General features: G+C 38.6%; 1 long non-coding RNA gene across 1 annotated transcript; it reads right to left on the bottom strand.

Annotated features, from left to right (window-relative positions):
* Positions 1-17,043: 17,043 nt before the first annotated feature.
* Positions 17,044-64,442, bottom strand: LOC127500127 (uncharacterized). Its single transcript, XR_007926268.1, has 5 exons — positions 64,355-64,442; positions 63,942-64,076; positions 21,984-22,090; positions 21,842-21,887; positions 17,044-21,619 (listed from the first exon to the last, which is right to left on the bottom strand). It is a non-coding gene; the product is annotated as an uncharacterized LOC127500127 (long non-coding RNA).
* Positions 64,443-72,089: the final 7,647 nt, after the last annotated feature.

The raw sequence follows: 72,089 nt of genomic DNA, 5'->3' as shown, positions 1-72,089 counted from the left end.
ATGGCTAAAAAAAAAGTTTAATGGACCATGCAATCGTGTTGCATGTGTTCAAATATTTTATTGTTCGATTTGAGTATGCGAGTTAATTTATTGTGGCAGCCCATCCAGGTCCAGCAGCACCACCAGGGTCTTCTTGCTCAGCAGAATGAAAGCTTAAATGTTTTCTTTTTTCCAATTTGTTTTATGTACCGTTAAGTGAAATTATGTTGTTTTCATGATGTTAAATAGTTGTAAAAAGTACTTGAAATTATTTATTTACTAATTGTAGTTTATATTCCAAAAAAGAAAATGTACTGTATAGAAGAATGTTATTTACATATTCCATTGCAAAAGTAAACAATTTCCAGAACGATTACTTGTGTTTTATTTACAAATGGGAATTTATTACAAAAATAAACAAACAGAATTTGCTTTTCATCATTTACAAATAACTTAAATTCCAAATATAAATCAACTTTGTTACATTACAAAAATAAACAGTGTACAGAAATTATTTCATTTACAAATAAGTAACAAAAAAAGCAAATTGCTTTAATCAACTGTAAATTATATTATTTTTGTTTGTCAACCATTCTCTCAAGGAGAGAAAAAAGTCTGTCCATTCTCTCCTTGCTCTCTTCTCCTCTGTTTGTCTTTGCAATGCCATATCCTCCCTTATAAGCTCGATTAGCTCATCGTCACAGCCTCTTTTCCTGTTTGCTGGGGCTGGACCTGGGGCTGGGTCCTCCTCATCTTGGTCACCCACTGCTGAACTTGGCCCTATTGCAGCCTTTGGCCTAACCCTAACCACACCGGAATGTTTTTCAGGTAATTTTATTTACCACATTTCAGATGTTTTTTTGGCTTAATTTCTTCTGCATTTGTGCTGCTGTTTTATTTACTGAATATACCTTCCTACTTGACATTCACAGCAAAAAATGGTTTTCTTATTTAGAATGTTTGTGTTGTTACTAGTCCAAATATCCAAAAATTCTTACATTAAAAAGCATTTACTAGACAAGCAAAAGCTATTGTCTTGTTGTAGGAAAAAAAAAAAGCAAAATCATCTGCCAATGGGGTAAGCAATAGCAGATTATTTTACTTATTTTAAGTATGCTCACATTTGACTTATTTTTTCCCAAAACAAGACAATAACTTTTACTTAAATTAAATTAAATTCTTCTTGTAACTGGGTGGTAATTAACCTTGAAATCTATATCTCTCCTTGCATGTTAAAAAATTATTATTTTATTATTCTCATTATGTTCAGTGTATTAAGTTATGATAAACAGTGGTTACCTGTATTTTCCTGGAGTGGTCAGCAGGTGGCACTGTGTGTGTTGCGTATGAGACAGTGCGCATGCGCTTTCACTCTGGGATATCTGTTGAGTTTGCAAGCAGTGCGAGCGACGCGTTCTCTGGAAGTTTTTGTGATCATCCACGGTGTACAACATATGTTGGGGATTTCGGCCTTTGTAAAGTGTACTTGGTGTTATGTAGGAGCGCATCGTGATTATTCCCACTGCCGTATTGTGTTGTAACATTTTGATATTGTGTTGCATTACTTGTAAGGGTTTTATTTTCTATTATTTGCACTGAGATTTTTGTAATTTTCCTATTCTCTTGCATTTTGGAAATGACACTGTAGAGCTATGAAGGTTTAATTTGTGTCATCAGTTGTGTGAAAGTGCTCATTTTGTTTATCTAAATATTGTTTCGCTTTTACTGATCTTTTTGTGAACTTTCTTCACAATTAAGTTGAGAGGTCATTTTTGATAGTGAATCATTTTCTTGAAAACAGTAAATGAATAAACAACAAAGTAGAACCCCTCAATGTGTTCCTGGTGGTGAATTTAAATCCCCGGTCACACATTTTGGTACCAGGAGTGGGGTTGTTTATTCAATCTGATTCATTTTGGTTTAGTTAGACAATACAGCAGTGGTGAATATTTTACAGAGGCGGAGGACGTCCAGAGCATGGAGGATCGCGGATGAGGTGATCAGCGTGCGACTGATTGGTTTTCCAGTGTGCCAGGCGTGGCGGCTGCTAAGAAGATTGGATCAGACTGACGCGTTTCCATCTGCTAACGTGTTGGCTTCCTGGATTTCATGGCTGCATCCCAGGAACTGTGCATTAGTGTGAGGGTGTGTCTAAGGTACTGAAAAAAAAAAAGACTGAGAAAGCGGGACAAGTTTTGCACCAAGGACATTAATCTCTAACTGAGTTGAGTTAATTCCGAGTTAATGCTTTTTGACCTACTTATGTACAAAATGTCTGACTCTGATGAACTGCCTGAAGAGAGCGTACAAGTCCCTGTTGTTGGGGCTGTGGGAAATGATGTCATAGAGCAAATGAAGGGTCAAATTCAAGAGTTAAGCAATTGGAGGAACGATACTCTAGCCAATAGGGCTGTTGTTGGGGGTAACACAACCCGCTCTTACATTTATGTTCCTCGTGAACGCCAGGTTCAACCTTTTAGTGGGGAGTATAACAAAGATGGAAGGTCTGTAGAGGAGTTTATTGAGGAGGTAGAAAGGGTTCTACGGGCCAGAGACCAGACACAAGAAGAACAGCTGGACTTTATTATCTCACTTTTGCGGGGGCCTGCACTGGAAGAGGTGCGTTTATGTGTGGGAAACCAGTCCAGACAGGCCAGTGATTTGTTTACTTTCCTGCGGGACGCGTTTGGGGAACGGCGTAGTGGGACTCAATTGTTGCAAATGTTTTACAATCGCAAACAATTGGAGGGGGAAGATCTCCGAAACTACTCTCATGCTCTCTCTCGCCTGTTAAGTTCCATTGTAAAACAGTCCCCAGATGGTTTGGCTAACGAGCAGGGGATTTTGCGTGATCAGTTCGTGGAGGGTGTGCGAGATGCCACGTTGAGGCGAGAGCTGCGTAAAATAATCAGGGAAAAGCCCTACTTGACCCTGCTTGAGATTCGTAATGAGGCCATTCTTTGGTCCATGGAAGAGAGCCGGCCAACCAGAGTAGCGAATAGTCGACCAGTCCATTCAGAAGTGTTAAGGGAAACTGAAGGTACTTCGGTCGGGTCTGAGAATCAAAACTCTTCTGTGTTGAATGATATTTTACAGGTAATTTCCCGGCAGGACAAGCGAATAAGTGAGCAAGAGCAGACTATTTCAGAGCTCACTAAGGTGGTCAAAGAGTTGACTGCGCAGCGGTCAGTGTCGGTTCTGCAGAATTTCGCGCCTTCGTCAAAATCTCCTCCCAGGTTTACAGAAAAGGGAGAACCTATCTGTTTCAGGTGCAACGGGGTTGGGCATATCGCTAGACGCTGCACTGTAAGACGGGGTGGGAGACCTAAGAGTGCTACCCAGACCACTGAAGGTCAAGAAAAACAAGGTCCTTCTGAGTCAGGCTGCACAAGGGGTAGTTTCTGGTTTACCGCCTGAGGGAACTAGTCGAGACCGTTTCCTAGAACGGGCAGTAGGAACATACCCAATGGTAGACCTGAAAATCAAGTGTGTTCCAGTGTCATGCTTGCTTGACACTGGTAGTCAGGTCAGTACTATTACTGAGGAGTTTTTCCGAGAGCATCTGTTTGGGGATGAGAGTGATGTGTTGTCTACTTCTGGCTGGCTGAAGATCACAGCAGCCAACGGTTTAGACATTCCCTATTTGGGTTATATGGAGCTGGATGTGGAGGTTATGGGGATGACCTTGCCCGAGTGTGGGTTCTTGATCGTGAAAGAATCTCCTAGCCCATCGTCTGTGGCTGTGCTCATCGGAATGAACATTATCAGTAAGTGCCGACAGATCGTTCACGCTTAATTTGACACCACGCTGGGTGGTAGGCTGGATTCTGACTGGAGGGCAGTCTTCCAGCAGGCACAATCAGTGGAGTTAGTTGATCGAGTTTCATCTGCTCGGGTCGTGGGTAAGACTCCTGCTCATGTGCCAGCTTGGTCGGCAGCAACTGTCCTGATTAAGGGGATTGAATGCAGTAAAAAGGATGGTTCTGCATGGTTGGTAGAACCAGCAAATTTGCCCTTACCAGAAGGTTTGGTTGTAGTACCTACCTTGGTCACATCAGAGTTACCTGTGTGTCCAGTGAGAGTACTTAACCTGTCTCAGGAAGACCTTTGGCTTCAACCTAGGGCCCGTTTGGGTTTGTTGTCCCCGGTAGATGGTCACAGTGAGGGTTCGTCCTGCGAAGTAAGGTTTCAGCGAATCTCTGCGGACACAGAACAGGTCACTATGGGTGGAGGTCCTGGTTCTCTGCCTCAGGCCCAGTCAGTCTTGGATTACGTCAACATGGGGGGCACGGCTGAGCAGCGGGTTCAGTTAAAAGCTCTGCTGGGCAAGTATTCAAGTGTGTTTGCCCTGGAGGACGATGATTTGGGTTATACAGATAAGGTTCGGCACGAGATACATCTGACTGATGACATACCAGTGAATCAGCCGTACCGACGAATTCCCCCAAATCAGTATCAAGAGGTTAGAAAGCACATAACTAAGTTACTGAAGAAGGGTGTCATTCAGGAGAGTGTAAGTGCTTATGCCTCGCCTGTGGTACTGGTGCGCAAAGCTGATGGGTCGCTACGGTTGTGCGTAGATTATCGCAAACTCAATGCCAAGACGAGGCGTGACGCATTTCCGCTACCCAGAATTGACGAGAGCTTTGATGCCCTCAGGGGAGCGAAGTTCTTCTCAATTGTGGACTTGGACTCTGGGTATCATCAGATCGTGGTGAGTGACCGTGATAGGGCCAAGACGGCGTTCACCACACCTTTTGGTTTATTTGAGTACCGGAGGATGCCGTTTGGGGTCTGTAATGGACCGTCGACCTTTCAGCGGCTGATGCAGGCTGTTATGAGCGACTTGATCTTCCAGGTGTTGATAGTGTACCTAGATGACATTTTGCTGTTTTCACAGACATTTGGGGAACACCTGGAAAGATTAGAGATGGTGCTGAAACGGTTGGCTGAGACCGGTTTAACTCCCTCGGGTTGGCGGTCACGCCGGCGATACCACCTCGGTTTTTTTCTTACCAGTGTGAAAGAGACTCAAAATACTCTGTCAATGTTGCGCATATAATTAAGAGTTATACACCAATAAAATTTGTGGAATATCTTCTTTTATTTGTGTACACTCAGAGTAAAAACAAAATGATGTGCTTTTTGCAAAATAAAGAAAACTAACATGATGCGTGATCTGTCCTCTCCCTCTGAACAAAGTTTAATCTGATAGTTCTCAGAAGATGAACTGTAACTTAGTGAATACAAATGAGACTTATGTCTAAAAAAACGTTGAAATGTCAGGTTTTAAATCCTGTAAGTCAAATCGAAAACAAATATTCTGTGTTTATGTAATCTGTATGAAAAGAGACACATGTCAGACGCCCGTGATTCAGCTCATTATCCGCTAATGCGGCCACGCCCACGGAGCTAGCGCTATTCTGACGCAAATTCTGAGGCAATACATGTATACATCATCTCAATCGTGCATTTATTGTCTTGAAAAGTGCTTATCTGGATGTTAAAGCCATGGTTAGCGATCTCTGGAAGACATGCCGTTAGTTCCTGAATTTCCTGTTCTTCTTTAGAGTAATTTGTGGACTAAAGGTGTACAGAGCGCCCTCCGGCTGCCAGTATGAATTGAAAACACAGTATCCAGCGCTCACAGTGATGACAATAAATACTGAATAAATATTACTCCTCTGTATAGAAAATTGACATAAACATATGAGAATCCATCAATATTTCTCCAAATGTGCATGCTTTTAAGCTAAAAGACTATATGAAATGCCATAGAGGTAACATGAATGTTCAGACGCTTTGCATCACAGAAATACATTATATTTTAAAGTATATAATAGAATACCATTATTTTAAATTGTAATAATATTTCACAGTATTGCTGTTTTTTCTGTATGTTTGATATACACCATGATGAGCTTGAGACATGATCACAGAGGGTTTTTTCACAGCCTACCTGACTGAAAGGCCTCATTAATATGCAGCTCATTAGAGGTCTTTATGCGATTCTTTGTCTTCTCAGGTGTAAATCACCCATTATTCATGATGATTCACGCCTCCACGCATACTGTGTTTCTTGACAAAAAGTGTCTTACAAAAACTAAATCAATATGTTGTTATAAATGAACGAGTATGCAGGATAATTTTTACATCATTTTGAAGCAAAAATTCTAGTCTACAACCTCCAATTCCCAGCAGTCTTGTGAGCACAGATTTAATATATATTTTTTGGCTTTATTTCAGTGACTTAAGTTTTTTGTTTTTTCAATAACCATGCATAAACGTTATTCCTTCAAAAACACAAACATGTACATACATGTTCCTCACATATTATGGTAGCCTAGTTTGTGCTGAATACAGTGTAATGACACTTTTTCCATTAATATGTTTATGAACAACTGAAAAAAGCACAAATGTCAGGGCATGTCAAAACTTCTCCAGGGCCCCGAAAATCCTCAGACCCCAGAGGGTTAAAGGTCAAGTTGGGAAAGTGCTGTTTTCTCCAAGACTCTGTACGTTTCCTTGGTCACCAGGTGTCAGCGCAAGGGATTTCTCCTGACCCAGACAAGGTTGCTGCAGTCAGTAATTGGAAGACCCCAGAAACCGTCAAGGAGTTGAGGTCATTTCTAGGGTTTTGCAGCTATTATAGGAAGTTCGTCGAGGGCTTCTCGAAGATAGCTGGACCCTTACATGACCTAGTAAATGCTTGCTTGAGTGAAGGCAGGTGTGTAAGGAGTGGTCGTCACTTTAGCACTCTGTGGTCTGCTGAATGTGACCATGCATTCAATCAGTTAAAGAGGAAGCTGACGACAGCACCTGTGCTTGGTTTTGCAGACTTCACTTGTCCTTTCATTCTCGAAACTGATGCAAGCCAGAATGGCTGAGGAGCCGTGCTGTACCAGAAACAGGGAGATAAGAAGAGGGTCATTGCGTATGCCAGCCATAGGTTGTGTAACGCAGAGCGAAATGATCGCAATTACAGTAGCATAAAGCTCGAGCTACTGGCCCTTAAGTGGGCTGTAGTCGAGAAATTTCGTGGCTACTTACTTGGGTCTTGGTTCGAGGTGATTACAGATAATAATCCGCTCTGTCACTTGCAAACTGCCAAGTTAGGAGCGATCAAACAGAGATGGGTACCACAGCTGTCGGTCTTTAACTTCGAGGTGAAGTACAGACCGGGCAAGAGTAACGCTGCAGCTGATGCTCTGTCTAGGCAGGAGTTTGCAGGGGAGCCTGAACCTGATCCAGACGCTGACTGGGATGAGTGTATAGCGATTTGCGGTGAGATAAGGCGAGGTACCACCTTGGAACCTGAGCTGGCATTGAAGGGTGTTGAATGCAGCAGATTGAGGCAAATTCGTGCATTGGAGGCTGGAGAAGAAGCTATCTCTACTCTCCAAGGTAACACTCATACATTTCCCGGATACACCAGCGAACAGTTGGTTGAGTTCCAGAAAAGTGACCCTGTTCTGCGGGTGTTTCGAGGGTTCTGGGATAAGAAAAAGAAACCAGTTCACCTGGAAAGACAGTCTCTGTCCAGGTCTGTGAAATGCCTTCTGAAACAGTGGAGCCTAATAAAAGAACGAAATGGGTTGCTGTATCGAGTAGTAGATGATCCTTCTGAGGAGAGCTGCTGGCAACTGTTGTTGCCGGGGTGTTTAAAGGAACAAGTTCTGCGAAGTGTGCACGACGATCTGGGGCACCAGGGCATTGAACGGACGTTGGGGTTGTTGAAGCAGAGGTGTTTTCGGTCCGGTATGTATGAGGATGTGGAGGAATGGGTAAAGAAGTGTCAACGGTGCATCCTCACAAAGATGCCTCAGCCCAAAGTTCGTGCCCCTGTGAGAGCATTTTTGGCTTCCAGACCCCTGGAAGTGATTGCGGTGGACTTCACAGTCTTAGAGCCTGCTTCTGATGGGCGTGAAAATGTTTTGGTTGTTACCGACGTTTTCACAAAGTTTACACAGGCGTTTCCCACAAAAGATCAAAAGGCCGATACCACAGCAAAGGTCTTGTTAAAGGAGTGGTTTATGAAGTACGGTGTCCCGGAGAGGTTGCACTCAGATCAAGGTCGAAACTTTGAAAGTGAGGTAATCGCTGAGCTGTGCAGACTCTATGGAGTGAAAAAGACCCGTACGACCCCTTATAGGCCACAGGGAAATGTTCAATGTGAACGGTACAACCGAACACTTCACAACCTGTTACGTACATTACCACCAGAACGTAAGCGGCGTTGGCCCGAGTACTTGCCGGAGTTAGTCCATGCGTATAATGTGACTCCGCATGCAACTACAGGGTTTTCCCCTTATTATCTTCTTTTTGGGGTACAACCACATCTGCCCATTGATGCGTTGTTAGGTGGTGAGGAAGTCTCCGAGCGGAAACAAGACTGGTTGTCTGTGCATCAAGAGAGGCTGAGATATGCCCATGAGAAGGCTAGGGAGTATTCAGAAGAGAAAGCTTTAGAGAGAGTGACTCGTCTGAATGAAAAGACATTTTGTCCCCAGGTCAGTGTGGGCGAGTTGGTATATCTGCGCCAGCGGCCTCCAGGCAGGAACAAGATTCAAGATGCCTGGAGCCCGACTGTGTACCGAGTTGTGGAAATAGTAGGCACAACTTACACTGTGGAACCTTTAGAGGGAGGGCCGTCGAAGAGGGTTCACAGGTCGGAGTTGCATCCAGGTGCCGTGCCAACTCCACGACCTAGGAGTAAGGAAAAATCTCAGCCAGATATAAAGCCTGTCATTATGGATGAGAATGAGATGTCTGAGCCAGATTTTGTGGTAGTAGAGGAGGTTGTGCAACCATCTGTGAGGGTGGCCGCAAACACTCCAGTGGACTCAGAGGCACCAGTTACTTCGGAGTTGGGAGGTGACAGCTCTGAAGGTATCCAAGTACAAGCATCAGCAGATACTGGTAGGGACTCTGCACAATATGATGGTGTTGTTCTGAGGGCTACAGGTGAACGTGGCCAGTCGCAGGAGCTAGAGACTGGTGACATGCGTAATACTGATTTTAGAGAAGTACCAGTTCCAGCTGTGCGCAGAAGCAAACGGTCTACTGCGGGTGTTCACACAAATCCTTTTCATGCACCCAGGTCTGCTTGTCATGCAGTGAGTGTCAGCACAGATATGGTGTCTCAAGTGTTGACCAGTATTGGCACCGCATTGTTCGAGAAGGCATTACAAGGTGCCATGAATGCCGAAATTGGTGATTGAGTGAGTCATCGAGGACGCTGACTTATTGCAGGGGAGAATGTAACCGGGTGGTAATTAACCTTGAAATCTATATCTCTCCTTGCATGTTAAAAATGTATTATTTTATTATTCTCATTATGTTCAGTGTATTAAGTTATGATAAACAGTGGTTACCTGTATTTTCCTGGAGTGGTCAGCAGGTGGCACTGTGTGTGTTGCGTATGAGACAGTGCGCATGCGCTTTCACTCTGGGATATCTGTTGAGTTTGCAAGCAGTGCGAGCGACGCGTTCTCTGGAAGTTTTTGTGATCATCCACGGTGTACAACATATGTTGGGGATTTCGGCCTTTGTAAAGTGTACTTGGTGTTATGTAGGAGCGCATCGTGATTATTCCCACTGCCGTATTGTGTTGTAACATTTTGATATTGTGTTGCATTACTTGTAAGGGTTTTATTTTCTATTATTTGCACTGAGATTTTTGTAATTTTCCTATTCTCTTGCATTTTGGAAATGACACTGTAGAGCTATGAAGGTTTAATTTGTGTCATCAGTTGTGTGAAAGTGCTCATTTTGTTTATCTAAATATTGTTTCGCTTTTACTGATCTTTTTGTGAACTTTCTTCTCAATTAAGTTGAGAGGTCATTTTTGATAGTGAATCATTTTCTCGAAAACAGTAAATGAATAAACAACAAAGTAGAACCCCTCAATGTGTTCCTGGTGGTGAATTTAAATCCCCGGTCACATTCTTAATGTAAGATTTAAAAAAAAATAAAAAATACTTGGACTACAAACAAAACGGTAACACTTTACAATAAGGTTCATTAGTTAAACATCAGTTAATGTATTAATTAACATGAATTAACCATGAGCAATACATTTGTTACTGTATTTACTAATCTTCGTTAACGTTAGTTAATGAAAATACAGTTGTTCATTGTTTCATGTTAGTTCACAGTGCATTAACTAATGTTAACAAGATTTTTAAAAAAATGTATGTTAAAATTAACATTAACAAAGATTAATAAATGCTGTATAAGTGCAGTTCATTATTAGTTCATGTTAACTAATGTAGTTAACTAATGTTAACTAATGAACCTTATTGTAAGTAAATTGCTCGGACACCACAGAACTACCACCCGCCATTTTCTTTGAATAAAAAGCCCTTCTTCTTCTTTTGATGCATTTGAATTGGGACAGCCTTAGTAGTGCCGCTGTGACGCAATCGGCCATGAAATGCGGTCTTCGGAGGGTGCAGCCTTTAAATTGGGACACAACTTGAGAAACATACAGCTCTAGTCTTCAAGCAGCTACACTAGTCTTCTGCTCCTGTCTCCAAGAACATCCCAGAGACAAGTCAGAAGGCTTAGAGGAGGCAGAGGGTCTGGGCTTGGCCTTACGGGGGATGATTCTCCTGAAAGCAGTGGACTGCACCCTTGCTTCCTTGAATCACTCCACCACCGTCTTGACGGAGGTGCCAAAGAGACCAGAAGCCAAGACTGGGGCATCCAGAAGGAAAGACTTGTCGTTCTCCTTGAATGTTTCACCAATCATTATTACATATTCGGGTCTTTAGCAACCCAGATATATATCTAACACGGAGGGATCTCTTCCTGTCATGATAGTATAAAACTGATTAGAGTAACAATTGCAGAAGAATAAAATAAAGCATATTTTGTTACCTTTTGGAGCTTGGAAGGGTTCTGTTTGAGCAGATGTTTTATACCATTATCACTGTCCTCATCAGAGCTCATTTCCTAGTACATTCATCTGGCTCATATTCGCGATCTCAAATATATTCTCAAAACTATCATTTTCAACATCTTTAAAATCACTATTTTAATTGCTGACAGCTTCTTCACCAAATCCACCATTAAGTGACAGTGGCACTAATATTTGATTGTGTTCAGTTCTTGTTCTGCAGTAAATTTCTGAGCTATTTTAAGTTTTGCTGATGACACTACATCATTGTGTATCAGACATTGCCACCTTGTGGAATAAAGGTGAATTGCACTTATTCAGTCATCAAAGATTCAATTATTGTTGTGCAGAACAAATCAAATACTTACACTGTTTCACACCTCAGGTCGTTAGTGCCCCTATACAATTTTTACAAAAAATGAATGGGACATTATTTTATATATATATTTTTTTCTTGCTATATTGTTTATAATGAATTGATTGAGGAATACTAAGATGGTTGATGTCTAACTTTAAAAAAATGAACGAGAAGGGGGGTAGTGAATGACGTCTCAGGTCACTAAAGACCTGAGGTTTGCCTTTAAGGGTTAATCCCTGAGAGATTTAGCCACCGTTGTCTCTCCGTCACCACCATGGCCGAGGCATTGTGCTCGGTGGCCATAGAGCTAGGTCTGTGGTACGGAGCAGTTCCGCTACCACCTCAGGGGACAAACATTGTCCCTGGTCCAAGTCCTTAAGCAGGGCAGCCTGGTATGATTGCAGCACCCCCAGCCTGGCCCACTGCCACTGGTTTAGCACGGCGTCAGAGGCAGAGCTGGAGCCTAGAGTGAGCCTCACCCTGTGAGAGATAACCAGCTAGTGGTTCCTCCACAGGGGGCATCTTCACATACCTGTGCTCACCGAATCCCTGCACATTTGAATAACTCTGGTCTCTTCCATGACTTCACCTTACTGTGAAGATCAGTGAGAAAAGGTAGACTCATAGGTAAAGGACGCTCATAGCCCACTAGGAAGCGCTCATCCAAACGACCACTTGCAACTTCCCATTTCTCATGCGACCAGGCCAAACTCAGCCTATGTGTGGTGCAGGCCATTACATCCAGCAATTCCATGTATGTGGGGCTGGTTGTGGGGCCAATTGTCCCTCCCCCTCAAAAAGAGAGACAAATGTGATCGGAGATTCCTTACTGTGAACACTTCCGGCTCCTTTGAGAGCTGTACGTGTCTGCTCTGGGTCAAGACAGATTACACAGAGTCCTCAAATGTAAGGAAACATCTACATGGAAAACAAATGGCTCCTGAAGAAAAAAAAGCTGATGATGTATTTTGCTGGTGCCCTCTTATACTATCGGGTGCTCCCCTTGTAACATCATGGACTGCTATTTGTCAGTAAGATTGTCTTATTTGGTACACGTGTTCAGACACTGGTGACCAAAGAGCATCAACTTCATGATGCCGTGTTGAAGTTCCATACAGTTATTGCTGTAAAGGGTTTAAATATGCAAAATATGCTGGAAAACCAAAGAGTTTATGGGTATCACACACAGTTTCTGCCAATCTCATGTTAATCTTAAATACCTATAGAGTTTTAGTTTTATCATATTTATAAAAGATACATACGCTGTACCGAGTCTTTCCGAAAAAAGCCGAGCTCCTGGAGGCGTGCCTGCCGTGGGCAGAGCTAAAGGGTCACGAGTGCGTGCAGCTTTTGCGTAGAGATTGTCTGCAAGCTGCGACATCATTATAAATAAAAAGGAAACAAAAACGTTTGCGTTGTTTACATTATGCGCACCGATTGCCAACAAAACACAGACATCTGATGCAGTTTTATTCACCACCCGCAATCTGCAAATCCAGCACCGAACTGGGACTTGTTTACAAAACATTCATCACCGAAATTCCGGGAACAAGCAAACATACGTGTGCAACTCCGTTGCTGACCCGGAAAAACAAACTTCATCCACTGTTCCCTTAACGCTGGGTTCTTTGGGAAGCTGAAAAAGGTTATCTTTCCCTCACAACCAAAAATACACTCCTTTGGTGACATTCCCTGCGTCTCAATCAGCTCCCTAGATTGTGAATCAGCATATCGTGAAAATGAATGTGGCCGACTCCCTGATCAGTGCCCTGACTACTGAACTAGGGAGCTGATTGAGATGCACCCATTGTTGAAAAATCTCTCAGCTTCCATAGTGTGCCTATATAAGGAATTACACCCTTTATTTCGTGATAAAGGGCCATACTCAAAAAAAAAAATAAAAAAAAAATCGTCGAGACATGTCCACGGAAGTTGTATATTTGGGGCAGAAATACTCCGTCATACGTCCAACACGTGTTTTGAAACTTTGGCCATGTTTAGCATGAGAATGCAACTCTTTAACAGTGTAAATAAGTCAGAATGCATGAAATAGCATTAGACACCCCCTTTAAGCTTTGACATGGCATTCAGCTATAGGTCAACTCATGAAAATGGTTGTTGCCTGACCAATTAATTAACGTCTATTTTTGCAATGCTTTGACAAATCAAAAATCAATGTTAATGAGAAAATTTAAAATGGCAGAAAAAATTTATACATGTAGACAGAAGTGAAATCTGAAAATATTTAGTTCTAGCCCTTGGGCTCTGTGGAACAGTTGAATTTGTTTGCACAGCAGGAAGCGAATCAGTTGTATTATTAATTTCTCCAGTTTGTCTTTGTATTACATTTGCTCAGTCACGTTTACATCAGTTAACATCATTTCGCTCAATTTCTCATTTATGATTAGGAGTTCCGCCATGCCTCCATCCTCAAGTTCCTCCAGCTCCTTTTGTAGCAGATAACTACTGAGAAGACTGACTAGGGAAAGGTGTGTGACATTTGCTTCTATATGAATTTCAAGGAACTGGCTCAGTTCAATTAATTTTCCTCTTGGCAATGTACACAGCTGTGCAAAGCATCCATCTTTACTGTAGTGTTTCACAGTTTTGCATGTGAACTTTGACTTATCTGAGTTGACTCAGCTGCTTCTGGTGGTTGCTGGTTCAATCAGCTCTGCCTTGTCACTTTATTCAACTGTTCCACATCTGGGTAGTTAAAGGGAACCCCTGGTATTAAGACTTGTATGGCTTAATATAACGTAAATTATATATCTTACTGAAATATGTAGTAGAAAACCCATGAAAGATTTACGTTATTTAAAAAAATCCATGACATATTTGGACAATAGGGGGCACAGTTTTGTTTAGGTGCACAGTGCGTTCTATGACGACGTCAAATGGTTGCGCTCTGTCAGCTACTGACGCTACCTTGTGGCTATTTTTAACCGAACACAACTCGAAATATAACATACGATGCCAATTTTCAGTCGATAAGCCACAAGAGAAGCGATGTAAGTCTTCACTGCTTTACTAGCGATAAGAGGAAAAAAGAATGGGAAGTTGTGAAGAATGTGGACGAATAAAACTATGAATAAAAAGACCCACGCCTTTGTTCTCTCCAATTTAGCCCTGATGCTTTTGAGGCTATTTCATCTGTATGTTTTGGTGCAACGGTAACTCAGCAACGCATACAAGTCTTAATACCCGCGGGGTTCCTTTTAAAACATGATCAGCCTTTTCGATTTTAACCAGAGCGCAAAATTAGTGAGAATGAAAACATCGAAGCAGTGCAATGTCTCTGTGGCTATTCGAACTACTGCTGTATGATTGACGTGTAAAAATCGTCTGCTATGTCACCTGAATGCATTACAAAGTTAAACGTGCTGGGAAGAAGCTACTGTTTTTACGCTATCACAGATATCCCGCACATCACAACACACAAGAGCTTTGAGGCAGTCTGTCTCAATCGAGATGTGTTATGGGCTGCCCTCGTCAGTCTCCATGACTGGTGCGGCATTTGGTTAAAGCCTACGCTTATATCCATTGGCAAATGTAAGCTCTTTCAGTAGCTGTGGTCTACTAAAAGCCTCAAAAGCATCAGGGCTAAAGTGGAGAGAACAAAGATGCGGGTCTTTAGAAAGTTGTATTCGTCCACATTCTTCACATCTTCCCGTTCTTTTCTCCTCTTCTTATCGCTAGTAAAGCAGTGAAGACTTACATCACTTCTCTTGTTGCCCATCGACTGAAAATTACAACCAAAAGCTGCACAATGTGGCATCGTATATTATATTCCGAGTTGTGATGCGGTAAAAATAGCAACAAGGTGGTGCCTCCAAAATTGTAGTACTCCTGAAAAGAAGTATAATAAAATTAAAAGAACACTACTAATGGGATGGCTTCCTGTCTCTGTATTTACTACGAATCAAATTAATAAAAGCATGCATATTACAACAGTTCAGCACATTACATTGTCAACAGATGTATGACTTCTTTGCATATTATGACTGGCTATAAACATGAACAACTTCAAACATTTCCATATTCAGTATTTACAACTGCCAGTGACACTCAAATCTCATATTCTTTACAAGCAGATTAAGATTTCTATAATGTACACATAAGCATGGAAATATATAACATTTTCATTAATTTTTAACCTTTATCCAAATAACAACATGAAATTGATGATGTAAAAATGCAGTTAGTATACAAACCACATTCTCAGTTGAGAATATACTGCTCAGGTTATTGTCTGATGTGTTACACTGAATGACGACACAAACAAAATTCACTCATCAAATATATTCAGTCAAATGTAACGCATAACTCACAGTTAACAGACATCACCATGGACTAAATGACCACATATGTAAGTTGAAGATAATTCTTAACGCTGCAACAATATCATCAACTCTTATAGATTCGAATTGCATTGCTATTTTAACCATTCATTACATATAGCAGACTTTTGCAATGATGTCATGATGCAGATATGCCAAATGAAAATAATTAATTCACTAAATGCGCATAACACTCTTTTTTCTCATAAAGCACAAATAAGAAATTAAACAATATTTAGCAGTATTAGAAAAATAACATTTAACAATTTTATAATGAATTCGAAGAAACTGTACAACATAAACATAACTTGTATTCAATATATCACACTGACTCTCATATTTGAAGTAAATCAAACTGATGCTCTCAGTGTTTCATGTGACTGACTGATCTCTGCAAATGCCACAAATTTTAGCTGCATACACTCCAAAGTTAAAGGGATAGTTCACCCAAAAATGAAAATTATCCCATGATTTACTCACCCTCAAGCCATCCTAGGTGTATATGACTATCTTCTTTCAGATGAACACAATCAGAAATATATTTAAAAATATCCTTAGTCTTCCAAGGTTTATAATGGTTGTGAATGGGGGGCAATGTTTAAAAAAAAAAAAAAAAAAAAAAATGCATCTATCCATAATCAAAGTAATCCATACGGCTCCAGAAGGTTAATAAAGGCCTTTTGAAGGGAAGGGATGCGTTTTTGTATGAAAAATATCCATATTTAAAACTTTATAAATTCAAATAACTAGCTTCCTGTGGATGACCGTACGCATACTGCGCAAGTTGATTTGTGCGGAAGAGCAGCCTTTGACCCAACACAATGATGCAATGACAAACGCGGAGGCACAGAGGAGAGAGCAAAACAAAACACCAGTCACGAATTAGAAGTCTAAAATTAGATATTTTAAAGAGAAATTTCGGAGGATTTCGATATAAGAGAAGAGGAGCTTATGTTGCATAACCCTACTTGTTTGAACTGTGAGAGCTGTCTAAGCTTATGCTACTACTACATCCTGTGTCATACATCGTGTCAGTGGGTTACTCATTTGGCTCAAGACGACTTGCGCAGTATGCTTACGGTCTTCCGCCGGAAGCTAGTTATTTGAATTTATGAAGTTTTAAATATGATATTTTTCTTACAAAAACGCATCCTTTCACTTCAAAAGGCCTTTATTAACCCTCTGGAGCTGTATGGATTACTTTGATTATGGATGGATGCACTTTTTTTGTTTGTTTGTTTTAAAACATGGCCCCCCATTCACAACCATTATAAACCTTGGAGGATATTTTTAAATATATCTCAGATTGTGTTCATCTGAAAGAAGATAGTCATATACACCTAGGATGGCTTGAGGGTGAGTAAATCATGGAGTAATTTTCATTTTTGGGTAAACTATCCCTTTAATCATAAACAATGGCTCAAACCCTTAGTTGATAGAAAATGTTTATAGCGTCATTGAGAACCTGTTGAACCTGATCTAAACCAGGTTGGATTTGTTTGGTTTTGTCAACTATTAATTACTCTGAAACTCAAATTTTGTTCAACTAGTTTTGTGTAACAGGCCACTGGTTAGGTGATGCTGTGATTACTAGCATACTGTTACAGATTTTGAAAGCAAAAGATGAGGTTTACAGCTTACTGTTAATTTACCCAGTTAAGCTGCTAAACCTGCTTGCTGGAATAAAGAATGGTTAAGATTTTAGAGTTTAATCAAATTGTTCTCTCTTGGGTAGGCAGAATGATTTGGGGGTTGAAGTGTTACAAGCCCACTGTCCTGGGCCAAGTAGTGTAGGACTGATAAGACTAATAGTCTTCTTTTGAGGACCCTGCTCTTTTCTCTCCTTATTAGTCATTTATCACACCTGCCAGCCTTTCTGAACCATAATTACTCTGGCCTTATCCTCTTTGTGCTGTCATGTCTGAGAGAAAGAGGGAGTGGGGGGGAGAGAGAGAGAGAGAGAGAGAGAGAGAGAGAGAGAGAGAGAGAGGGGAAAAGAGACAGACCAACATTAGAGAACAGATGAGAGGTGCTACATTACTGAGTCACATTGATGAGCTTGCAGCATAAAGCAGCATGAAAACCATACAGATATTCATAATCCAACAGATGTGGCTCTCATTTTGCATATTTTTTCAGATGATAGAAGCGGGTAGGACATAATTTTGTGCACAGAAGTACACAGAAGTACAATCTGCAGATAGGAACTGGGTCTGTGATGTGGAGAGGTGACAAATATTTGACAGTAAAAATGAATTTCTAAATTGACATGTTTTGGACATTAAATGTAAAGTTTAAACACAAATCATACCAATGTCCTACAGTATGATATGCTATGCTTCATCTAAAGCTGTTAAAACACATTTTCTGAAGTACACTAAATCTGAAACCTGCCCGAAGTAGGTAAGGTTTACAGAGGAACTGTAGTTACTGAAATATGCAAAAAGTTAGTGTTATGGTTTATAGAAGTGCAAAAGTATTGATTGTTCAAACAGGTTCAAACAGGTTTCAAGAACACTTGGCAGATTGGTTGAACAAATTATTTAAGCTTTTGTTTGAACTTCCTGATCAACCTTACATAGCAACTTATCAGCCTGTACCAATGGCTTCTTACATATCTCTCATATGCATATACATATTTTAGGCCAGGAACGATCATCATCATCATCATCATTCTTCTTCTCTGAAATGAAACGCATTTTTGAGGGCCTAAACATGCTCGAAAACTCATGAAAACTCATGTGGCAAAATGGTTCGATAGCGCAACCAACAAAATTTCAATTAAGTGCCTTTCGCGCTAACTTGTGGACTTTTATGTTGAAATGTATTCTCTGTTCTCATTGTTTCTGTGTTCCCTTCCTGTGTTTGGTTTCTGTTTCTCCTTGTTGTCATATTAGACTCACCTGTAATTAATTATCTTTGATTTCCTTGAGTATTTAAGCTCTTATGTTTCAGTAATGTTTTGGTTAGTCGTTGATGGTGTTCATGTGTTCGGTCAAGGGTGCTTGAATGTTCTTGTTTTCTTTGTGTGTTCTTTGGAATCTTCTTTGTGTTCTTTCACCCTGGCCTCATCCTTGCACACCCATTACAGAAACGACATGAGGGTGAGTACTTTATGACAGAAATTTCATTTTTGGGTGAACTAACCCTTTAATATAAAATGATAACATTTCGCTCTTTTCTGTGTGACTTTTGCTACAAACTTGTTTTGAAAGATTACATAATGTTAAACAAACCTTAACGGGTTAGTTCACCCAAAAATGAAAATTATTTCATTTATTACTCACCCACATATTGTTCCACACTCGTAAGACCTTCGTTCATCTTCGGAACACAAATTAAGATATTTTTGATAAAATCCGATGACTCAGTAAGGCCTGCATCACCAGCAATAACGCTCCCTTTTTCAATGCCCAGAAAGCTACTAAAAACATATTTAAAACAGTTCATGTGACTACAGTGGTTCAACCTTAATAATATAAAGTGACTAGAATACTTTTTGTGCATCAAAAATAACAAAATAGCGACTTTATTCAACAATATATTTCTATCTTTCATTTTTGGGTGAACTAACCCTTTAAAATGAATAGCATTTCTGTAATCATTTAACCATTATGTCATATTTTGTTTGCTGTGAACCCCAAAGACATTTTCTCAATATATTCCTATGCAGTGAAATGAGAAGATTTTCAGCGATTAATAACTTAAATTCTGCTCGGAACCTCATACTAAACTATTATATACTACCAGAGAGACTGTGACTGCAACACATTGTCATTTGGACTACTTTTGGTACTGGTTTTTGACTTTTTTTTTTTTTTTTTGTAATAAATAAATTATTGTGACTACACTTGTGTAGTTATCTGTTATGTTTTTCTTTATAATTGTACATATTTTTTTTAAAGAAATGGTTATGAGTAGGGTCTATGTTTAGAGGTAGGAGTGGGATAGCAGCTCAAAATATATATTTTAATGCGGTCCCACTTTATAATAGGTGGCCTTAACTACTACTTACATCAAAAAATAAGCTAATATAAAGTGGGATGTTTGATATAACAGTCACATCAGGATTGTGTAGTAGTTACATAGATCATTAATCATCTCACCTTTTTCACTTTCACTTGATCTGTCCAGAGAACAGCTAGCAGCAGGTGCAGTGTCTGGGTATGAGGCATCCAGAGGTGAAAGTAACGAATTACAACTACTCACGTTACTGTAATTAAGTAGCTTTGTCGGGTTTTTGTAATTTTGAGTACATTTTTAAATCTGTAATTTTACTTGTACTTAAGTACAAATTAAGCTAAGTAATCTACTTCGCTACATCACATTCCGTTACTGAGCACGGCAACAATTTGATTATTCAAACCTTTGACCGGCATATCGGTAGCCAATAAAGAAATCCGATCATAAATGGACCAATGAAAACCCTGATATTTTACCAGCGGCGCGTTCTCATTCTCTCATCTCCCAGACAGCGAGTTTGACACACACCCGCCTCCTCCTGTCACTCACACGTTTCAGTTACAGAGCCTGATTGTTAGCGCGAGATTGCAGGTATGCGCATAATTTTAATCATACTCGCAAGTTTCTATGGCGTATTTGAATTACAAACGCACTCTCAAATATGCAAGTGAACTGCCACTCCTCTCACTCAGATATTGAGTGCGCGCCGTCAGACTGTGTAGTGTGCAATCGTGAATCCCCGTGTTCTTAAATTAAACGTTGTCAAAAGTTATCAGAATAGACCTTCATGCCTGACCAATGAAAATGCTACAGGAAATCTTATTGGCTATAATTGAAATGCACCAGAAAGTCTCTCAACAATCAAAGGTGGATCTTTAATTTTTTTTACAATATGTTTCAGAATGGGGCATTTGTATGATTTGTACATAAAAATAACCTGTCTAACTGCATCACTATATTGTACAGACATTACAGGTCAAACCCCTCTGATGTTCTTTTTATCTAAATAAACAACATATTATATGGCTCTTAAAGGGTAAGTTCACCCAAAAATGAAATTTACTCACCCTCATGTTGTTCCAGATTTTTGATGAAAATTGAGAGCTTTCTGACCCCAGACTGCAACGTAATTGCAATTCTCAAGGCCCAGAAAGATAGTAAAGACATCGTTAAAATAGCCCATGTAACTACCAGTGGTTCAACCTTAATGTTATGAAGTGACGAGAATACTTTTTCTGTGCAAAACAAAATAAATAAAAAATAAAAACAAAAATAACAACTTTATTCAACAATTTCCTCTCTCCGCGTCACTCTCTGATGCTGTTCGTGTGAGCACCACGACACATGCATGTGATGCTGACGCAGAATCCGGCCAATAATGAGCCGACGTTCTGACATAGAACCTGGAAGTGCTGCACTGTGTTTACTACGTCAACAGTGTCAGAGACTGACATGGAAGAGAAGAAATTTTTGAATTAAGTCGTTATTTATTTTATTTTTTTGTGCACAAAAAGTATTCTTGTCGCTTCATAACATTAAGGTTGAACCACTGTAGTCACATGGACTATTTTAACAATGTCTTTACTACCTTTCTGGACCTTGAATGTGGTAAAAATGTTGCTGTCTATGGAGGGTCAGAAAGCTCTCGGATTTCATCAAAAATATAATTTGTGTTCTGAAGATGAATGAAGGGTGTGGAACAACATGAGGGTGAGAAATTAATGACAGAATTTTCATTTTTCGGTGAACTAACCCTTTAAGATAGACGCATATAAAAATTCAGTGTTGTCATATTTCGAATACCTCAACTGAATTTAGGTCATTTTTTTTTTTTTTGTTCTTATTTTATGTACAGACTTTTGGTGGTTATCCCCATGGTATTTAAAATGATACTGAATATTGATCATTGTCAAGGTATTGTATTGAAGTTAGAAATTCCAGTATTGTGACCACTAATTCATGTACTTCGTCAATAAGGTGAAAGTGCTTTGTTTAAAGTAGCTATTTTTTTACTTAGACCTATGATTTGATTAAAAATCTTTTGATAATTTATTAAATATCGCCGGCTACTGGAGGCATCTGTAAAACAAAATTAACATAGTTCTGATAACCATATACAAAAGCAAATATTATGATATTGTTAAATTGTTAAAATACTGAACTATTATGAAGGTTACGCCATGTAATTAATATAGGTTACATCAAGTTGAACATTACATTACATTAAGGTAAGGTCTGCATGTAACTTCATGATAGCGTGTACAAAATATATTTCAGAGGATTAATTTCTAAGTTACCAACCTGGGTTACTTTCACGATCCATAGATCTCGGCGACCTCATTCTCATCTGCGAAAATAATAGTTATGTAGCTAAATGTGTAGTGAAGCAATGATAATGGAGAGTGACTGAAATGATTAACAAGCTATTATCAGCAATACTAACCACAGGATGATGCACATCTTTCTTTTGTACCTAAAACAGGTAGAGCACGGGGTCTTTTTGTCTTCCTCCTCTGCAACATTGGAATGTGGAGAATCAAAATCCCGTCTCTGGAATCAGTTAACGTAGAGGTTAAAGATAGGCTTTCTAAATTTTCTTGCTTGTGTCTGTCATGGTACAATTGATTCAACACAATATGCTTTAGGTAAGGAAGCCCTAAACGGCCATGGATTATTATTATTTTTTCTATCTTGTTTTCTCGTGATCAACACTTAATTTTCTCGTCATCTCGACATAAAAGTTATTTTTACAACGATTGATTCTGAAACACGGCACCCGGATTCTATTCTTGCTATAGTAACGAACACAACTTTCACGCGCGTTAGATCGACGGATAAATCATGCGCTCCTATATCTTGTGGATATTTCAGCAAAATGTTTACTTCGTATAATAAAGTTTACAAAAAATAACTACATATAGGCTAATCAATCACTGTTCAACAAATGTACGCTAAACATTTTATTTGTGTAATTAACATGTTTAATAATCAACAGAGCATTCAACATCTCAAGTGCAGACGGAGTGCCTTCAGAAAGATGCCAGATTATTCTATAATTCTAAACTTTTAAAGCTGCTTGGATTAAACCCACTTTATTTTCCTCATTCGCTTGAAACAGCACTTTGCTACAGTCCATTTCAAATGAGCCTTGGCCCAGAGAAAACGCCTGCGCTTCTGGATCATGTTTAGATATGGCTTCTTTTTTGACCTATAGAATTTTAGCCGGCAACGGCGAATGGCATGGTGGATTGTGTTCACCGACAATGTTTTCTGGAAGTATTCCTGAGCCCATGTTGTGATTTCCATTATGCCGTCTAAGGGCCCGAAGATCACGGGCATCCAGTATGGTTTTCTGGCCTTGACCCTTACGCACAGAGATTGTTCCATATTCTCTGAATCTTTGGATGATATTATGCACTGTAGATGATGATAACTTCAAACTCTTTGCAATTTTTCTCTGAGAAACTCCTTTCTGATATTGCTCCACTATTTTTCGCTGCAGCATTGGGGGAATTGGTGATCCTCTGCCCATCTTGACTTCTGAGAGACACTGCTACTCTGAGAGGGTCTTTTTATACCCAATCATGTTGCCAATTGACCTAATAAGTTGCAAATTGGTCCTCCAGCTGTTCCTTATATGTACATTTAACTTTTCCGGCCTCTTATTGCTACCTGTCCCAACTTTTTTGGAATGTGTAGCTCTCATGAAATCCAAAATAAGCCAATATTTGGCATGACATTTCAAAATGTCTCACTTTCAACATTTAATATGTTATCTATATTCTATTGTGAATAAAATATAAGTTTATGAGATTTGTAAATTATTGCATTCCTTTTTTATTCACAATTTGTACAGTGTCCCAACTTTTTTGGAATCGGGTTTGTACAGTGTTTCCCACAGGGAACACTGTGTTCCCTTTCAAGGGAACTCGCGCTGCGTCGAATGCTTTGGGAACGCCTCTGCGTGATTGCGTCGTGAAGCACGTATGAAATCAGTCCAATAGAGTGACGGAACATCATAGGTGGGTGACGTCACTGACCAGGAAACTATAAAGCCTACCCGAAAACCCATTCATTCAGCTTCTGTGTCTTCGGGGTTCTACCCACAGTGGTGGGCCCCGAGCAGGCTCTGGTTTTGGCACAGGAAGTAGAGACTCTGCTGCTAAAGGAGGCTATAGAAAGTGTCCCTCCTCCCAGCAGGGAGTCAGGATTTTACAGCCGGTACTTCATTGTTCCAAAAAAAGATGGGAGGGTTGTGTCCGATTTTAGATCTACGTCAGCTAAATCGCACTGTAGCAAAGCTCAAGTTCAAGATGCTCACAATCAAAGACATTGTGTCACAAATCAGGTCCGAGGACTGGTTTGTCACGATAGATCTAAAAGATGCATATTTCCATTTATCAATCATCCCACAACACAGGAAATTCCTGAGGTTTGCTTTCAGGGCAAAGCATACCAATATCGGGTTCTTCCTTTTGGCCTAGCACTGTCACCCCACACCTTCACCAAATGTGCAGGGCATCCGCATCCTAAACTACATCGACAATTGGTTGATTCTGGCTCAATCGGAGCAGATGGCGGTTCAACATCGAGATGTTGTTCTCGCCTATATGAAGAAGTTGGGGTTGAGGCTAAACGCAAAGAAAAGTGTGCTTTCTCCTGCTCAGAGAACCACTTATCTAGGCATGGTATGGGATTCAATTGTCAAAGTTTTGTACATTTTAAAGATAAATTACTTAATCTGGTGCACTTTAAGAGTTCAAAATTAAGAGCTCCAACCCATGTTCAGTGTGCAAACTGAACAAAGAAAAAGTCTTGTACCTGAATTTTAAAAGGGACTCTATAGGACTTGTGCGCTAGAGATGTGCGGATCAGCTCTAACATCACCCAAATCCGCTGTTAAAAAGCAGGTTCAGATAATTAAATTAATTAGCACAGGTGGAGAGCATTCAGTTAATCAACTCAACAAATGACTAGAGCAGCAGACATACCTCTGTTCATCTGAGAGTTTATCAGCATTAGGCCTCACCCTACATTCCCAATATGTCTGAAGTCGAGCTCTCGCCATCCGAAAAAATAAAAAAAAATAAAAAATTCATCATCCTTCATCCTTGAGGAATCTTCACTGCAATTCTCTGGCCTAAAGAGCGATTATCCTCCACCCAGCACCACCGGCGATCCCTTGGCATAATCTTGCAGGCATCAACCCAAACAAACCGGTCCCAGCACACTGAGGCCTACCACGGGCAAAACATCCGCGATCTCTTTCACCGTCTTTCTCATCTCCGGCCCATTCAATCCTTCTGGCCATAAAGAATCGGACGATACAGCCCCTCGAACGCCAAGCTGGCGTGTCGGGCAATGCCGCCCTCTTCCCGCAAAGGAATGGGCCTTCCTCCAACGTCAGGCCGCTGCTGCAGACCTTCAACAAGTCGGGCCGCATATTAATTTTCGGCCAGATTCCACTCTCCACCCCCGCTGACTCAAAACCATAAAAACACAGGTCAAAATTTTCGTTTTTCTGCCCCAGGATGAATTCCGCTTCGCTTCAGTCACTAGCACACGAGTACAGTTCATGCTATCTGCATATTCAAATTCAATCGGAAGAAATACATGTTTTAAACCGTTTCATAGAAGTGAATTTGCTACTTCTAATCTAACGCGCAGCTTCCGTGTATTTTAAACGCATGCGTTCAAACTGCAGCTATTAACAAATTATCTAATACCATTATATATGAAGTGTCAGTACTATGTGTTATTTTATTAAATTGATGTTAAATTTATCATGTTTTGTTTGTTTTATGGAGGTCGCCAGCAACATCAGCACAGATTTTATCTGAAATTCAGGCTGTTGGCTCCAAAGTCAGACCCAACCCCAACCTATTAACTTTTCAAGTTATTTGTTACGCATAAGAGCAGCAACCAAATCAAGTAAAGTCACCTTTATAGCGCTTTTTACAATGCAGGTTGCGTCGGGTCAGCTTTACAGTGATAGCAGGAAAATAATTTTAAGCTGCACAGCAGCTCTAAAAGAAAATGGTGTCATTGTCCAGTTTAAGTAAGTTTAGTATTGATTCATTCCAATGTAAAAACCATTAGTTATTCACTTAGTTCATTTATCTATACAACATCTCTGGAGGAAACAGTGACATCGTCCAGCTCAGCTTGCATACAATGGTGTTGATGCAGGCAGATCAAAAACACTGTTGAATATCAAGTGTCCCACACTAAGCAAACCAGAGGTGACAGCAGCAAGGAACCACAGCTGCCCCAAAAGGCCTCTTCCAGCACCAGATTCAAACACCCTGGTCGCTGGTCATCAGCGGCTTTTAAGGACTATATCTAACCCAATCGCTTACATATTAACCCCCTGGAGTCGGCGGTATCGCCAGCGATACTACTTCGGTTTTTTTCCTATCAGTGTGAAAGAGACTAAAAATACTCTGTCAATTTTGGACATATCAGTTAAGAGTTATATACCATTCTATATACCAATCTGTGAAATGTCATCTTTTATTTGTGTACGCTCAGAGTAAAAACAAAACGTTGTGCTTTTTGCAAAATAAAGAAAACTAACATGATGCGCGAGCTGCAGTCTCTCTCTGAAGTCCAATCTGATAGTTCTCAGAAAATGAACTGTAACGTAGTGAATGCTAATGATACAAAAATGAGACTTATGTCTAAAGAAACCTTGAAATATCAGGTTTTAAATCATGTAAGTCAAATCGAAAACAAATATTCTCTGTTTATGTAATCTGTATGAAAAGGGAGCATATGTCTGTGAATATTAAACCGCAAAAAAAAAAAAAATGTGTATATGAATCCTGCAAGTTTTGTGTGTCTCAGTGTGAATTAATGGGGCAGATCGATGCGGGGTTTTGTTTACTACACAACTTAGTAAATTGCCATAGCTATTCCCAAACTATATTACTATACTGAGATGAGTGAAACACCATATAGGTAAAATGAATGTTTAGATGCTTTGCATCACAGAAATACATTATTTTTAAATTGTAATAATATTTAACAGTATTGCTGTTTTTTCTGTATTTTTATCAAATAAATGCAGGCTTGATGATCATGAGACTTCTTTCCAAAACATTATAAATATCTGTTATCAGCATGCTCACAGAGGGTTTTTTCTTTGATTTCACAGATTTGAGAATCATAGTGACCAGATATTGGCCCACACTGGACATTCTGAATGAATATAATGGTGAGATCACTGACGGGAAGTAGGAAAGGTTTTTTTTTTTTTTTTTCTTTCTCCAGTGCAGAAACACCAAACACCTTGGAATGCCAGGTAAGTGATGTTCACTTACATCTTTGAACAGGATTTATGTCCACGTAAAACTGTATACTCAAAATGTGCCCTCATTTATTCAAAATGTGTCTCATTTATATTAACTATATTCCGAATAAACTACCAAAAAAACCTTAAACTTCACAATGTGTTTAATCCCGCAAGTCCCCCCTTTCATCTCCCATCTCCTCTCCCTTGCGTTTTTTGATCCACACGTTAGAAAACTGGAGGCTGTCACCCCATTTTGGCCAGATCATTTTTCCAGTCTTTTGTTTCCCAGGTGAAAAAAAAAAAAAAGTACACTTCTATAATGTACTTAAAGTGCTCTATTTTCACGCACTAATTTTGTACTTAATATACTAAAAATTGTTCTTTAGTACTTCTAAAGATAATCTTAAAAACATCTACGTGTACTAAACTGTGCTATTTTGAGACGCCATGAAATATGAACTAAAATGTGCTTTTAACATACTATCTCTGTATTTAAAAATTATATTTAGTTACAACTTGTAGTACACTATGGGTTCAAATGTACTATAAGTAGTAACTAAATACATGCATAAAATATCTGAATATGATTTTTTGTATATTTTGACGTTTGACATGTTCCCATAAAAGAAGATAATATATTCATAATATAACTGACTATATGAATAGGACAAGTAAACTAACGTAATAGTAAATTACACTTGATTGCATTTGTTCGCCACAAAGACATTAATGATACCAGTGAGCTAATTTTATTCTGGGGTCCTTGAGGATGGTTCCAATATGATGGGGGTCCATTACTCAAAAAGGTTGAGATTCACTGTCCTAGAGCATTGGTCTCCCACAAGACCCTCTCAGTCAGCGCTTATCTATCCTTGTCCGGCGTGGCTTACCCATCCGATGCTGCAGGCATTGGTCTCCCATTGGATGCTGTGAGAGCTCTCCTGGCTGGTCGTTACAATTCCTTTCACCCCGCCATCGACCAATAGGACCCACTCACCCGTTGCCGGGAGCTGCTCTTGTCAGAAGCTGAGTGGGCCCCTTCGGTCGGTCGTTCCTGAATCACGCCGCCCCTCGTCTTTCGGTCGGTAGGGCTCACCCGTTCGACGCCGTGAGCATTGGTCTCCCGTCAGATGTAGCCAGAGCCCTCTCGATTGGGTGCTCCAAATCACGCGCTCCCTGTCTATCGGCTGGTTGGGCCCATCCGCCCGGCGATGTACGATCCCGTCAGAAGAAGCATGGACCCTCCCTGGTCGGACGGTTTAACTCCTGCTGCTCCCCATTTATTAGGTGGTAGGGCTTTACCCGTCCAATGCCATGAGCATTGGTCTCCCGGAGCATTGGTCTCCCATCAGATGCTGCGAGAGCTCTCCCGATCGATCATTCCAAATTCGCCATCTCCTTTGTTGGCCAGTAGGGCCCGTCCGGGGTGCGGTGAGCTGCTCCCATCCTGTAGGGCCGTGAGTTGCTCCTGCCGGAGGTAACATGGGTTCTCCTGGTCAAGCGACCAGGCTTCTTCTTAACACGCCAGCCCGCCAATTCTCGCCGTCTTTTGGGGTCTTTAGACTGGCGGCTGTCCTTTGCTCTTTTTGGTTTTTGGGGGAGTACTCTGTATGCTAGACCCTATACCGACTAAGCTATTGAAAGAGATGCTTCCAGAGGTCATAGATCCTCTTTTTAATATCGTTAATTCATCTTTATCACTAGGATACATACCGAAAACTTTTAAGCTGGCTATTATTAAACCTCTTATTAAAAAACCACAACTTGATCCTAGGGAATTAGTCAATTACAGGCCGATCTCAAATCTCACTTTTCTGTCAAAAATACTAGAAAAGGCAGTATCATCACAACTATGTTCCTTTTTAGAAAGAAATAGTATCTGTGAGGATTTCCAGTCAGGATTTAGACCGTACCATAGTACTGAGACTGCTCTCATTAGAGTTACTAATGATTTGCTCTTATCATCAGATCGTGGTTGTATCTCTCTATTAGTGTTACTGGATCTTAGTGCTGCATTTGACACTATTGATCACAATATTCTTTTAAATAGACTCGAAAATTATGTTGGCATTAGTGGAATTGCACTGTCATGGTTTAAATCATACTTATCTGAACGTTATCAGTTTGTAGTAGTAAACAAAGAGATGTCATATCGATCACAAGTTCAATATGGAGTACCGCAAGGCTCAGTACTAGGACCGTTGCTGTTCACTCTGTACATGCTACCCTTGGGAGATATCATTAGGAAGCATGGCGTTAGTTTTCACTGTTACGCTGATGATACTCAGCTCTATATTTCTTCGCACCCTGACGAAACTTACAAATTCACAAAATTAACGGAATGCATAGCTGATATAAAAAATTGGATGACCAGTAATTTCCTACTACTAAATTCAGAAAAAACAGAGATTCTAATTTTTGGACCAAAAACTTCTTCAGGTAATAACCTAGAATACTGTCTAACACTTGATGGCTGCTCTGTTAAGTCTTTGTCGTCAGTTAGGAACCTGGGTGTGCTCTTTGATACCAATCTTTCATTTGAAGGCCATGTTTCTAGCATTTGTAAAACCGCATTCTTCCATCTTAAAAATATATCTAAACTACGACATATGCTCTCAATGACAAATGCAGAACAGTTAGTTCATGTGTTCATGACCTCAAGGCTAGATTACTGTAACGCTCTACTGGGTGGTTGTTCCGCTCGCCTGTTAAACAAACTACAGCTCGTACAAAATGCAGCAGCTAGAGTTCTTACTAGAACTAGGAAGTATGACCATATTAGCCCAGTTCTGTCAACACTGCATTGGCTTCCTGTTAAACATCGTATAGATTTTAAAATCTTGCTAATTACTTACAAAGCACTAAATGGTTTAGCTCCCCAATACCTGAGCGAACTCTTAATGCATTATAGTCCTTCACGTCTATTGCGATCTCAGAATTCAGGCCAGCTGATAAAACCTAGAATATCAAAATCAACTGCAGGCGGTAGATCCTTCTCCTATTTGGCACCTAAACTCCGGAACAATCTTCCTAGCATTGTTCGGGAAGCAGACACACTCTTGTCAGTTTAAATCTAGACTAAAAACGCATCTCTTTAACCTGGCATACACATAACACATTATCAATTTATTTTTTCAAATCCGTTAAAGGATTATTAGGCTGCATAAATTAGGTCAGCCGGAACCGGGAATACTTCCTATAACACCAGATGTACTCATTACATCAGAAGAAGAATGGCATCTACGCTAATATTAGTCTTTCTGTTTATCCCGAGGTTTACCGTAGTCAACTGGATCCAGGCCGTATCCAGGTGAGATTGAGGACCTACGCCTTGACACGACCACAACGCACCCCTGAAGTGTCAGCAGAGATTGAGTCAACTAGATCATCCATTGTGAAGGCCTCATCGACACGACAGCCAGTGGCACAGCTCCTCAACAAACCGTCCATACCGGCGTGATGAATACGATGGATTGAACTGGAATAAATACTTTGAATGTTTGCCAGAGGAGAACTGGCCCCCCGACTAAGCCTGGTTTCTCCCAAGGTTTTTTCTCCATTTTAACTCCTATTTGCCACCTGTTTGCCACCTGATGTCACCTGTTGGAGTTTGGGTTCCTTGCCGCTGTCGCCTTTGGCTTGCTTAGTTGGGGACACTTGACATTTGATATTCAACAGTGCTTTGCATCTGCCTACATTGACAGCATTTTGTTTAAGAGCTGCTGTGCAGCCAAAATTATATACCATTTATCACTGTAAAGCTGCTTTGACACAATCTGCATTGTAAAAAGCGCTATATAAATAAAGGTGACTTGACTTGACTTGACTCTGGGTTCGTTCGGCCCAATATTCCGAGCTCGGAGCCCTCCCCCCGGACAGCACATCAAATACGCATAACTTTTATTCTATTGAATTATATGTACATGTGAACTCGTGAGATGATGTTTTATTAACAAAATTCGGGAGGAGCAGGTTCAGATAATTAACCTAATTAGCACAGGTGGAGAGCATTCAGTTAATTAACTCAACCAATGACTAGAGGTATAAATACAGCAGACTAACCTCTGTTCATCTCAGAGTTTATCAGCATCCCTCCTCCACCCCATCTCCTCACTTCTAGTTTTATCTATTTTTACCACACCGGGGGGGGAGTACTCTGGGTTCAGGCCAATATTTCGAGCTCAGAGCCCTCCCCCCGGACAGCACACCAAATACGCATAACTTTTATTCTATTGAATTATGTGTACATGTGAACTCGTGAATAGCCTGTAAACACAAGTTTTACTCCCTTCAAACTTAAATTGTCACTGTTTGTAATGTATAGTTTTGTTCATGTTCATGTTTATTATTTCATGTCTTTTATTTTGTAGTTTGTTTCATGTTGCTTGTTTGTGCCATGCTTCCCTTGCTCCTCATGTTCTCCCTTAGTCTATGTGTCATGTTCTCATTGGTTGTTTATGGTCATGTGTTTCTGAGTTCTGTTCGGTCATTGGTTCCCTTATTCCTTGTGTCACTTGCTCATTGGTTGTGTTAGTCATGTGTTCACTTAGTTCTTGTATTTAAAGCCGTTGTCTTCCCCATGTTACTTTGTCGTGTATTGCTTATGTAACACTGCTGTCAGTGAGTGTTCAAGTCAGGTCTGCTCATCGTCAGGTCTGCTCATCGTCAAGTCTAATGGTTGCTTTGTTTGTTTGCTCACTTTACTTCAATAAACTGCACTTGGGTTCATCAACTCGCCTTCAGTTTAGACTGGACCGTTACAGAACACACGACCAACAATATGGACCCAACAGTTTCTCAGCTCTTGAATCTTCGTCAAGAGGGAAGAGCTATTGAGGACTATGTCAGTGTTTTTTGTGTTTCATTGATCATGAACCCTGGGATGAGACTTATTTAAAATGGTGCTTTCAATGTGGTTTGGATGATGAATTTGCTGAACTCATGCCCTCGGTTAAGCCACCATCTACACTATGCCAGCAAATGGACTTTATTTTGCTTTTAAGTGGGTCAAGTTTCAGGACCTGTTCACACCATGCCTATCACGCCAGGGCCTGTTCACACCATGCCTGCCACGCCAGCCATGCCAGGACCTGTTCACGCCATGCCTGCCACGCCAGGGCCTGTTCACGCCATGCCGTCTCGGCTGCCACGCCTGAGCCCTCAGCCGAGACGGCTGCCACGCCAGAGCCCTCAGCCGAGACGGCTGCCACGCCAGAGCCCTCAGCCGAGACGGCTGCCACGCCAGAGTCTCATCACGTCACGCCATGCCAGAGCCTCGTCATGCCACGGCTGCCATGCCAGAGCCTCGTTACGCCATGGCGTAACCCCCTCACATCATGTCTGCCCAAGTTTACCCTGGAGAATTTTTTTTTTTTGGGGGGGGGGGGGGGGGGGCTTGGTCCACCACTGCATCACGGCCCACTACTGCATCACGGCCCAGGTCCTCCAGTGCACCATGATCCTGCGCTCCACGGCCCAGGTCCACCTCTACTCCATGACCCAGGCCCACCATTTTCATGCCACGGTCCAGGTCCTGTCCCCCAGCATGGGCCTGGCCCTCCATCCCTCCCCCAAGACCGCCTCTACTCCACCACATTCCTGGACTTTCTGTCATGTCTAGTTTTGTTTTGTTTTGTTATGAGTCGGGAGCTGCCCATAGAGGGGGGGGAATCTGTAATGTATAGTTTTGTTCATGTTCATGTTCATATTTATTATTTCATGTCTTTTATTTTGTAGTTTGTTTCAATTTTGCTTGTTTGTGCCATGCTTCTCTTGCTCCTCATGTTCTCCCTTAGTCTATGTGTCATGTTCTCATTGGTTGTTTATGGTCATGTGTTTCTGAGTTCTGTTCTGTCATTGGTTCCCTTGTACCTTGTGTCACTTGCTCATTGGTTGTCTTAGTCATGTGTTTGCTTAGTTCTTGTATTTAAAGCTATTGTCTTCCCCATGTTACTTTGTCATGTATTGCTTATGTAACCCTGCTGTCGGTGAGTGTTCAAGTCAAGTCTGGTCAAGTCTGTTCAAGTCAAGTCTGTTCAAGTCAAGTCTACTCATCGTCAAGTTGGTTTATGTTCAAGTCTAATGGTTGCTTTGTTTGTTTGCTCACTTTACTTCAATAAACTGCACTTGGGTTCATCAACTCACCTTCAGTTTGGACTGGACCGTTACACTGTTTCATTACATCATTGTTGGAAAAAAAACACTCTTATTAGAATAATTTCTGTTAAGCTTGTTTATTTTTAGTTAAAGCTGTTAAGTTTTTGATCAATATCTCAAGTGGGTTTTTCCTTTGTGTTTTATAATTACCACTAGGAGGTGCTCTAGGCTTTCCTTGATTGGTTTTCCCTGAATAGAAATACGTTGTCATTGAAAATGAAAGTAAAAGAGTGATGCACATTCCTTGCGTTTTACCAAATGAAAGTTCTGTATCTTCATTAAAATCAACACATTAATGATTTATCTCTCATTTACTTGGAATGTTATTTTGTATTACTTGGCAGGCCCAACCCGGCGGATTATCTGGTGAGGATATAACCGCGATCCACACATCACTTTCATGTGGTCTCGCAGAATGTCCTGAGCGGCTCCGTTCAAGGCCAGCAAGTTGTAGGGCCGGAGTGAAAGCGATCTTTCCGGCATGGAACCCCATTTTCTGCACTGGGGATGGGCGGAATGGTTCGAGAACAGACACAGGCCGGGAAGCTGCAATGGAACCGTAGTAAAGGGGTATCTGAGCATGTGACTGCCTGTCTGAGTTTTGTCAACACTCGACAGCGGCACGAAATTTGACGGAGGCGGCCGCCTCATAATTCTCTATGCAGGAAAAACCCGTTAACATCCTATTACAATACAGATAGAGCTCCACTCTACTGTAATAATAAAAACACAGAGGAAAAAACTTTGTTTTGTATGTTGTAAACTCCCACGCTAGCTGAGCACAAACATGAATAGCTGATAATGCATTAGACTTTGTAAACAAAAGTCGTGCTTCATCCTTGATCATTACTCCAAGTAATAAGACAGACAAGCTGCATTAATCAACACATTTTTAGACAATATTAGACCCACATTTGAATAGCAGAACTACAGAAACATAGTTTAGCAGGTTAGCAGGAGACATACAGACTAGGGTGTACGTTAAACAACATAACATACAAAACTACGAATTTCGAACCATCACTAGAAAAATGTAAACATCAATTATTAATCATACTTACAGGTTGAAATTCAGAGGAGCAAGCTGGTCCAAATAAACTAGGCATTGATCCATATTTTGAGACCAAGAGTTTTTGTGAATCCTGCGTTAAACTCCCCAAGGTTTGAGAAGCAGTCGTCAGTAAAATGAAGGGAACACAACAAAAGATTGTACTGCTGTGGTATTGTTGAAAAAAATAAATTTTCCCTGGCGTCTGCGTGTGCAAGTGGGTGGGCAATATGCTAATGTTCCATTGTGACATCACAATGAAACAGCTCGGGATTCGTTTTACAAACAACTCGTTTAATTGACTCAGAGTCGACTCTTACTTTTGAAAGACAATAACTTCATATACAGTGCACTTTCAGATTTAAAACTTTGCAGGATGTTTTCATTCACTTAGAGTTATGTTACACACTACATGAAAGGTTATTTTCAAAAATCCATAATAGGGGCACTGTATCATATGTTTGCTTGGCCCCTTGGTATAACGATGAGCTGCGTTCCAAGAAGGCAGCGTGTCGTAAGATGGAGCGAATGTGGCGTCTTTCTGGTATGAATGTACATCATCAGCTTGAAAGGACAACCTAAATGAATATAAGGCTGAGATTGCTTCTGTTAGGTCCCAGTATTTTTCTCAGATCATTGTTAATGACCAGAGTAAACCCAGACAATTGTTTCATGTCATTAACAAACTTTTAAAAGGTGACAGTTCCTCCCATACACCCATTGCAGCTGATCTCTGTGACAGGTTTCTTGATTTCTTCAGCTCCAAGATTGAGAAGGCACGAAGTAGTATGAGTAACACTTCTGTGCTCGATGACTCTGCTCTCAGTACCTTTTATTTCTCTGGCTCTCCTCTCTCAAACTTCTCCACACTCGATTTAACCTCCTTGGGCAAAGAAGTTTCACAAATGAAGGCTACCACCTCCATAGTTGACCCAGTACCAACCTGTTTGTTCAAAGCATGCTTTTCTTGTTTTGGCCATGTGGTGTTGAGCATTGTAAATTATTCTCTCTGCTCTGGGGTTGTGCCAGCAGCTTTTAAAATAGCTGCGGTTACTCCTGTACCAAAAAAGACGAACGTTGAGCTAGACAATTTCCATAATTATCATCCCATTTCAAATCTACCTTTTTTAGCCAAAATTCTTGAACGAACTGTGGCATCTCAATTGTATGCTCACCTTACAATAAATAATTTGTTTGAGCCCCTTCAATCTGGTTTCTGTAAATTTCACAGCACAGAAACTGCATTAGTGAAGGTTACTAATGACTTGCTACTCGCTTGTTACTTACATTCTATTTTACTCACTTGTATGGAATCTGTGTTTTGCATCACTGAAACTGCACTACACTGGTTTAAGTCTTACCTTACCGACCGTAGGCAGTTTGTTTCCATGGGTGGGCACAAGTCTAAAATTGGCTCAGTCAAATTTGGGGTGCCCCAGGGATCGATTTTGAGTCCAGTACTTTTTAGTATGTATATCTTTCCTCTTGGTCATCTTTTGCAATCTCTTGGTCTTAAGTATCACTTTTATGCAGACAACACTTTACATTTACTCAAAACCTGACGATTACACAGCTGTTGCTTTCCTCGAACATTGCAATTCTGAGATTAAAATATGGATGTCTAAAAAGTTTCTTTGTCTTAACAGTGATAAGACAGAGGTTATGCTTATTGGCTTAACCCGTCAATTACGCAAAGCTGGTTCTCCATCACTTTATGTAGATGGCTCTGTCCTGGAGTTTCAAACAAAACTAAAGAATCTGGGGGTGATATTTGATGCTCATCTAACATTTGACCCTCATGTACAGAATACTGTTAAAACATAATTTTTTCATCTCAGAAACATTGCAAGGCTGTGCCCTATGTTATCTTTTAATGTTGCAGAAAAACTGATTAATACGTTTGTTTTTCGCGCATTAATGCAATGCTTTGCTCACTGGAGTATCGAAAAATACCCTTAATAAACTACAATGTTCAAAACTCAGCTGCCAGAATCCTAACAAGGACGAGAACTAGAATTTGAAATTCTGGCAGTGTCAGAAGATTTGGCACACAGTCCTGCAGTGTGAATTCTCCTACAACAAACGTCAAATTGTCTTTGTTTTTCAAGACAAGCCATGATCAAAATTAACGCTAGAGATTTCTTTGTTAGCCACAATTTCAGTCCCGCGTGTAATGCAGCTCGCAGTCACCGAACGTGTATGTGTTGATGATGTAAAACTCCGGACAAGTTTTCATGCACTTGTCCATTTTTAATGCGTCTTGACTGTCGTACAGTCTGACATAAATGACAGCTGAGATCCCACAGTGTGACATGAGGATCATGTTCGTACAGTCTGACAAGCAACGATTGTAAAGGAGTATTAAATCATACAGTGTGCACCTGGCATTAGTCAAGTCCTTCTCGATTATAGGCTAGACTGCTCCTGAGCAAAGTTTTCTGTCCCTGTTGATTGGGCGAGAATGCTACTAAAATAATTTAGTGTACTATTTAATTTACAATTTTAAAATAATTTACAATAAAACAACAGAAAACATGCATGCCTTCATCACAGATTTCCCCCTCATCTTTTTTTTTTTTTATGAATTGGAATGTGTAGAATTGTCACATCACAGCAAGAAGGGTCAATTTTCTATGTTCCCCCATTGTTGTTATGGGTTTCCTCCGGGTGCTCCGATTGCCCCCACAATCCAAAGACATGCAACATAGGGGATAATAAATTTTGTGTCTGTGTGTGTTAACCCTGTGATGGACTGTCCATCCGTCCAGGGCGTTTTTCTGCCTAGACACTAGGATAGGCTCTAGCATCATCTTGACCCTTAATAGGACAACTGAGTTTGGAGAATGGATGGTTGGAATATCTGCAAAAGATTGTGGGTGACCAGAAGAATGAAGAATACACTTGATGCATCCTTAAAAATATGACAAAATGAAAAATATGAAAAATATGACAAAACTGAGGTGGCCTTTGCTGCCGCTTAATGAGCAAATTTCCACACACATTCTCTCAAATGGTTTGGGAATGCAGAGCATTCACAGTATGTATGTAACCAGGGCAAAAATAGGTTGTTTGCAATCATGTGGTTCTGGTGACGCACAAAATTAATGTGAAGGATAAAGCAGTGAAAATTAGAATGGAAGAGATGGAGAAAAGTCCGTACTGTGCTGGTTTAGAAAGGTATCAACATAAAATCATAACATATTTTGGACGTGAACCTTATGTTATAAAAAGGAGCGATTTTTCTACTGAACTGAAAGACTTAACTGCCATCGAGGAGGTAGATATAGAGAATGTGAAGTCGCCATCAGGCCGTGTTCATTTCTATTCCGGTTTGTTTATATCACGCTGCCTTTCTGCTAGTGAAGTTAGAGCAGTATTTTTTATTTCTGTCGTGATTGTGGAAAATGTCGCCATTGTAGGTCATTTATGCTGAATTTAGAATTGCAACAGGAGCTCACGTCATCGTTCAGGGAAAAAACTGGATGCTGCAATAAAAATTTCGCCTTTTTTACGTGTAAAAACACAGAGGGAAGCAGGTTGAGGAGGTGACGGGGAGACACCGTATAGCAAATCTAATGTCACTGATTGAACCCACTCACTATCACTCAATAAAAGAATTACAGCTGAGTGTTTTTTAAAGTTTTGTATTTTGTTTGGTTTAATAATTAACATTACATTTGCAAGTATGACTCTCACTCGGCTTGTGAATGAGCATAACTTGCACGCAGCCACTTCAGAACTGTTCACAAGCTTCTATGGGTTTGGTTTTGGTTGTCATTTGTTGAAATAAATACAAAAAAATAAATAAATACAGTGTGTCGGTGTCTGTCATAGACTGTAATGCCTGTCTGTCCGCTGAATGCCCATCTGATTCTCCTCCGTGGTCATATGGGAAAGTGAAAATTTACAAAGAAAACATTAAAACTACAGTAACATTTACACACTTCCAACAAAGAAATGGATCGACTTCTGTCAGCTTGTTGAACGCATTTTTTTTATTTGGACATTTTCTACCATATGACGGCTGAAGCAGCAGCGCGTGACACTGTTTTCACGGTAACCAGATCAACACTGTGAAGGGAATTCTACAAAACTTAAGTGAAAACACCAAATGATCATCCAATAGGATAAATATCTTCTCTTCCCTGCAAATGATACCATGAAGAATGTGAATATTTAACCAAGTCAAAAACAAAAAAGGTAAGCAGGTATCCAGAAAAACAATACGGAAATATAAAATGCATAACATGAATCAGATCATACAGTCAGAGGTCAGAGAAACAAGAAACAAAAAGATATGTTTTAAGGTGGGTTTTGAAATCATGTAATGATGTGTCCAATGCAGTTGTGTGAATTTGCGAATCTTTGTTGTAGTTGCTGCATTAGCACTTCTATCATTCTACGTTTTCCTGCCCATCATTGACTGACTGTGCATGTTCGCGTTGCCGCGAGAACTCCGCCAGAGTGAAGAAACTCTGAAGCATTGCCAGGTAAAATAAATAAAAGAATAAAAAATATAAGGAGAAGTGTAATAAAAAAAGCACACCCAAAGTGGTAGTGCTGACACGATGCGAAACAACTAATTGTTCATCTTACTTACAGCCTGAGCCTCCATTACTAATACCAAAGCGGCATTTTAGAACTACCTTATTGTTCCGAATACAAGATGTTTTGGTAACACTTTATAATAACTGCACACTATGAAGCATTAGTTAAGCATTAGTAAACAGTCAATTCATAATTTATAAAGCATTAATAGACATTAATAAGCAGTTTATAAATACACCTATTAATGCTTTGTTCTTGATTTATAAGCATATCTATAATGTGTTTAATAATTGTATTTTCATACTTTATTAATGATCAATTTATCATTTCTAAATAAAGTATTAAAAAGTATTACATTATTTACAAACCAGTTATTTAGGAGCTGTCAGTGGTTCATAAGATCATTTATAAAGTGTAAGTAAATGATTAATAAACTATTTAAACATACATTTATACATCTTATTATTTAGACATATAGTAATAGTTACTCAGTGTGTTAATAAATGCTTTATTAATACATATTCCTACTGTAATTCATGATTAATTCAGGTAGTTATAAAACATTTAGTAGTTTTTAGAGCTATTTAGAGCTATTTTTGTGAGCTCATCTAAAGTGAGCACTATTCATGCCTCGTAAAGCTTTACAAAGAAGATTTAAAGGTTCAGTGATCTTCTGCACTGCTGTTCTCTAATGTTTTAAAATTAATACTGAGGTAGTTTTGACACTGTGAAATATTTTATTACATTATTAATGTTTTATAAAAACATTATTTGTTGTATTTTGGCACTCCTGTAATCCAGTGTTGGCACTGGTAAAATTTTATTCAGCAATGTTTACACTTTACAGAAATGTATTTTTATATCAGATTGCAAAAGCTTAGTTTCATTTTACTGCAGTTATGTTTTCTAGAGGAGTACAGGGATTTTTACTTTCTGTGAAATTGCAGAGGTTTACTTTTAATCTTATATCAAGTTACCTATCGTAAAGTTTCATTTTTTCCTTGAAATACATATTTCTATGTTCTGTATCCTTTAAATCTCCTTTACAAAAGCTTTATGAGGCATGAATAGTCCTCACTTTAGATGAGCTCACAAAAATAGTTAACTGACAACTACTAAATGTTTTATAACTACCTGAATTAATCATGAATTACAGTAGGAATATGTATTAATAAAGCATTTATTAACACACTGAGTAACTATTACTAAATGTCTAAATAATAACATGCATAAATGTACATTTAAATAGTTTATTAATCATTTACTTACACTTTATAAATGATCTTATAAACCACTGACAACTCCTAAATAACTGGTTTGTAAATAATGTAATAATTTAGAAATGATAAATTAATCATTAATAAAGTATGAAAACACATTATAGATATGCTTATAAATCAAGAACAAAGCATTTATAGGTGTATTTATAAACTTCTTACTAATGTCTATTAATGCTTTATAAATGAACTAACTATTTACTAATGCCTAACTAATGCTTCATAGCTTGAGTTATTCTAAAGTGTTACCAATGTTTTTCTTAGAAATACATCTGAAAAAATGGGTTAGTCTTATATTCAGAGTCTAGAATTTTACGTCAATAATACACACGTAACAATAGGTGGTGCCAAATACGCGTAAAACGAGTGTGCCAAGAAATACAGAGGAATGTAATGTTAGAAGATCACAAGTGCAAAAAGATCTTATAATCAGGGTTGTCTTCTATTTGAAACAATATGGTAATTTGAAAAATGGATAATTGAGTCGTTGCTATGCAGTTAATGAAGAGAAAGTAATGAGCGGCTTTCCCAAAACTATTTTATCGATAAAGTCACTTGCGCTTAAATGTCTCGTGTGTGGGAGAGAAACAGAATGTGCTGTCCAAAGATCAGTGTTTTTTCAAACTGTTTTATGTCAAAAAAAACCTCAAATGGAGAAATAATTCCCTTCCTAAATAATAAAAGTAGTTATAGCTTTTTACATGAAAAGACCCATTTATACTGTGTGAGAAAAATATTAGGCATCATATTATGAGTATAAATATTATTTATTTATTTATTTATTTTAATTAAATAATTGGTTTTTATTTTAGAAATTTAAGTATATATATATATATATATATATATATATATATATATATAGAGTCAAGTCAAGTCACCTTTATTTATATAGCACTTTTTACAATGTAGATTGTGTCAAAGCAGCTTTACATTGATAACTGGTACATTATTTGGCTGCACAGCAGCTCTTAAAAGAATAGTGTCAATGCAGGCAGATCAAAGCACATTATATATATATATATATATATAAAATGGATAGTAATACTCCCCTCCATTAAATATAATTCTAAAGCAACATGTTTAAATTATAGTCATATAGAACTGTATTGCTGTCAACAGACCTGGAACTATTTTTAGCAATGCAGTATGCTACTTGAAAAATAATCTGTCAACCAATTTTAGAATGCACTGTATTTATTTGTTTTAAAGGAAAAAAATATTACTAGTGAACAACAACATAAAAAATATTTACCTTTAACATTTACCTTTAAACATTTATAGATTGAGTGTCATTTATTTCATTCTTTATGCCAAATGCATATATTCACTCAGAGAAAATAGTTTACGAGCTGTGTACTGTTTTTGGTGTCAATGTTCACCTGGGTTCATTAATAATCTGTCTTAAGAGATGAACATGATTATAGTCATGTTAATGGTAATGTGAAGAGTGTAAAATGGATTTATTTCTGATCTTATAAGTGTATAAGAATGTATCTTCAATAATGTTTCTGTGTTTTGTTCTTCATCCAGAAAGCATCAAAAGCCACTACCGTTGTTTATTTGGGGTATAAGTGATCACACAAATTTTTTTTTTTTTATTTTGTTTTATTTTTTTGAGAATGTAATGGTTCTTTTCAGAAAGGTGTAAAGGAAAATTGATGCTAATTGATCTGAATTGATTGACTCTGAAAGTATGAATTACCTGAAGAGAAGAATAATAGTTTGACTAATATTCTTTATTTTGCTTTGTTTCTTTGTACATTTGTTGGAACGTGTTTCCTTTAGTTTTTTTTTTTTTTATTTCACCTACCCACAAACGGAAACCTCGGGTGTTAATGCCACGTCCTTCTTATATGTGGTCGAAAATAAAGAATCCCTTGTCTGGCTGTGTTTGACTTTTTTTTTTTTTTTTAATAGTGAACACATTTACATGGCCACGTGTATTTGCAGTGCATTGTTTTCTGCATTTGATTTTGTATAGTGTATTGAAATCTTATGGGGGGAGGGTGTTACGACTGTCAGTATGCTGCCTGCTTTTTTGTTGTTGTTGTATTTTTTTTCCCTTTTGCATGTGCATTGATGTTGTGTTCACATCTGATTGCTTGACTGATGAGTGATTGAAAACACCAACACGCAGGTTTTCAGATTTACTTAAACTGCCTTAACTCAGTCTTTGGGGTCTTATTCTTCCATGGTCTCTTTCAATGCACCTTCCAAAAATTTTCCTTTTCGTCTGTTCCTCACAAAGCAAACATTTAACCCTCATGCACTGTTCGATTTCTGTTTACAGCCTGTATGGTCCAGGTAAAATTGACCCTAATTGGATTCAATACAATTCCCCAAAAATCACACGATGAAAAAAAAAAAAAAAACCCTCTCGGTTATGTATGTAACCTCGTTCCCTGAACGAGGGAACAGAGACGTCACATCGGAACATACCGACGAATTGGGATCTCGCCTGAGAGCCCAATCACCTTCGAGTGTAAACTTAAGTGTAAATGCGGGGAACTGAACTGAAGAGAATAAGCGCACATATCCGGTTCGTAGAGTGGAATAGCGCAGCAAGCGTGATCGACACCAAGTGGGGGGTCCTGGTGTTTACTGGCTACTTGACGCGAATACACGAGAGGACACAGTCTGTACACGGAGATTATAAATCTCACAAACGTGTTAAGTGTCGCCCAGACCGCAGCTCTACAAATGTCTGCTTTCGAAGAGCAGCGTGCTAGCCCTTAACCCGAAGGGGGACATGCCTGATATTGGGCCTGATAAGCCAACACTATAGCATCCACTATTCAGTGGGAGAACCTTGTTTTGAGACAGCCTTTCCCTTCTGCTGTCTCCCATAGCAGACAAAGAGCTGGTCTGAGGTCCTGAAGCTCAGCGCTCTGTCCACGTAAAGGCGCGAATGGGACAGTGCAGAGCGAGGGCAGTGCTTTTAGGTTCACCACCTGATTCCTCAAAGGCGTGGTGGGAACTCTGGGCACACATCCAATTCAGGGTCTCAAGACAATGTGAGAGCAGACCGGCCCAAATTCCAGGCACGATTCGTTTACCGAAAATGCCTGCAGGTCCCCCACACCCTTGACTGAAGCCAGTGCAGTCAGAAGCGCTGTCTTAGAGACAGGATTTTGAGCTCAATTGACTGCAAAGGTCTGAAGGGTTCTCCTTGTGAGGCCATAAGGATCAAAGAGAGATCCAAAGATGGTACGAGATGAGGGCGAGGAAGATTTAATCTTCTCGCACCTCTAAGTAATCTAATGATCAGGTCGTGCTTCCCCAGCGGCATACCGTCTACTGCATCGTGATGTGTGGCGACAGCGGCAACATACACTTCCAGAGTGGAGGGAGTCAGCCTTCACTGCAACCCTTCCTGCAGGAAAGAAAGCATGACCCTGGCATCTCCGGGGGCCTTCTCGAAGAGAAAAACACCACTCAACAAACAGGTTCCACTTCAAAGCATAGGCTCTCGCTGAACTGATGGTGTCTACCACCGGTGGAAGTCTCACTGAAAACATATACTTGCATAGGCCCCGAGGACAGATGTGTGTCAGTGCATCCATACCGAGGGTCACCTCGGACAGGGAATAGAACAACTGGCAGTGGAATGTGTCCGGAGAGGCAAACAGGCCTACCTGAGCATCCCCGAAGCGTCTCCAGAACAGCTGGACTGTCTTGGGGTGGAGTCGCCGAGGCTGCGGGCTGTCGTGAGAGCTTGTCGGCTGCACGATTGAGCTCGCCCGGGATGTGAATGGCACGAAACGACCTCAGATGCTTCTGACTCTATAGGAGAAGATGGCGGGTGAGTTGTTGGAGTTGCTCTGCAGACCAACTCAGCTTTGTAATAAAGTCTATTCTGGCATCAAAACTCCAAGACTACAAGAGTGATTTTTCACAGAAGCAACAGAAGCTGCAGAGCAAGCCATACTGCTAGCAACACGAGGCAAATGGATATGCCAATGCAGTCGGGGTCCTATCCAGAAGCCAGATGCTGCATGCCCATTGCACATGGCACCCCAGCTGGTACCAGAGGCATCTGTTGAGACAACAACATGCCTGGACACTTGTACTAAGGGAACTTCTGCCCAAAGAACAGCATGGTCGGGAATCGGCCATGAAGCCAACGCTGAAGCAGTCTCGTATGAAGCAATCCAAATGGTGCGACTGTGGCCGTGGATGCCATATACCCCAGGAGCCTCTGAAACAGTTTCAGTGGAACCACATTCTTGCCTTTGAATGAATTCAGGCAATTCAGCATCCACTGGGCACGCTCAGCTAAGAGACGTGCAGCCATGTTGACCAAGTCCAGCTCCATACAAAGAAAAGGGGAAGGCATAATGTCCCGAAGTGTGGTCTGAGTGTGTGCGATGCAACACTTACCTGGCTGCACGGTTGGGCAGTGGGTGCGTGAGAATGCATCGCATACTCGAACCGCACACTGCTGGTGATAGAAGAGGGGGATGTGAGTGGCAAGGCATAGTGTCACACACTGTCATCCGCGCCCTCTTGAGACCCAGAGATAGAGGAAACAGCTCCTCACTGCACTAGCTGTAAAGCCAGTGGCGGAACAAAGATTCTCCACTTAGCCCTCCTCCGGGGAAGCTGTTATCTCACAGGTGCTGGGCTGGAGTTGCGGATGACACCACTAGGTGTCAGCACTTTGCGGGCATGCACCGCAACTGTCTGCCTGGGGAGTCCCCGCAACCCCAGGTTTGCCGTGACAACCCCGCGCTGTCAGCCGACAGCTCGACGGCACATACGTTGAGAACCACGAGAAAGGTGAGACGCGACCAGCATGCCGACATGGTCATGCTCTCATGCGAGAAGATAAGCCACCCACGAATGCAGTCTCAGAGATGCACCCGTGCTGCTCTTTTAGGAAAATAATGTTCTTTTCAAGTGAAGTGCACAGGGGAAGGTCACAGCAAGACTGACTTTATCTGTAATCTGCAGGGTGCAAAGGCTCTCTTGTGCACTGGTTCATTTAGTTTACACTCGAAGGTACCAATACGTTGCTATGTTCCGACGTGACATTGAATGTGATCAACTGAAAGGGAACATACAATCATGTACAAATAATTAACATTTAATATTAATACTTTTCACACATTACAAAGAATAAATATCTGAATTTATGATTTATAAAAATGTTTTTAACCACAATTTTTAAGACTGCCCCTGCCCCTCTAGTTTTCATATTTGGTTTTCAAAAGAAATGACAGAGCAATAGATAAATAGCAATAGATTCTTCATTTGTGATGTTGTCCCAAACTATAACACACGCTCTGATTCTGTCCGTGTGTTTTAGAGATTGAATTCAAATCAAATATTAACATTACTGCCAAAACTACTTCTGAATACAATGTCTACTTCATAAATATTTAGAAAAGTATGGAGAAATATAGTACAGATCACTCATACCATATATGAAAATCGAAGAGTCCATATATGGTCACCGGTGGAGTTTGAATGTCATCTAGTGAAAAAGTTTGGTACTGCGCACAAAAAAATGTTACTGAAAGTTCTTTTTTTGAGATATAAACCAAAAATTTGACAAAGAACTTGGTCAGATATTTAGCTTTGATTTTCTTGAAGTGTTTAGTGTTGAACATGTTTTGTGAAATACATATTTTATATAAAATTTAAACATATATTTTATATATTTTAAATTTTCATAAACTTAAACTTCTATAAATTTTTTAAACTTTACTTTTACAACTTTTTTTACTTATACAATAATCTGTGAACTGTTCCCTTTAAAAAGATACCAAACTTCTGTCTGTGCTCAGTAGTATTCAAGATTTTTAACAATTGAAGTTAGAAAAGTCATTTTCATGTCTATGTTCAAAAAGTGGGACAGAAAATTAAAGGTGCAATATATAATATTTTTGCAGTAAAATATCCAAAAACCACTAGACTAGTTATATATTTTGTTCACTTGAGTACTTACAATATCCCAAATGTTTCCAACTATTTGTAAATCGTGAGAAAATTGCAATTTTAACCAAGGCTCTGGGACGTGTGAGGAGTTGCCTGTCAATTGCGTCATACCCGCGTTAACCCTCGGTCTGCCTCAGTTTCCGGTTTTATTTTGTAGAAACCATGGAAACACCAAAGACGCTTTAAAATATTACACATTTTAATAGACAAGGGAACATCTGTTTTGATATATAGCTCAACACGTTTAGTCTTATTGTTTAAATCAATTTTCTTGATTTTTTTCGAGTACCATGCTTTACCATGCCTCAGAGAAAACACTATTTTGTCAAATAGCTAACATAGCATAATCAGATGCAGATTATCAAATGTATCTAATAATAAACAGAGCTGTGTTACCTCAAAAAGCGGAAGCAGCGCCGGCGACTGTGTTATAATAAAAGTTCTGCTGCTTGTGAGGCGTGTGTTGCGCAATCGCTCCAGCAGCCTCGTTCAGCTCCCACAACACTCGGCCCTGCTCTGCTTCATACTACAGTAACGTTAATAATTGCATCCATGAACATGATTTCTTCCCGACTCCAATCCCTATTCTTTTGCACCGTCCGTTGAGATGGAGACCACATGTCCCAAGATTCCGCGCTCAAACTTGGCGTCATCAAGCTACGCCTTTGTTTTCAATAGGCTTCTAGTGACCTCTAGCGGACAAAATGATTACATATTGTACCTTTAACCCTTTGACACATATGATCACACCGGTGTGATCAGCCTTGGCTGGTCAGGTGTGCGGGGCAGTATATGTTTTTGGACTACTTTATCTTGCTTTGTGTTTTATGTTGCTGAGAAGTGGTTAATGTTTAGTGGTTAGGTTAAGTGCTCAACAATATCTACATAATAGTGCAGTTGTCACACTGCTGAGCAATCCAACACAAATGGCTCAGAATGATAACTTCTTTAGTCTTTAATCCATGAAAGTAAAATAGGATATACTTCAGGTAATACAAACATACACAACACATTAAACAATGACGAGAACAGACCAGGGGTCCATTCTTCATACCTCGCTTAATATATCCGAGATGATTTGACAGATGCCAGATCTTCTAATTGTGATAGGCTAACTGGATTAAGTATTCTGAGAATACTGTGCATTCTTGTATTCATTGGAAAGGGCAGATGTATCGATAGTCAAAATCATGATCAGCAATGCAGCGATCAAAATCCAATCAACAACCAATGTATAGAAAAAAGTCTCTCTCTCTCTCTTTCTCTTTATCTCTCTTTTTTAACGATAATCCATTATTGGAATGTTCATGTCATATTATGCAGAATAAAAGGTCTGTTGCTACTTCAGTTTTGTCGCTACTTAAAGGCACAGCAATAAAAACAGTCCATTAATATCTAAGTGTATATATATATATATGTGTGTGTGTGTGTAAGAAATGTCATCAACAACCAGGAAAATAAATAAATAAATAAAATATATATATACAATTTTAAATGGAAAGCGCTAAATTATATATATATATAGCGCTTTCCATTTAAAATTTATATATATATATATATATATATATACACACACACACACACACACACTTTCCATTTGAAACTCTTTTTAGTTCAAAAGAAGACCACAGTATAAAGACTTTCTTGTAGAATTATACTTTGGAAGAGCAGTATCTTCCTCTATCTTCACTGTGACCTTGACAGAGAGATAATGAAGTGAAGAGATATGATCAGCAGTGCTTTCTGGGTCTCTAAAGAACTCTGTGTCCTCAGAATTAAGACTAAGAAACAGTGGACCATCCTGTCTTCTCAAATGCACAGTATAGACACATGCGGCCCACCTCAGTCTTATATTACTTACAATGAACATGTATTCTGGATAAGTGTAAATAGAGAGAATTTGCAAAGGGAACGCAAGAAAGAAACACAATGCAGAATATAGAACTGGGGAAAAAAAAAAAAAAAAAAAATATATATATATATATATATATATATATATTTTTTTTTTTTTTTTTTTTTGACAGCCAATATTACAACAAAGACATGTTGTTTAACGTCATATTTTCACTGCCATCTCTCTCTCTCTCTCTCATTGTCTCTCTCTCCCTGAGTGAATTTATTACCATCTTGAGCAGACATCTCATGCTTGAGTGTGTCTGCCTTGTATATGTGACAGAATCATTTTCAACACTGCATCAAGACTGACAGTAGTTTAACCTCATGTGTAGGGAATGTGTACCTTGCTGAATATGTGTAAGACTGATTTTATCATCTATGGCATTTTAGCAGCAATGGCTAAACGAAAAGAAGAGACTTTACTTCTACAACATCTTAAGAAAAAGGTTGACTTTCAAACAAGAATGGCTAAATGAAATAGTTCAAACGGATACAAGTGATGGTCCTTGTAAATCAGTTAAATTGTCTGACATATTCAGCTATGAAGCTATTGGGATTGTGTTTGCTTGTTCGTTGGCTGTCACGTTACCAAGCTGTAAATTTGTTTTTGCGGAATTACAGTCTATTAACAGAGTACTGCACAAAAGAAGCAGACAACGACGACCTGATTGCAAAATACTGTCTCAAAAAACTGTCCGATCCAAAATACATAGTTGTTCTCACTGTGCTCAGCTCTGTGCCTCCTTGCAGCAAAGCAATCTTAGCACCATTGATGCCCATTGCTTTGCCAGAGCTAAGATTGAAAAAACAACCAAGTGAACAAGCCGTTGGAAACAAGTGACAGTGCTGTAAATACAGCGGACATTATTCTGTTCGTTCATAAAATCTGCGACCATCTTGATGCTCGATTTCCTGAAGGTGAGCTTAAAGAATGTTTTGCTTTTAGCCTAGAAACACTGGATTCAGGGTCTACAACCACTGGAAAGGGGACAAGGACAGAAGGTAAAAGTTTTAAGGTAGGCTGAGGCTACAATATTAATAAATACATATGTAGTAATAATACATGTATTTAATGTGTTTGACTTGGACAATATTTTTTACTGTTTACTGATAACTTTACTAATCCTTAAACATATCATTATAATGTATAAAGTTTTTATTAAGTAGTTGACTAAAGCTTTACATTTTGTTTAAAGGTTAGGTTACTATTTTGGTGTATTAGTACAGAATAAGCAAAAATGGGAGTATATATATACCTAAACAAGGTGAAACAGACAGATACTATTTTTACTATTGTGGTGTATCTGTTTTTTAGATACTATTTTGAGAGAGGTTCTCCACAGACCTGCATGGCCAGTCAAGAAAGGACTGATGAAGCACTACGATGTTGTTGTATGGTTTAATAAAATGTTTCTGGTCAAAAATATAGTACTTTCATATTATTATTAGGTACTAAACTTGTTGTTAAACAGTTAAAGGATTAGTTCACTTTTAAATAAAAATTTCCTGATAATTTACATAAAGCTTACGCTGTACGTCCTACTCAACTTACGGAAAAAACGTTTTTTTTTTTTCATTTTTTTTTTTTTTTCATTTACAAGGCAGAAATAAACACTACTGCTGCTGCAGCAAAAGTTTGAGAGTTTGAGAGAGATACAGCATATTCATATTAATTCAAGTGCAAAGTTTAATATTTATTGTCAATTCATATAATAAATAACTATATGCATAGGCTATATGATAAATTATATTTGTTTATAATTTATAATATAGTCTATGCATAAAATTATATAAATTTAACCCTTAAATGCATACCTCGGGTCTTTATCGACCCGAGACGTCTTTCACTACCCTCCTCCTCATTCATTTTTTAAAGTTAGACATCAACCTTAGTTTTCCTCAATCAATTCATTATAAACAATATAACAAGAAAAAAAATCATAAAATTATAAATGAATGCCTGTTTTCCAATTCATTTAAAAAAAAAAAAAAATTGTATAGGGTCACTAATGACATTTATGAGTGGTTTGTGAAAAAAGTCACTGATATAAGGCCATAAAACCCATACTGAATATATGTTCACAAGATATTTGAAAAATGTATGTTGTAGCCTAGAATTGCTTGCTTCAAAACGATGTGAAAATCATCGTTCCCACTCATTCACATAAAACAATATATTGATTTAAAATTTGTAAGACATGATTTGTGTCAGAAGGCTGTATGCAGGGAGGGCACAAATCATCATGAATATTGATGTGTTTCACACCTGGAAGACAAAGATCCTCTCCCAATGGCCCTGTCAGCTGAATAGGGACTGTGAGAGAACTAGAACAAAGAATGTGAGGATATGTAAAAGAATGGCTTTTTGATTGCTTGTATTTTATTTACAACACAACATAATCCAAATATACATACAAAGGCCAAAAAGGCACATTATTGAGCACACTGATCTAAAGACAGAGACTTAAACAGTCACACACCTTTGTCCCATTCCTGAAACAGTTCCTGTTCAGCATACCTGTCATTTCCAAGGTGTTTGCTTTTTTTTTTCTTTTTTTTTTACCATGTTCATGTAGTGCGGCTTGCTGAAGTTGGTACAGTGCTCTCAGAGAAAAAAAGTTTCAGCAGGACTCATCAGTGGCATCTGATTCCTGTATAAAAAAATAAATAAATAAAAAAAACCATCTGTAGGGGTGACCCTGAATAGTCGACGATTCGATAGGAGGAGCCTGATTCAACTACCAATCTCACAGTCGAATCTTTGCAGAGGTGTTATGAAACGAGATATGGGAGTGCTCAATATCTGATTTTACTTAGAAGTACCGGTTCTCTCCCAATAGGTTAATATACAACCTATTATGATAATGCTGTAAATAAAAATGTGAAAAGAAAGAAGCTTTTAATAAATATTTTTAATGTGCGTGAATAAACCCAGCCACCCCTGTGACAGATTTAAGTTTCACTTCCATGATCCGTGACTGACAGAGGAGCATCTTGGCGGCAGGGATTACATCTTTAACAATGCCTGGGCTAAGAAAATCTAAAGTGTAGAATTGGATGCACTTTGAAATGGTAAAAAAAATGATCCAAAAAACGTAAGATGCAAGTTGTGCCAACAGCTCATGTCCTACCACTCAACAACGACAAACATTGCGGCGCACGTTAACGAGCTGACTAGCGCACTATTTGAAAAGACTCAAAAGACTCAGTGTTCCTTAAAATGTTTACAAATACATTAAGCGCGCACACACACACACACACACACAGGCATAGGTTATTTACGGGAACTCTCCATAGGCATAATGGTTTTTATACTGTACAAACTGTATATTCTATCCCCTTACACTAACTCTACCCCTAAATTTATCCATCACAGAAAACTATATATAAAGTGCATAAAGTTGCATTTCTGCTACCTCTAACCAAAGCTCACAAAGAGAAATGTTTACAGTGGGTGTAGATATACATTTTCAAGCAGTTTTACTGCTGTGGTGTTTTTTGCAGCATGGGATAGTGCATTGTCCTGAATAAAAATGTTTTTTTAATTCAGAAGGCTGTAATGTCTGCATCTCTGACTCAAAGTTGAAGATAAGGATCTAAATGCAAGTGGTTTATTTCACACATAAGCAGTCACAATAATCCACCCAAACAAACATGAATCCAGACGTGACAAAAATAATGTGATCCACAAACAGGCGAAACATGAATCCAGACAAGGCAGTGGGTAATCCTAGGCAAACAAGGTCTAAACCCAATGGCTAAGCAGACAAGGCATGAACATCATGAAGAGGAAACACTACAAACTGAAACAAAGCACAGAAAGGTTAGCATTGGCCACAGGGGTCACAACAAAATAGGCAGGTAGCTTGATGGTGTTCTCAGTGAACATGACAGGATCGGCAAAGTGTCTCTGGTTTTCAAGAAGTCCATGTACAACATCTGTGGTCATGTCGTGGCAGACACGAAGTTCAGTTATGACCTCTGTGGTCATGTTGAGGCAAACTTGAAGTTCAGGTACGACCTCTGCAGTCGCATCACAGCAGATGTGAAACTCAGGAACGGCCTCAGGTGGTAGTATCATAGCTGATGTGAAACTCAGAAACGGCCTCCATAGTCGCATCATGGCAAACGTGAAACTCAGGGGTTGAAACAGAGTGTGAAACAGACTGGTGAGATGAAATAGACCATGAAGCAGAGTCGTGGACTGAATCAGACCTTGCTTGAGAGCAGACTCTTGGGCTTAAGCAGACTTGGAAACAGACTCATGGACTGAATCAGGCTTTGAAGCAGATTTTGATCTGAAGCAGACTTTGAAGCAGACTCTTGGGCTGATGAACAGTATGTGGCCCAAACACACATAATGACCATAGCAGTGACGTGGAGTGCAGTCGTCAGTGGGACCACCTCTTGAGACCCCTTGACTTGGGACAATCACCGGAATACCAGCAGCATGCACCAACATAAGCGGTGCATCTTCCAGACTTGACACCAGTGTTGTGCACCTAGGAACTGCCTTAGAGGCTTCATAAGCAACGTTCATGAAGACTGGGAACCCTGGCATAACACCCTCAATGGCTGGAGACTCTGGCATGCCGACCATCTTGGCTAAAGGCTCTGGCATGGTAACCATCTTGGTCGATGATGCTGGTGTGGCAGCCATCTTGACTGATGACTCTGGCGTGGCAGCCATCTTGGCTGAGGGCTCAGGCGTGGCAGCCATATTGTCTGAGGGCTGGCAGGCATGCCATGAACAGGCCCTGGCGTGGCAGGCATGATGTGAACGGGGGTAGCAGGTACTGCAGGATTGCGGGGTTCCTTGTCCGCATATCCTACAGTAAATGAGGAACCGTTTAAAAATAATGCCCATTCTACAATGTCCGCTAAAGTTCCTTGAGGATCAACACAAGAAAGTTGTGTTTTTAATGGAGCATTAAGACTAGTCCAATAAAAAATAAGCGACTTATCTGGAAAAATTGTTTGGTGAGCGAGGTCCAGGAAAGCCTGTGTATAATTCTTGGAAACGGATTCTTGGAACGGTTGCCTTGACATAGAAGGAGACAAGCTCCAGTGAGTAAAACTGCTGCTAGATCCATCCCCCCAATCTCCACCGACCACCTTTGGTCAGAAACCTAGACCAAAACTGCTACATTTAAAAATTCATCCCATCCAGGTAACAGCTGCAGAATTGGCTAAAATGTGATTAATGGTTTCAGACAGAATGACTCAAGGCACACAGACACAGTTCTTTAGAAATAAAATAATCAATTTCTTGATTCCACACAATCGAACTGTCCACCATGGTAAAGCAGTTCTTTCAATTTTCTGGGATGAAAAGTTCTAACATTACCAGTAAATTAAGGCTTTGATGCTCTCTGTGACCAAAGCATGATTACTGGCATGAGTATATACATGGTCACAATGCGCTGATGCAAGAAGTCTGCTTTGGTCCAATCATAACGTTCTGAAATCATAAAAATCATTACATTCTGTACACTAGACCAGGGGTGCCCAATCCTGGTCCTGGAGATCTAACTACTTGCAAAGTTCAGATCCAACCCTGATCAAACACACCTGTATGTAATTATCAAGTGCTACTGAAGATCTTAATTAGCTGATTCAGTTGTGTTTGATCAGGGTTGGAGCTGAACTTTGCAGGAAGGTAGATCGCCAGGAACAGGATTGGGCACCTCTGCACTAGGCAGACATCTTTGACCATAGCGCCTTTTCAGCGTTTCATGCATTAGCTCCGCCTTTTTAAAAACATGTCTCCAGACCTTGCCTTTTCCATTCATCAGCGCTGTGTCTATGCAGTTACTGTTCTTATTTGCAGTGTCATTGATTGGACAAATGCAGCATGCAGTGTTGACATAAAATGTGTGTTTGACTTTGGCTGAGTTTGCTAATCTGTGGGACTTGCTGCTTGCAGTCAAGGGAGGAGCTGAAATTATTATTGTTATTATTTATCTAAATGTGGGTGTGAATGAAATGTCAAAGCTTCAGCAAATAATAACATAATCAGTAAATACTGACTTAAATTTCAGTCTAATTTCAAGAGTTGTAATTTCTTTGTCTTCTGTAATTTCTTTGTCTTCTAAAAACAGCTGTGTAAAACTTGCTTAAAATCTTGAGTTCAATGAAAAAAAAAAAAACAACAACAAAAAAAACAGCATATGTGTGGAGTTCTTTTTAATTTAGGGTGACACCATAAAACAAGTATCCTATCACATATAACACTGAATAGACATTTGTAACTTTTGGAATAATGTACTGCCATGTTGTACAAGGCTAGAATAGATGAGATGGCAAGCAAAAACAGAAACAAGACAAGAACCGAGACCTGCAAGAAACACAGAGAACAGGAACACAAACCATCCACATACAATGATTGACAAAGGACAAAGGAAAATGGCTATATATACACACAAGGGCTAATAGATTAACAAGACACTGGGAACAATTAGGACTAATCAACAGAGAAAACTACAATGGATTACTAAAGATGGCACAAGGGACAGGAAACAGGAAGTATAACAACAATCCAAACAAGTTATATTGATTGTCAGGCTTATTTCCTATTTCATTCCTGAAACATGCTATATACATTTTAATGGCTGCACTTTTATCACATTTTAGATATTCAGAGGTGCCTGTGAAGAGGACACTCTAAATGTCATTTCACATGTTAAGCGTCAATCAAATGTACATGAATTGACCTGCTGATTGTCTCTTATTGGGGTTACCTTGAAATTAGTGGTTATAAGGATCAGTATAATTGCACAGAAGGTCTTAGATGACATAGTCCCAATGCTGTGCATTCCAATATTTGGACACTTTCATTGTTTTTAAGTCAGTGTATGAAATCCTTTGAGGGTTCTTCTGTCTATCTTCACCCTACTGTGGCTGCCCTGCACTGCTTCATACATATGGCTGCACACCTGCTCACCAGACCTGCTTGTTTACAAGCTAAGTCCAATTATCCCAAATGCAAATTCTAACTAATTAGTTTCCTAATCCTTTCATTAAAAGTGGCCAATACATTGCTGCCCCACAGATAAGTATGTAATCCTTGGGTGAAATGGCTAATCTCTTCATATTATAAAATTAATCAAATGTGAGATTCCTTGATCAGGTTACAAACGGAGAATGTGTTTTCTTTGGAGGAATACAAAGAAAAATGCATGGTGCCTACAGTGAAACATGGTGGTGGCAGTGTCCTTATGTGGGGCTGCATGAGTGCTGCTGGTGTCGGGGAGCTGCATTTTATTGATGGCATCATGAATTCACAGATGTACTGCTCTATACTGAAAGAGAAGATGCTACCATCACTCCGTGCCCTTGGTCATTGTGCACTTTTACAACATGACAATGATCCTAAACACACATCTAAGGCCACTGTTGGATTTCTGAAGAAAAACACGGTGAAAGTGATTCAGTGGCTCCTGATCTGAACCCAATCGAACACCTATGGGGAATTCTGAAGAGACAAGTTGAGCATCTCTCTCCATCCAGCATCCAGTCTCTAAAAGAGGCCATTCTTGAAGAATGGAAAAAGATAGATGTTGCAAAATGTCGCCAACTTGTTCATTCCATGCCTAGAAGACTTGGTGCTGTCATTAAAAATCATGGAGGCCATACAAAGTACTAGATGTAGTAGTTTTTGTTGTGGGGTGTACTCATTTTTGCATCACTCTAATTTGAGTAAACCTGAAAAATGTGTAATCTAAGTTATATTATTAACCTTACTTTCATGTTATAAGTTAAACAGATGTTATATTAAACTTAGTCTTGTCAACATTTTGGAAATTGTTTTTGTGTTCATTGAGATATTGTTTAAAATGTTTCTTTTCAAAGGGGGTGTACTCATTTACGCTGAGCACTGTATGTTGAGGGAACGATATATTTTTCTTGTGGCCACAACTTCTTTATAATGAGGGTGTGCTGTCCTCAGTATATGTTCTGTATATAACCTGACAGCCAGGTAAACTCTTCCATAACATCAAGACTCTGAAGACAGTTCACTCCTTGTCCACAGGTTTATTGACGTTGCAATGGAAAGGTGAAACTGAAACATACATGAGCATAATCAGCACTATGTACAGATATCAACTCAAATCATGTGAATTAAATCCTTAAGATCATTTTAGGCAAAAGAGCTGAAAAAAAAAAATCACAAATACAGTCAATAATAAAGATTTACTGGTTTATCACTTTCGACCAATAGGTGGCACTGTGATTAAATTAATGAGGTATGGTCAGAGTGAGGTGACAATGACACTCACAAAGTTTGGTGTCAATATGTTAGAGCATAGCAGAGATACAGCCTCAAGAGTCATTTTGGCATCAAGCCTCTAATTTGTTGCTGTGGTAAATGAATAAGGTTTCGTCTATTAACACGAAATCCACAACATTTTATCAGCATGGTCTGAATATGATACGATTCGATTTTTGTAAAAATTGGACCAACAGTCTAAGAGCAGTTCAAAAAAGTATGTTTTTAAAGAAAATCAAAATGACTGACAGGAAGTTTGGCTGACTGTGGCAAAATTGGCATCAATGTTCTCAGCATGACCCACGGAATTAGATAAGATCAGTCTCATTAAAAAAATCTGTTAGCACTTTTTAAAATTTCATTATAACATTTGACCACAAGGAGGCGATTTCTCAAAACCTATTGTGTACCTCCAGAGCATGGTGCCGATGGCACATCCTGAGTTTCGTAATGGTACATAAATGCATTCATATAATTTAGCATTTTATATCATAATACTGCAATGTAGTTAATGGAAATTTCATGTTTTGTTCAATTATAGCGCCACCAAGAGGCACAATCCCACCATTTTTTTTATGTGTCCTCAGGGTGACCCCATACATGTGTGTGTCCAATTTGGTGCAAATATTTCATTTCGTTTTGGAGTTATAGACATTTATATGTATGAGATCATAAAAAATGACCCATGGACGACTGTGTTTTGATTTTTTTTGCCACTTGCTATCAAAATTGACATTTGGGCTTTAACATTTAGTTAACCAGCTTAGGTTCCGTGTTTCCTACGCTGTTTCGTCTCGATCGGACTAACGGTTTCGAAGATATTCGCAATAGTTTTTTAAACGCTAAATCACCACGTCGCGCAAACCGTAAGTTGAAACCTAGCATGTTTGGTATCGTTGGACTCGGCAAGGATTCAGGAGTCTAAAGATATGATTCCCGTGAAAATAAGTCAACCAGATCAAAAGTTATAAGCATATGAAAAAAAAATCTCCACTAGGTGGCGCTGTTCCGAAACTTCTCAGACTCCTTCAGGGCATTGTGCTGATGACCCATACCGAGTTTTGTAACGATACGCTAATGCGTTCATATAATATAGCATTTTACCACAAAATTCAAAATGGCCGACGGCCAAAATGGCCGATATGGGAAAATTGGATATCATTCGACTTGGCATGATGCCCCGAATCCAGCGAGACCACATTTATGATTTGACAAAATATTTTAAGCAAAAATAGCCATTTTTCATATCTCCAGACCAGTAGGTGGCACTGCGCCGAAACACTGCATGTTGCCTCAGGTCATGCTTGTGATGACATGTACCAAGTTTTGTCTGAATATGATAAAGCGTTGCGGAGATACAGCATTATGTCTATTTTCGCAAGTGCTACGTAAAATTCGTTCGTGTGTTTTTCAAAACGGTTTGAGCAATCAACTTGAATTCCATAACTTTTTGTCGGCATGGTCTGAAGATGATCTGGTTCAATTTTCATGAAAATCGGAGTAACGGCCTAGGAGGAGTTTGAAAAAGTAGGTTTTTCAGAAAATTCAAAATGGCGGAAAAATTTTCATGACGGAAAATGACGTCATAGGGTGCAATCGAATCAGAGGAAAAAAGAATTTTGTTTCTAACCCTTACAGTTCAAAAGTTATTAACATAAACATGAGTGCAACTTTGGACAGCTGGTGGCGCTAGAGGGATTGAGTTAGAGACTCCAAATTTGCTATGGACACAGATCAGACTGTCCTCTAACTGTGTGCCAAATTTCACAACTTTTCACCATATGGTTGTATGGGCTGCCATAGACTTGCAGAGCGGAAGAAGAATAATAATAATAATAAAAAGAAAAAAAAAAAAAAAAAAAAGAGAACAGATACAATAGGTGCCTATGCACCTTTGGTGCTTGGCCCCTAATAGTAAAAATAGGCCTATTAAATAAAAAATAAACAATCAGTGAATGGATTTAAAAGACTATTGGATGGATGGATAAAAATGTAAAGGTGTATTCTTTTAACCTTTATTGATAATAAACTTCATTCGAATGCTGTCTATAGGCATCGTGCACAATACAATTTAATAGGCAATATGTTAATATAATAATTTCTTAATTCCACACTTTTTTTAAAATTAAAAATAAATATTATAGGCCTATCTATTTCTGATAATTCCTGGTTGCTATGGTCGTGCAGGCTGTTCACGCATTTAACAAGTGGCCATGAAATAGGATCTCAAGGCCATGACTTTACATTGCGTGGCCACGACATAAGCATGTCGTTACCTCAACAAAATGATATTGTGGCCATGACTTATTATCACGTTCCCACAAGTTATTATGACATTCCCACCAATTAACATCTCATTGCCACGACATATTAACTCGTGGGAACAAAAAGTGAACCGAACATGTCCCCTCCCTGTCACCGTAGTTTTGCTTTTGTGTAAATGCAGCATCATGGAAGCCTCAAATTTGTAAATTAATGTTTTCATATTGTTATTTACAATGTCCTATTTTCATTAATGTCATGCTATATTAATACTGTATTATATTAATACTGTACTTTCATATTTTATGCATTAATTTCATAAATATTTGTTGCAGTAATTCAAGCGTAAAAGCTATCTCAGATGCAGCTTCTGTCCTTCCTTTACAGTGTATAGATGACAATATAGATCAAAAACTAGATAAACATTCAAAATTATAACCTCAAACAATGTGAACCTCGTTTCATATTATTTTTACATTTACAAAAACAAATTGTACAGAATCATATTGCTTCAAAAATAACCCCATTTCCATTTCTAATGCCCACACCACCAACAATATTTTTCTATGCTTCTGATAACCGATAAAGAGCTAACATTTTCTGGTAAATTATATCTGGTGCTATGTTTAACTGCTCAACCTCAGCAACCAGTATTATCAGGTGAGAAAATCAGGTATGGCTCATAGCTTGGGTGGCATAGACAGAGGAAGAGGAAAGAGTGGGGGTGTGAAGAAATAAGTCAGACTTAGAGAGAAACTTAGAGTCATGCAGCATCTATAAGAGTCCTTGAGTGACTAACTTATGAAAATCTGGGTAACGCTTTAGATTACAGCCCGGAAAGTACTGCATAATTACAATGAATTTACAGCGTAACTTTCGATAATTATAGTGTACCTATACAGTAAGTACGTGTAAGTATAGAGGAACAATATGTAAAGTCTTGGGAATAAAGGGGTAACAACCAGGAAAATAACAAATTATTTATACTGTAAGTATTTTAGAACTAAGGGGTACTTAAACTATTAGGATAGACAACAATCTTACGTTTAGGAGCAATTTAGCGAGAAAGTTCACTGATTAAGCTGTTTCAAGGCAAGTGGAAAGAACAATTGCAATCTTTTTTAATACATGGGGAAATATACGTTTGTTTCATGCAGTTACAGGGTAATTATGACATTGCGGGCCGTAAATTAAAGTGGTGCTTGTTACACTTTTCATGTAGTTACAGGGTAAGTAATAAAAAAAAATGCAAACAATCTGATATCACTGGCTCCAAAACCTTTATTTGAAAAAAAAAACTTATTTAAAAACAGGCCTACAGCACTTATTATTCATTTATTCATTTTTTTAAAATCAACTTTTCATTTCAAATTCTAAAGTCCTGACAGAAAGTAACACGTTTTGTCCCTTTTTGTTGTTGTTGTTGTTGTTGTTGTTGTTTCTCTTGGCTTCCTCCTCCTCTTGTTTCTCAACTGATGAATCTTAAGAAGGAATCCCATTGCTATTCTGTATTAAAAGAAAATACAGTACACCCAGAAATTCTCTCATGGTTTAGGCTATTCATCTTTTCGCTTCCGACCAACTGTCACCAGCGCCTGCATGAGAGTCGACTTTGCGTTCCACGAAGCATATTGTAATGCATACATGAAACTCTCCGTCTCTGTTACTCTGTCTTGTTTGTTTCTCATTATCATCATTATCATTACCTGTTATTCTGTATATTTTGTTGTGAGCAAAATACACAGAAACAAAACAAACAAAAAAAACTGACGGCATCTGACATCGGCACGCTTACGTCACGCTTCAAGTTACGTCAAGCAACTCTCAAACCTCTCATGCACGCGCAGGTGACAGTTGGTTGAAAGTTTAAAATTTTAAAATATTCGGTATTTTTCTTACAAATACGTATCATTTCACTTCAGAAGACATTGATTCATCCATTGGGGTCGTATGGATTACTGCAGTTATTGCTGTATGTGCCGTTTATTCGACTTTTAGGAACACATGAGCTTGCATTATAAAGCGTACCCAGATATGATTTATTTTTCTAAAAACCTTTGTTTGTGTTCATCTTAAGAAGGAATGTCGTATACATCTCAGATGGCATGAGGGTAAAAGATGAGTAAATGGTGAGCACATTTCCGGGTGTAGGCTACTATATTTTCTTTTAATACAGAATAGCAAATGACATGGGATTCCCTCTTAAGATTCATCAGTGGAAAGAAAGAAAAAGAAGAAGAGGAGGAAGCCAAGCAAGAGAAACAAATAAAAGGTGTTGTAACTTAAAATTTTTAAGTTTTGAAATAAGTTGTTTTTCAAATAAAGTTTTCCAAGTGATAGCAGATTGTTTGCATTTTTTTTTTTTATTACTTACCCTGTAACTACATGAAACAAGAGTGTAACAAGCACCACTTTAATTGACGGCCCGCAATGTCATACTTACCCTGTAACTACATGAAACAAAAGTATATTTCCCCATGTATTAAAAAAAGATTGCAATAGTTCTTTCTACTTGCCTTGAAGCAACTTAATCAGTGCACTTTCTCGCTAAATTGCTCCCAAACGTAAGATTGTTGTCTATCGTAATAGTATAAGTACCCCTTAATTCTAAAATACTTACAGTATAAATAATTTGTTATTTTCCTGGTTGTTACCCCTTAATTCCCAAGACTTTACAGGTACACTATAATTACTCGAAGTTACGCTGTAAATATGTTGTAATTATGCAGTACTTTCCGGGCTGTAATCATTTGCATATTACTATTTTAATGATTTGCAAAATTTGGGCATTATCTTACTTTAACAGTCAATAAGACTACAGCAGTGAGCACTGATGGTAAGAATAGAGATTGATTAAGTGTAGGGGAGAGCAGGGCACAACCTAACGCTTTTTGACTTTCTCAGTTTGTGTAAATGTACTTAGGGTTCAGAGAATTTCTTTTGTTCCACATTAATTTCACACGTTTCTTGTACAAATATGTGGCTTTGTTTCATTAATACAGTGTATACTTTTTTCTTTATTTATCCTGAAAGAAGGGAAGGGAAATGTGACAACATGCCCCATAGGTGGGGCACATTGTAACATGTGATGAGGCACATTGTAACATGACCATATGACAACTAAAAATGTTATCTAATTTAATTAAAAAAAATATACATGACAAACTAAAATATTTTGTCAATAAAAGACAATTTTTTTTTTTTTCTCCATATAAAATAATGGCATTTTTTTAGAAATTCAAATTTAAATAATTTTGTGGTTTGACAGTGAACGCTCTCACAGAACACGAGATAAATAGACGAGCCAGTACAAATGCTCCTAACTGTATAGAATAGTATAGTTCTAGTAGCGGGGCACATTGTAACGCAGTGTTACAACAAACCCTATCTGCGCAACTGGAATTTAAACCTGGTTAGTGTCTTCTGCTAGTTAGTGAAGCATTAAAGAACTACCCAAACTGCTAAACAACAGATTGGAGTTTAAAATAATATCAGATTTGTCTAATTTTAAATAAACACAAAAATATAGATGAAAAATCAGCTTAACTAAGAAATTTACTTTTGTTATTGTTAAATAAATGTTCAGTGATATCTTCCAAATATTTCTGAATTTTGGCGCAATTTTTTCTCTGTATATTGTTGATATGGCAACTAGTAAATATGCTAAGTTTCTTCATGCTAGCGTGTGTGAAAGTATTTAAACCATGTGTGTTACAACCGCGTTAGTTTGTGCCCCGCGCTCACCTACTATGGGTATGGGTTTATTGAAGCAGGTGGAAGATGAGGCATTTGTCAGGTATAACCTGTTAAAAGCACTGGGAGATTGAGGAGAGACAGAGAATGTAAGAGTACTGACAATATTAAAAAGTCAGTAGTTTAAAGGGGTGGTTCATTGCGATTTCACTTTTTTAACTTTAGTTAGTGTGTAATGTTGCTGTTTGAGCATAAACGGTATCTGCAAAGTTACAGCGCTTCAATGCAAACGGAGATATTGTCTTTTAAAGTTATGGCAGTTTAATGCCTACAATTACGACCGGTTTGGACTACAACAAGCTTCTTCCTGGGTTGGTAACATCATAAACCCTGCAATTAACATAAACACTGCCCCCGGGAACACGTAACAAAGTGGGCGAGGCCATGTCGCATGCATACAAGTCTTCTGTGTTTGGGCTTCCTAGGGACGCTGGACTTTGGAAACAATGTTTAAAATTTATGTTTAATTCTGTTCCTGACAATTATAATGCTAATTTAGCTGTCTGTGCTGCAAATTTTACAGAAGACAGCTTCCAGAATCTACAATAGTTCAATGCTGGATTTGCACAAATGCTATTAGTGAAAGATGGAGCAGTTCCTACTTTAAAAGCAGAAGCTGCTGTTTATGGGTCCCCAACCTGTAAGTATGTTTTATCGTTTATAAAGTTATATAGTTTCTGGGACGTAAACAAAGACCAGTACGGTTTGGCTTCACTAGCCAGTTATTTTCATACTTCAGCAAATGCCTACAAACACCAACAAATTTCTATGTTATCACACCAGCGAACTTCTGTTGGCGTTTGATGCCGTTTCTGTTATCAGTGTACAGCACTGTTTCATTGCAGCTTTTATGTTGTGTTTACCCACATGCTCGTTCATGTTATAAAGTGCCCCTATTATGGATTTTTGAAAATTACCTTTCATGTAGTGTGTAACATAGCTCTAAGTGAATGAAAACATCCTGCAAATTTTTAAATCTGAAAGTGCACTGTATATAAAGTTATTGTCTCTCAAAAGTAAGAGTCGACTCTGAGTCAATTAAACGAGTCGTTTGTAAAACAAATCCCAAGCCGTTTCGTTGCGATTTCACAACGAAACATTAGCATATTGCCCACCCACTTATTTCGCATGCAGACGCCAGGGAAAATTCATTTTTTCAACAGTACCACAGCAGTACAATCTTTTGTTGTGTTCCCATCAGATGACTGCTTCTCAAACCTCGGGAAGTTTAACGCAGGATTCACAAAACGCTTGGTCTTAAAATATGGATCAATGACCAGTTTATTTGGACCAGCTTGCTTCTCTGAATCTCAACCTGTAAGTATTGTTAATAATTGATGTTTATATTTTCTAGCGATCGTTAATAATTCATAGTTTTGTATGTTATGTTGTGTAAGGTACACCCTAGTCTGTCTCCTGCTAACCGGCTAACTCACATTTCTGTAGTTCTGCTATTCAGATGTGGGTCCAATATTGTTTAAAAATGTGTTGATTAATGCAGCTTGTCTGTCTTATTACTTGGAGTAATAATCAAGAATGGAGCACGACTTTTGTTTACAAAGTCTAATGCATTATCAGCTATTCACGTTTGTGCTCGGCTAACGTGGGAGTTTACAACATACAAAACAAACTGTTTTTTTCCTCTGCGTTATTATTACAGTAGAGTGGAGCTCTATCTGTATTGTAATAGGATGTTAAGATGCTAGTCCGTGCTAACTAGTTGAAGTATTCTCTCTGTAAACAGTAAACACTTATTATAATGTCAAACAATGATATAGCCATTTTTCTTTGTTAATAGTTATGCCGAAAAAGTCTGTACACATCTGGCCTAAATGTTTATCTTATGTTAGAGGTTTTCAGCTTCGCTTGGCATTCTGATAGTTCCCACAGGTGCACTTACATAAAGTATAACAGTGATGCTGCTATCACGTCTTATAAATAACTAAGGTGACACTTACCATATAGAAACGTCGTACTGTCCTCAACATGTTTTTAGTGTTTTGACAGTCAGATAAACTCCCTTCCCTCACGTGACTCTGAAGACAAGAAGTTTGTTTGCCCACAGGTTTAATGGTCTTGGGTATGGAATGAAACTACAAATAAACAAATAAACATATTTCAATAATAATAATAATAATAATAATAATAATGTCCAGGAATTACCAACAACTACAGCACCATATCAACATCCACAATAATGTAATATTTTGTGATGCTTGCAAATAAACATAACATTTTGTAATGCAAATAATGAATACAGCGATATGACACTAAAGCAAAATGGAAAATGATTAATGATTATCTTAAACCAAACAATTCACATTTATATGCAAGTATAATGAACATCCATGTAAATCAAATACATACTTACAGGCGATGCTGTTGCAAGGTTAAAGATTACAGAGATATATGGCGATTAAAGAGAGCCATCCTTACCGCTGCCCGCATGGAGCACTCACTACTTCCTGATTCACGTGAATACCGAAATCACAGAATTAAAGCAACGTCAAACTTGCCACTAGATGGAGCTCTAAACCATAAATAAAGTGAACAGGAAAATTAGTGCCATGGATAACATTAAGGAATTGCAGACATTAAACAATTAAATGTGTTATCAAATTAAACAAAATATGAAATCTGTAACATCAAACTTGTTCCAGCACACCAGTCATGATTGCAAATCAGTTTCTGGTTGATCGACTATTTCAGACGTTTGATCGTCAGACTCGGGGCTCAATTTGAAAAATTGTAAAAGAGCATCTAACTGAGTCCCAACACACCAACAGCGAGTGTACAATCACCCCACTCAAGCATGTGGGTTCTATAATATTGGTGCTAATTCCAAATGCTGCTTATAAATTTATTGCATCATGGCAGGGGCCGTATACTGTGTCCGAGAGAGTGGGGCTGGTAAATTATCGAGTCTGTCAGCCGGGACGATGACGTGTTGAACAGATCTACCACATTAACCTCTTGACGTCACTTTGTTTACCATGGTTTTTACTTACTATATAGAATACTGTCTAAAAATGTTAAGAATGATAACACATTATACATCATTTGAAAGTTCTAAGGGTTTAGTGTCAATCACAGTATAGATGCTCCAGCAACAATAATATTGTAATTTGTGTTGGAAGTGCAAATGGCAACATGCACAATCAAAACGGGACTTGATACCTTTGTTATGAAATGGCGTGGCCAAGATGGCGACCGAGACACACGCTTTTTCTGTGCTTAGAAAGTAACTTTCTTCTTACGCCATTTAACAACGACAACGTCCATCGTTTAATTGTGTGCAGAGTTAATTTGTGAGACATAGCAAGGAAAAAGTCTTACGCTTCGAATTTTTTTTCAAATTTTTCTGTATTTGAGATATTCACTTACACAATGGCAGAGAAAAGACCTGCAAAGAGTAAAGATAAAGCTGCATCTGGGCGCGTAAAGGATTCTCCCGATCAGTCGGCCATGCACTCGTATGCACGGAAAAGTGATAATCTCATACCCTTGCCCGAATCTGAGCCTTGTACTCCGGACTCTAAGAGTAGTCGGCCTGAACCCACACTCGTGGAGGTACAAGATAATATCGCCAAGATATTAGTGGAGAAAATGAGTCAGAATACAGCCGTTCTTAACCAAGAAATAAAGCAAAACAGAGAGTGTGTTAATTCTTTGAAAAAGGCTACAGAATTTCTTTTTCAAGAATTGAAGGATGTAAAGGCAGACATCTCCAATATGAAAACGATGGGGAAAGACCATCAGAAACGGATAACGGAACTGGAGGACAAGCTCAACGAAACGGAAAGGTATCAAAGACGGTGGAATTTGAGGCTGTATGGACTGGCTGAACAGGAAGGTGAGGATGTTAAAGCCCGGGTGGTTGAAATCTGCCGATCTGTCATCCCAGAAAACGAGGAGACCTGTCAACAACACATTGATGTTAGCCATAGGGTTGGCAGAAAGAGCGCAGAGAAGATTCGACCAGTTATCATCAGGTTCGTAGCCAGGTCAACAAGAGATCTCATCTGGAAGAACGCTAGAGGATCGGAATATTTACAAGTTAGGAAGCTGCGGTTTGGGGAAGACCTGACGACAAAAGATAAGGAGGCTCGTAACAAACTATGGCCCCAAATCGACGCAGCACGCAAGGAAGGAAAAAGAGCCTTTTATGTGGGAGCTAAAGCAATAATTGATGGAAAAGAAGTTTGAGTGTAGTGAGCAATAGCTGCTTACTACGCTTTACGTGTTTGTTAAGCGCTATTTCTTTTTGAGATATTCATATTTAAGCTCCTGTATGTCGATTTGCTTATGGTAGCGTTGGACTCTAAGGTAAACTACATTTATTACGTCTCACAATTCTTCGATAGATTTCTTTAAATATACACTCGGGACTATCGATTGACCCTTTTAGTTTAGTTGCGTTGTTCTATGGCGATTGATGTTTTTTCTTCACTGCTTGTTTTTCTGTACAATGTCATTATGTTTGTATTCGTTCAATGTGAGGGGTATTCGTGACATTTTGAAAAGAAAAGCTATTTTTTTATATCTTAAGAGATTCAAGGCCGACTTTTATTTTTTGCAAGAGACTCACGCTCTAGTATCTGACTATAAGTTTTGGAGGAATCAATGGGAAGATGATCTTTGGCTGTCATGTGGAAGCAGCAACTCTGCAGGTGTTGCGATTTTAAGAGGAATGTTTAAGGGAAAAATACTGAAAAGTAATGTACACTCATCTGGAAGACGGATAATTTTGGTAGTTGAGATAGATGATAATATTGTTATTTTAGGAAACATTTATGGTTATAATAACAAAGTTGAGAATCAATCTTTGTTGCAGAGTTTTGAAGAGGAGATTTCTGTAATGTTGTTAACATTTCCTAATGCTAATTTGGTTTTGGGTGGAGACTGGAACACCATCAGTGATCCCTTATTGGACTGCCTGCCTCCACGACCGAATTTTTTTTCTTATGTTAGTGATTTATGTTTGCATCTTAATTGTCTTGATGAATGGAAAAATAGAAATCCTGGTAAAGTTGATTTTACATGGAGTAATAAGGATGGTTCCAGAAAATCCAGAATTGATTTTTGGCTACTGTCTAAAGAATTAGTACAAAAAGTTAAGGAACTTGATATAATACCTTCCATTCTTACTGATCATAAAATGATCCATGTTATCTTTGGTTTTGATAGTTTAACTGGAAAAAGATCTGGGTTTAATTATTGGAAGTTAAATAATTCTCTCCTTGGACATGAACAATTTCAAAAGGTTGTTAAAGATATTATAAAGGATTCTTATAGTAAGGCAAATGCCTCTAAAATGTATGGGAAACACTGGGAATTTATGAAGTATTCCATAAGACAATTCGCTATCGGGATTGGAAAAGAAATGGCCAAGGCCAGAAGGGTTAAGGAGGATTCCATCATTAAACATATTACTCTTATATATGAAAAACATAATTTGTCTCAAATAGATAAAGACATGTTAATTAAATTACAATTAGAATTGGATCAAATATTTGAGAATAAAGCTAAAGGAACATTTGTGAGGTCGAGGCGCAAATGGTTGGAAGGTGATGAAAAGAGCTCAAAATATTTTTTTTAATCTCGAAAAGAGAAATACTGATTTGTCCTCTTTAAAAAGAATTAGGATTGATGCTAAAATTTCAGCGGACGTGAATGAGATCTCTCAGTTTGTAACAAGTTTTTATAAAAAATTATACACAAAAGATGAAGGTATTGGAGACGCAGGGACTTTTTTGGATAATATAAAAATAAATTCTACAGTAATAGATGAAGACTCAAAAAAAATTTGTGAAAGGGATATAACATTGGATGAAATTCATAAAAATATTGCCAAATTGAAGAATAATAAATCACCGGGTAATGACGGTTTAACCGCCGAATTTTATAAAACCTTTCAGGAAGATCTCTCTGTGTTCCTTTTACATGTTTTTCAGGAAATATTGGAAGCTGAGAAAATGCTGCCTACAATGAATCAGAGTTTAATAACCCTTATTCCAAAGTCGGGTAAAGATCCACTTAGTATTGAAAATTGGAGGCCTATATCATTAATTAATAATGATGCTAAATTGTTATCAACTATATTTGCAGAGAGACTAAAACTTAGTTTGGATAAAATTATTGATGACTGCCAGTCTGGTTTTATGCGTGGCAGATATATTGGAAATAATATTCGTTTAGTTTTGGACCTAATTGATTATAATTTCTTAGTTCAGGATGAAAGTTATATATTATTCATTGATTATTATAAAGCCTTTGACTCTGTGGATCATGCATTCTTGATGGATACTCTTGGCTTTTTTGGCTTTGGTAATAATTTTATCAGAGCAATTTGTACAATGTATAGTGACTGTAATACTTCTATTAAGTTACCTTTTGGAACAACTCCCAGATTTAATATTTCTAGAGGTGTAAAACAAGGAGACCCTGCAGCTCCTTTATTATTTTTTATTAGTTATGCAAGTGTTGTGTCTTCATGTTAAAAAGAACTCATTTCAGGGTATATGTTTATTTGACAAAGAAATAAAATGTTCACAGCTAGCAGATGACACAACCATATTTTTGAGAAGTGACAGAGAAATAGATGCAGCACTTAAGTGTTTAGATATGTTTTCGTCAGTCTCTGGCTTAATTATAAATATTAATAAATGTGAATTGTTCCCTTTGAAAGACATACCTGATGGTGTGGTGGAATTGTGTGGTATACCAGTTAAAAACCAAGTCTCTTATCTGGGCATCAAAATATGTAAAAATCAAAAGGAAAGAATTGATTTAAATTATATTCCATTAATTGATAAAGTACAGAAGAAATTTAATGCTTTTAATGCTGAGATTTATCTTTGACTGGTAGAATATTGCTATCAAAGGCTGAAGGGTTGTCAAGACTAACTTATACAGCAATGGTTTTAGATGCTCCAAAGTCAATTATTACACAGGTTAATAAGAAAATGTATAATTTTATTTGGAAGAATAGGCCACATTACTTAAATAGAGGTATATTAGGGAATTTATTTCATCAAGGTGGTTTAAATGCTATTGACTTTGAAGTTTCTAATAATATCTTTAAAATTAAATGGATTCAGAATTGTATTAAATCTAATAACAAATTGTGGTATTATATCCCAAATTTAGTTTTTAACAAAATTGGCGGTATTAAATTTCTCCTCAATTGTAACTTTGATATTAATAAAATCCCCATTAAGCTATCTAACTTTCATAGGCAAGCTCTGTTATCCTGGTTACTGGCGTATAAACACAATTTCTCTCCCCACAGATGTTTGATATGGAATAATAAAGATATTAAACATAAGAATAAAACACTTTTTTTGAATATTGGTTTAGAAACAACATTTTATTGGTGACACAGCTGTTTCGCCATGATGGTCACTTACTTTCATATGGAGAATTTCTAGATAAATTCAAACTTCCTATATCTGCAAAGGATTATGCAGTTGTTTTTGATGTTATACCTTCTGGTCTCCTTCAGTTGTTGTGAGGTGCTAATGCTGTTGTTTTGGATGTAACTATTGATTTTAATTTAAGGTTAGATGGTATAAATATTGTTGATAAAAAATGCAACAATAATTTCCTTAGACAGATTTGTCATTCACTTAGGATACCCCCAGCTAAAAGCTTTTGGAATTCACGCTTCCAGGACATTAAGTGGGAGAAGGCTTTTTTAGTTTCCAGGAGATACTGTGTCACCAATAAGATTCATGAGGTTTCATTTAAAATTATTCATTGTATTTACCCAGTTAATCAGGTTAAAAAAAGATTTAAGAAAGATATTGATTTGAAATGTCTGTTTTGTAATTTTAATGATGAGACTATTTATCATCTTTTTTTTTTTTTTTTTTTTTTTGAGTGTATTTGCACTAAATTGTTCTGGTGTGATTTTGAGGTCTTTTTTAAGGAGATCTCTGGAACTGACATTAATCTGGAGGACAAAAATATTTTATTTTTTTATGACAAGCCTTTAGAAAAGAAAATTTGTTTTGTTCTTAATTTGTTTATTATTTTAGGGAAATATCACATTCATAAATGTCGATGGGCAAAAAATACACCTAGTTTAATACAATTTAAATTTGAGCTTTGTCATTATCTTAAGTCACTGAAGGGTGTAAAGAACACCAAAGCAAAAAAGACTATAGAATGTTATAAGGCCTTGAAATTCTATCCTTTTTAGGAATCTTTGTATTTATTTTGTAATTAGAGATATGGATTTGATTTTAATACCCCTGTGTATATAGTTATTTATCCTTGTATTACCTGTCTTTAATTTATTATTATTATTTATTTTTTTATTTTTTTGGTACTATTGTTATTTTTGTTTTGTAATGTGTATGTTTTTTACTGATTTTCTTGCTGCTGCTGCTGTTATTATTATTATTATTATTATTATTATTATTTTGTATTATTGTTATTCTTATTTAATTGTTTATTTTTTTGTTACTTAATAAAGCATTTAAAAAAAAAAAAAAAAAAAAAGATTTGAGAGCAGTCGGCTGAGTCAGCCAGCGCAGTTTCTCAAGAGCGGCTGCACGGGCTCTGATGACGGCTCTGATGACGACACAGCTGTTTCACGGTTGGCCAGATTCACCACATGACAACGATCACGTGTGTTTCGTGTTTATTCTGAAAACTTCAGTTCCACTAATGCTCACATGTATTTTTATAACAGTTTAAGCTCTTTTTATGTAGTTGTGATGTTATATTGTGTCATGTTTTCAAAATAAAACTGATAAAAAAAAAATAAAAAAAATAAAAAACCTTTGTTATGAAATAGTGATTGTGAGATGAATCCAGTCTGTTGCAATCTGGGTAAAATGTCCATTACAAGCATCAAATGAAAAACATCCAACAGCACTTTTTGTCAACAAAAGCATTAAATCCTTGAAATGTTGATATATTGTCCATTGTTTACATCAGATTTCGCCTGAACGATCTGCTCTCCATCATCATTCTTCAAGAAATTATGAAATTTGAACACCGTTTATGTTGTAAAACTGTATATGACATTAGAATCTCACAAACAAATGAGCCCACCCAGTTTATTTTTCAAAATAGGGCAGTAGTTTTATTTATAATATCCAAGCAGAGCAGTCGGATTTTATGACATCTTGAGAGGCATATTGTCCAGCCATTATCACTGTACGCTGCTCAAAAAAATTAAAGGAACGTTTTGAAAACACATCAAATCTCAATGGGGAAAAATATCATGCCAGATATCTATACTGATATGGACCTGGTAATATTTTAGGAACGAAAGGATGCCACATCGTTTGATGGAAATGAAAATTATAAACCTACAGAGGACTGAATTCAAAGATGATGCAGCAGGCTAGTCTATTTTGTTGAAATTTCATTTCAGCAACTCAAAATGGTACTCAGTAGTTTGTATGGCCCCCACGTGCTTGAATGCATGCTTGACAATGTCAGGGGCATGCTCCTAATGAGACGACGGATGGTGTCCTGGGGTATTTCCTCCCAGATCTGGACCAGGGCATCACTGAGCTCTTGGACAGTCTGAGGTGCAACCTGGTGGCATCGGATGGACCAAAACATAATGTCCCAGAGGTGTCCTATTGGATTTAGGTCAGGCGAGTGTGGGGGCCATTCAATGGTATCAATTCCTATATCCTCCAGGAACTGCTTGTATACTCTCGCCACATGAGGCCAGGCATTGTCATGCACCAGGAGGAACCCAGGACCCAATGCACCAGCGTAGTGTCTGACAATGGGTCCAATGATTTCATCCCGGTACCAAATGGCAGTCAGGGTGCCATTATCTAGCCTGTAGAGGTCTGTGCGTCCCTCCATGGATATGCCTCCCTAGACCATCACTGACCCACCACCAAACCGGTCATGCTGAATGATGTTACAGGCAGCATAATGTTTTCAACAGGCTTCTCTAGACCCTTTCACGTCTGTGACGTGCTCAGGGTGAACCTGCTCTCATCTGTGAAAAGCACAGGGCGCCAGTGGCGGACCAGCCAATTATGGTGTTCAATGGCAAATGCCAATCGAGCTCCACGGTGCCGGGCAGTGAGCACAGAGCCCACTAGAGGACGTCGGGCCCTCAGGACACC

The sequence above is a fragment of the Ctenopharyngodon idella genome, chromosome 18 (assembly GCF_019924925.1).
Source record: "Ctenopharyngodon idella isolate HZGC_01 chromosome 18, HZGC01, whole genome shotgun sequence".
Taxonomy (NCBI): domain Eukaryota; kingdom Metazoa; phylum Chordata; class Actinopteri; order Cypriniformes; family Xenocyprididae; genus Ctenopharyngodon; species Ctenopharyngodon idella.
This window is presented reverse-complemented; position numbering and strand designations above follow the sequence as displayed.